At 36.4% G+C, this 72,089-nt stretch overlaps 5 protein-coding genes across 7 annotated transcripts; 2 read left to right on the plus strand and 3 right to left on the minus strand.

Annotated features, from left to right (window-relative positions):
- Nucleotides 1–5,856: 5,856 nt before the first annotated feature.
- On the minus strand, nt 5,857–6,753 carry LOC133873858 (uncharacterized). The gene has a single exon (XM_062311641.1). It carries the CDS (start codon nt 6,639–6,641, stop codon nt 6,111–6,113), a length of 531 nt encoding a protein of 176 aa, XP_062167625.1. The 5' UTR covers nt 6,642–6,753; the 3' UTR covers nt 5,857–6,110.
- Nucleotides 6,754–23,383: 16,630 nt separating this feature from the next.
- On the minus strand, nt 23,384–24,971 carry LOC133872360 (zinc finger protein 10-like). Its single transcript, XM_062309856.1, has one exon. It carries the CDS (start codon nt 24,660–24,662, stop codon nt 23,739–23,741), a length of 924 nt encoding a protein of 307 aa, XP_062165840.1. The 5' UTR covers nt 24,663–24,971; the 3' UTR covers nt 23,384–23,738.
- A 19,650-nt stretch (nt 24,972–44,621) lies between these two features.
- LOC133874274 (tropinone reductase homolog) lies at nt 44,622–50,051 on the plus strand. Its single transcript, XM_062312155.1, has 5 exons — nt 44,622–44,782; nt 44,893–45,100; nt 48,551–48,767; nt 48,863–48,969; nt 49,522–50,051. Exons 1-5 carry the CDS (start codon nt 44,694–44,696, stop codon nt 49,693–49,695), a joined length of 795 nt encoding a protein of 264 aa, XP_062168139.1. The 5' UTR covers nt 44,622–44,693; the 3' UTR covers nt 49,696–50,051.
- Nucleotides 50,052–57,263: 7,212 nt separating this feature from the next.
- LOC133874203 (ultraviolet-B receptor UVR8-like) lies at nt 57,264–65,551 on the plus strand. Its single transcript, XM_062312066.1, has 11 exons — nt 57,264–57,587; nt 59,376–59,449; nt 59,544–59,628; nt 60,125–60,256; nt 60,359–60,595; nt 60,774–60,989; nt 61,342–61,385; nt 61,702–61,884; nt 61,981–62,071; nt 62,990–63,033; nt 65,206–65,551. Exons 1-11 carry the CDS (start codon nt 57,380–57,382, stop codon nt 65,326–65,328), a joined length of 1,437 nt encoding a protein of 478 aa, XP_062168050.1. The 5' UTR covers nt 57,264–57,379; the 3' UTR covers nt 65,329–65,551.
- Nucleotides 65,360–72,080, minus strand: LOC133874201 (transcription factor EMB1444-like). Of its 3 annotated transcripts, none has more exons than XM_062312064.1 (11): nt 71,900–72,078; nt 71,128–71,707; nt 70,059–70,265; nt 69,539–69,620; nt 69,380–69,421; nt 69,156–69,215; nt 67,541–68,770; nt 67,317–67,418; nt 66,081–66,227; nt 65,857–65,982; nt 65,360–65,670 (listed from the first exon to the last, which is right to left on the minus strand). In XM_062312064.1, exons 2-11 carry the CDS (start codon nt 71,223–71,225, stop codon nt 65,581–65,583), a joined length of 2,184 nt encoding a protein of 727 aa, XP_062168048.1. In that variant the 5' UTR covers nt 71,226–71,707; nt 71,900–72,078; the 3' UTR covers nt 65,360–65,580. The 3 variants fall into 3 exon arrangements, with proteins under 3 accessions (XP_062168048.1, XP_062168047.1, XP_062168049.1); XM_062312063.1 differs by having other exon boundaries at nt 69,527–69,620; nt 71,900–72,077; XM_062312065.1 differs by lacking the exons at nt 65,360–65,670; nt 65,857–65,982; nt 66,081–66,227 and adding an exon at nt 66,506–66,698 and having other exon boundaries at nt 69,527–69,620; nt 71,900–72,080.
- Nucleotides 72,081–72,089: the final 9 nt, after the last annotated feature.

Here is a 72,089-nt window from a genome sequence, read left to right on the forward strand (position 1 = left end):
GCCAAACTTTCAAAATGTAGATTTGCTGAATCTGAAATTGAGTATCTTGGTCACTTGATTTCTCATCATGGGGTGCGGGCAGACCCATCTAAATTGGATGCTATGATCTCCTGGCCTCTTCCCCAATCCATTAAAGCTTTACGAGGATTTTTGGGCCTCACCGGTTACTACCGAAAATTCATCCGTAATTATGGGTTGATCGCGGCTCCGTTAACAGCCCTATTGAAGAAGGATTCTTTTGTGTGGTCTCCTGCCGCTACTCAGGCTTTTGCAGCCCTCAAAGAAGTGGTCAGCTCCCCACCTGTTCTTCGTCTTCCAGATTTTTCACAGCCCTTTCTTATTGAATGCGATGCTAGCGGTTCTGGGTTGGGAGCCGTTTTAATGCAAGCTGGTAGGCCTATTGCCTTCCTTAGTAAGCCCTTGAAGGGTCGTGCCCTTTTTCTTTCTACCTATGAGAAAGAGCTGCTTGCCTTGGTCACAGCCGTTAAGAAGTGGCGTCCTTACTTACTCGGGCATTCGTTCACTGTTCGCACCGACCATCAGGCCTTAAAATTCCTTTTAGAGCAGCAGGTTGGTACGAGTACACAGCAGCGTTGGTTGTCCAAGCTTTTGGGGTACAACTTTGTCATTGAGTATAAGCAAGGCCGGGACAACAAAGTAGCCGATGCATTATCAAGGCAAGCTGCCGCATGTGATTCACCTCAGACAGATTTCTCGGTCTCTTTAATTTCCTTTCCTACTCCGGATTGGATATCTGACTTAAAATCTTCTTACAATGATGATCCGAACACTCTGGCAGTATTGGAAGAATTGCAGTCAGGAAAAACCAGCTCTGGTCGGTTCACACTTCAGCAAGGTCTGCTGCTCTGTAAGGGCAGACTATGGATTGTCAAAGGGTCTCCCTTTCAACATCAAATTTTGGAGTTTCTTCACTCCAACCCAGCAGCTGGACATTCCGGGTACCATAAAACTCTTGCTCGTGCCAAGGTCAATTTTATTTGGTCAGGAATGAAGACTGACATCAAAACCTTTGTCCGAGAGTGCCAGGTCTGCCAGGAAAATAAACATGAGACTGTACTCCCTGCTGGGCTCCTACAACCCCTGCCAATACCTTCTCGGGTTTGGTCGGATATATCGCTGGATTTCATAGAAGGTCTTCCTATTTCTCATGGGTTCTCTATTATTTTGGTAGTTGTCGACCGCCTATCCAAATATGGCCATTTTCTCCCATTAGCTCATCCTTACTCTGCCTCTCGGGTAGCTCACTTGTTTATGACCAACATTTTCAAGTTACATGGTATGCCATCTACCATTGTATCGGATAGGGACCCTACCTTCACAAGTTCATTCTGGCGTGAACTCTTCCGTTTGCAGGACAGCACCTTGTCCTTCAGCTCCTCTTATCACCCTCAATCGGACGGCCAAACCGAGGCCCTTAATAAGTGCCTCGAAACATACCTCCGCTGTTATGCAGGGTCTAAGCCTAAGGCTTGGAGTACTTGGCTACCCCTGGCTGAGTGGTGGTACAACACCAGCCACCACTCTTCTACTGGGTATACTCCTTTTGAAGCTGTCTACGGCTATGCACCACCTTCCCTCCTCTCTTACGTTCCCGACACTTCAGCAAATTTAGCCGTGGATACTCAGCTAAGGGATCGTACTAAGGTGCTTACTCTACTCAAGGAACACTTACATCATGCCCAAAATCGCATGAAAACTTATGCCGACAAAATCGTTCGGATCGTCAATTTAGTATTGGCGATTGGGTGTACTTACGGCTCCAGCCATACTGGCAGAAATCCCTGGCTCTGCGAAAGAATCTCAAATTATCTCCCAGGTTTTTTGGCCCCTTTAAAGTCCTGAGCAGGGTTGGCACCGTGGCTTACCGTTTGGACCTCCCATCCGAATCCCGCCTGCATCCCGTTTTTCATGTTTCGTGCTTGAAGAAGAAACTGGGCCAATCGCCCTTCCCATTGTCTTCCTTGCCACTGGTAGACCTCAATGGTGAGATTTACCCTGAACCTAAGCGTATTGTGGATCGACGGATGGTCAAACGCCGTGGCCGTGCAGCAACAGAAGTTTTGGTACGATGGCTGGGTGCTTCGGCTGAAGATGATACTTGGGAGCTTTTGTGGACTTTGCAGGAACGCTATCGGCACCTTGTGGGCAAGGTGCTCTAATGGGGGAGGCCTTGTTATGGGCCTACTGACTGGATCAACTAAGAATACTCTTTGACAGCAGCAGCCCATGGTAGCAGAAGAGAGACAGCCCACCTCATCTATTCACCTACATCTAGAGGGGATATTCACCTAGCTTCTAGAATAAATCCACCTCATCTATGTTATTGCTTTCTCTGTAACGGTGCGCCTAAAACATCTTTCATTGTATTCCTTTAGTCATATAGGTGCAGGATAGCTGGCAATCGGTTAGAATATGTTCTAACTGATTGGCCTATTAAAGGAAGGAAAAGGATAGACAGCTATGTAGAAGAATCAAGAAGAATTTCCATTGTATTGAGAGATCGGGCCTCTCTAAGAGCCCTCCTCAATATTCAGTCACTGTTATCCTCATTTTGTTGCCATTTTCACTCTCTTCATAAGAAAACCCCTTACACTATGAAATCTTAGCGTTCAGTAAAGTACCGTTCGAAGACCGTGGCCTCAAAAATACCGAATTTCATCTTAACTTCAACATTTCTCAAGGCTATATAAGAACTTCAGTGGACGATTTTCAAGGAGACATGAGTGCTTTGTTTTGTGTTCTAAGAGAGTACTATAGCATCCTTATGCTTTCAATTTCTAATCTCTCTTAGATTTTTGTTAAACCACACTAAATTGCACATAAACTTTTAGCTACCAGAGTTCCGAGATTGTAAGATGAGACTTTATAAAAAAAAAAATTGGCTAGAGGTTCTAAAGCTATTGCATTGTTTGTTTAGTACAAGTGAGGTGTCCATTAAAAGGTTTTATAAATATGGACTACATGTAATTTAATTCTTCTATGATTGATGAATTTTCTGGGTTTGGCTATTTTGGATTTGTTTTACCTTTAAAGAGTTTTTCAAAGGATTTTCATATTGCTTTGCATATTTTGATGGTTGTTATGTGGTTGCTATATTTTTTTAATTGGTTGAATATTTTAGAAAACACCTATTTACCCTTATTTAGGTGTTGTTTGGGGACAATGGGGAAATTTCATGGAGAAAAGAGCAAAATTAGGGTTTTGGGTAAAATGCTGGATTTGGTGTTGTTGTGATGTGAGTTTGGAGGAGTTTTTACATAGAAGCCTAGAAGGTTTAGTTTTTGTGGGTTATTGTTCGAACAAGGCTATGCCATAGTACCTAGATCATAACTACAATCGAAGCCCGTTAGAATAAGATGGTGATGTAGGGCAAGTTTTAATCGGACCTGCTTTAATAAAAAGGCCGTATCTCAAGTTTCTGACATCGAATGGGGGCATACGTGGTTGTGTTGGAAAGCTCATTTAGATGCCTACCTAGTCATGTTTCATGAAGTTTTACTAAATTTCAAGGTTTATCGAGTCAAAATGGGTTGTAAAGAGAAGAATAGAAAGCTAGACAAAATAGCTTGTTCGTAGTAACGTTGGAACGAGAATTGGGTAGAAGAAGTTCAAGCAAGGCAGAATCACTTGTACATAGTCTCTTCTGAAGTTGTGTTCCATTGAGATTGAGGTTCAAACAGAAGCACTAGTTCAATAACTCGTTTGAACAAGATGGCAACTGAATTGAGAATTCAAGTGAGAATATGATGAAACCCTAGTCACATTCGAACGAGATGTAACCTGTTTGAACAAGTTGCGGCACAGTTTTTGTATTTGACTTTATTTCATTATTTTCTTAGGTTTAGGGGTCTAAGTAGTATAAATACATGTTATGGTCGTCTAGAGCCTCAATTTTTTTTTATGAACTTTTGATGGCTACTGATTAGTTATCAAATAGAGATACTTAGAGGTTGAGTTTTCTCTTATGTTTGTCTCAAATCCTTAATTGACTCTTGGTTTTAGAAAGATTTATGATTCTAGTTTTGTTTGTCTTTGCGAACCCATTTCGCTATATTGCATCAATTGGTATAAGAGCCTAGGTGCGCGGCATCAAAACCTTAACGTGAAACCACCCGAGAAAAAGCTAGTGGTGCTAGCTAAGACTAGTAGAGGGCAACCATACAGGATAGAGGTTGCTGGGTATAGCAGCCGGAAGACTCAATCAACTTTTATACTATTTAATTAATATTCTAACACTTTTCATCACATGTGGTTTTGTGGGCTCAAACTCACTCTTTATTAGTAAGGCTCAACATGTATAATGTTTAATTGAAATAGTAGATAAATTGTGGAGTTCGAATTTAAACTCATAACTTCCGCTCTGATACTATATTGTATAACCACTTATCCTAAAAGTCAAAGCTAGCTTATAGAAAATTGTAGATTTAATCATTTAACTAATATTCTAACCATTTCCCTTTAAATGAAATCCTAATAACTCTAATCCAAGCAAGCTTTTCCTTAGAACCACCGATAAAAGATGTTCAAACAGCTTTCACTTACACCTGTACTGTTCATTACAAACTCGTGTTACATTTTTTTTTTTTTTTTTTTTTTTTGGGGGGGGGGGGTGGGGGGTGGGGGAGGGATGAATAAGCATTTACTGAGAAGAAAAAACACAATACAAAGAAGAGACCCGCACAAAGTCCTCCCAACAACAAGAAGAAACAACGTACACCACCAATAAACCACACAAACCTACGAGGCTCACTCACAACCAGAACAAACTTGCAATCAGCAAGCAATGCCAGCATGGCACTAAAACAAAGCCAAACCAAATCGAAAAAAGACTAATTGACTAAGATCGAGAACATCGATCTTCAAAGATAGTACTCCAAGAGCTTCTTAACATTCTATTCGCAAAGTTAAACTTAAAAGAAAGAGAATTAATCCGAAGCCTAACCAGTGAGATAATGTCCAGAAAAATATTGGCCATCTCTAATTTGTGCTTAATTACCAGCAAATAGTCTAGACTTTATGTCTCTCCAAATCAATGTTGTAGATCGACCATGGAGACAAGCATCAATCTAATGATCTTAAAAACAAGATAATTACCTTTGAATTAAATTGCTCACCACATCATGCAAAAGATCAACCTAACAAGAATAAGTACGTACAAAGGCAAATTGCATTTGACAAAAAAAAAAAAAAAAAATACCCTGCCATTACAAACTATTTTGCCCGGCAAGTAAATTAGTTAGCCACTAATCTTTCCATACCCAAGTGATACTCTTGTTGCCAATGGTCACAGAAGCCTGTTTATGATAAAGCAAGACTATAATTACCCCCATATTTGTGATTATGGCGTACGTGTACTTTTTTGGTGGTTAGGATGGAATCATCATTTCACATAATAACTTGTTAATTTCTTCAAATTCTATATGAGTGCAAGGAAATAATTGGACTGGAGCCTCTTCCGTTAAATTCTAAGATTAATTAAATTGATCATATATCAGAAAAAAAAAAGATAAAGAGCTTTTGATTTTAATTTGTTGATGAACTAGTAATCACGTATTTTCTTTTGATTCTTTTATCCCTTTCATTTTTCACTAGGCATGCACAATGAATATATTTGATTTCAGGAGAGTTTTAGATCCCACGCAATTAGCAGAAAATTATTCCCAAATTAAATAAGCTTCTTACAGCAAAAGTAATTATGAAACCATCACCCATTAATCAAAATGAGAAGATCAGGGTGAACGATTTTGTGAATCTCTTGAAAGAAATTATTAACCGATCGATGCATTTAATACACCCTCCATAAACAAAAACATAATTATAGTAAAAGATTAAAAATTACAAGCAATATTTTAAGTTTTACAATAAATGAGAGAGTGTCCAAAAAACAACAAAGATATACAAAGAATTACAAAGCCAGCTGAAATAGCAGCAAGGATTACAAACAATATCAATACTGATCGCCATTTTATATATGTCGTCCCATCAATTGCAATAATAAGGCAATTGATATAATCTTTTAACTAGAGAGAGTAGATAAAGAGGTGGATATAAAAAAAAATAACCTCTTTCAGTAGCTCATGACTTCCGACTCAAAAGTATTCTCTTGTTTCTTGAGGCTCAGGCCCCAGCCGAAGTTCTAGGTCCAGTCCTGCCGTAACCTGCGAAGGCGCTGGAATCCCCTTCTCTTCATTCCCGCCGGCACAACCACCTGCCTTTTGGGCCGATGGTCTCTCAAAAAACAAGGGAAGCTGGTGACGTTCTTCTAGACCAATTTCGTCCCTATTATCATCTTCCAGATTGAGAGAACATGGCTTTTTAGGACTGCAACTCTTTTCTTCACGTGACTCTAGTTGAAATAAAAATTTCTCCTCCAAAACTCGAGGCTCCTGATGGGCGGGATTCAGTGTGGACTCCGGAGGGAGAGAGTTTTCATCGGCAGCTTGTTTAAGCTTGGCTCTATCCCTTCGATGGATATTCATGTGACCCCCTAGAGCCTGTGCATTTGAAAAGCCTCTCTGGCAAAAGGCACAGGTATATGATCTAACCTGGCCTGAGCCCTGCAACTCTGAGCCCCATTTCATCTGGTCAGACTTTTCCAAGTTTTGGGGATTAATCGCCATTTTCAGGCAAGGAAGGGTAATACACAGAGAAAGATCGAGAAAAGAGAAGGAAATGTTGGGGGGCCGGGAGAGGTGGTCAACTGGTCGGTTGTGGGATATATTGTTTTTATTGATGAACTATAGTACTCTTTTGTTCTAGGTAACTTGCATGCATGAACAACATAATTATTTTATTATAATTAATTTCTTATTTTTATATCGATCTTCAATAAATCTTGTGTACATGAATCTTGGTTAATTTTGAATTAAAGTTAATATATATTATGACGACTATTGGATGTCATGATATTATTAAGGGGTAATTACATTTTCCTCCCATGAACTACCGGCCTGTGTCATTTTGCCCCACGAACTTCCACTTCGACTAAAAGAGAGCATTAAACTACCATTTTTACACATTTTGCCCATTTCCGTTAGGAATCCCGTTAACTTGGATGGAATATACCATTTTTTTCCGTTAATTTTGATTTAAAGACCAAAATGCCCTCTACAGTAATTAATAAAAAAAAAATATTAAAATTAATATATTTAAAAAAAAAAAAAAAATGAAGGAAAAAGGGGTGGTGGCAGCCACCCCTGAGGTGGGCGGGTGGCCTGCGAGCCACCCCGGCCTAAGGGGTGGCCGCACGGCCTCACAGAACCTGGGATGGCCGCGCGGCCACCCTAGGTCATTTCTAGAGTGGCTACGCGGCCACCAAGCTTCCGTGGTGGCCGCGAGCCACCCCCAAAGGTGTCTCCGGCCACCTCTAGGGTGGCTCGCGGCCCACCCCGGCCTAAGGGGTGGCCGCACGGCCACCCCAGAGGTGGCCGGAGACACCTTTGGGGGTGGCTCGCGGGCCACCCATGGCCTCTGGGGTGGCTGCGCGGCCACCCCTTAGGCCGGGGTGGGCCGCGAGCCACCCCAGAGGTGGCCGGAGCCACCTCTGGGGGTGGCTTGCAGGCCACCCATGGCCTCTGGGGTGGCTGCGCGGCCACCCCAGAACCGCCACCCAGCCACCTCAGGGGGTGACGGCTTTCTTCATTTTTTTTTTTTAAGATGAGGGTATTTATGTTATTTTTGAAATTGAGTTAGGGCATTTAAGTCTTTACATGAATTAGACTGACGGAATGGGGCAAAGTGTGTAAAAATTGTAATTTGATGCTCTCTTTTGGTCCAAGTGGTAGTTCGTGGGGGCAAAATGACACAGGCCGGTAGTTCATGGGGGAAAAGGTAATTACCCTTATGCCGAAAAGAGGTGTTCAGTTTTTTTTTTTAATAGATAATGTTCAGTTTTATTTAAGTTAGGAGGAGAATACATTTTGTCCTTGCACTACGACCACTTTGAAGTATTTCTTTCTAAAATATCAAGATTTAAAAATTATTAAAAAAAAAAACCAATTTTTTTTTTTTTAGAAAAAAGGGTGGCGGAGGGTGGTTTGGCCATCTCAAAATCCAAAAGGATAATTTGTTTTCAAATTTTTTTTTTTTTATTATTGTTTTAATAACTACTAGGGTAACGTGTTTCAGTTGACAGGGTATTTTGAAAAGAAAGACACCAAAGTATACATGTGACGCGCACGTAACCGCTTTTTCATCAATTTTAACGATTAATCTTGCTAATGGAGTGGCCTTTTTGAAATGGAATGGTAGTTTGAGGCTCGCAAATGCCACTTTTTGAAGTTTGGTGGTGCAAGTAGGGGTGCCAATTCGTATTCATGTGTCGGATATGGGTTGTGTTGAGACATAAGTTTAACACTATATAAGTCAATTCTAACCCGACCTATTTAATTAAATAAGTTAGACCCTTCAACCCTAACCCGTTAATTTGTGTCGAATTAGCGAGTCATGTTAAAAATTACAAACTTTAATGTCACGTATTGCGTTCAGGTTATGTTGAAGCATGTGGGTATAAGACTATATAGATCAACCCTAACCTAAACCATTAATTAAACGGATCAAACCTTTCGACTTTAACTCATTAATTTCGTGTCGGGTTCATAGTCTTGTCAAAGATTGTCAGTCCTACGTGCAAAAAAAAGTTATGGTAATTTAGGAGGATCAAAGTATATTTTCCCATTTTTAAGTTTTTCTTTAATTAAATGACTAACATATACTCTTCAAAATGGTTAAAAGGACATAAATAAATTAATTCATAGCAATATATTTTGGTTTTTGAACAGAGATTTTTTTACTGTGCTGAACAATAATTAAAGTCAGTAATGACAGTCGCAATCTTGGCATGAAATCCCTTCTGCTCATTCAAGGACTCGACTAGACGCCTTCTTTGGATTCCATGAAGAGTATCAATATGGTAAAAAAAACCTATCAAATTCATATTGCACCCTTTGGAACTTCAAAAAGGTTGATCTATTACTTGCTTAGCGTGAAAAGTTAATCTACTTATTACTGAGATAGAAAAGTTAATCTTTCATCTTAAGGTGATCAATTTGCGCAAGTTACAAAGGGTCAAGCGATCCATCCTCGGTTTCCCTTTCAAATTAACGTGGCAGTCTACGTGGTATTGATATGTCAATTATAATCAAATATAATTTTTTTGTAACGGACATCCATGCATGCCAAGTGTCATGTACTGTCAAGTTAATCACAATCAAATTAAATGTTTAGCTACTGATATGGTAGATGCCACTCGGACCTACAAATAGATGTGATATTGTCACGTCAAGATCAATTTTGAAAAGAATTTGTAATAAAACTCTCAGAAACCTTACTGCTTATAGCTAGCACTAGCTATTTAGTTTTACGTAAACGAATTATGTTACTTTTACTTGCAGCTCTCAGTTTACTGAAATTTTCAACTTATCCCTCAAATGTGTTTGTTTTTGACACAGTTCAGTTTTTGCTTCCTCCTACCAAAGCTTAAGCCAAAAATGAATGTTTAAGGACACCCAATCCATAGGGGATATGGATCCTGGACCGAAATGCTGCAAACTAAGGCTCCGATTGATTCGGCGTAAAATGTTTCACAGACGGCTTAATTAAGTTAGGTCAATTTTCAAGAATTTTCCACTAATCCTCTATAACTTGCACGGGAAATATATAGATTCAGTTCAATATATATATATATAACGTTCTGTTGAACCTTAATTAATTAATTGCCTAGGTCAGGTGCCATATCTTCTTCATCTTCAAGTACTCCTAACATGCATGTATCTCCTGCTTAATTCATAGAGTAAACCTAATACTCGTCTAACCTTAATTATTATTTTACGTACCACATTTTGAGTTGACCATGGTGTGGGTTTTAGGTACAATTAATATATAGTTAAATACCCTCATCATTCATCAATCTAACGACTACTTCTCATTGTCTCATCTCCGGCCGTCACCTTTTTTGTTTTTTTCTCTTTTTCGTCAGTTTCGCCGATTGAAAGGTTTCGCCGGGAAGGAAAGCGATTGTTCTCTTGCCATTATTAATAAAGTAAAACCTCTTATAATAGATGGATTATCAACTGAGTTAAGCGTCACTTTTAAAATTAAACCACCGGTTTATCAACTCTACGCAACGTATAGCATAAAAGCAGATAAAATGTGGTTTACTGGCCTTTTTTATTTATTTTTTCTTTTCTTTTTTACCTCAGCAATTTCTTTATTAATTTTCACTCAAGCTTACCAATTTATATATAACTCATGCATATACGTGTCATCCAGAAAGTCAATATCAGAACCTTTTTCAGATTTATTAATTTTCGCGCGGGTTCAAGTGCTTGAAGAGCATATCTACCGAAACAATTACTTTAATTTACCTTTTAATTAATCTCATATAAATATAGCATTGAATGCATTGTTGCTGACCTAAGTGCTTTGGATTCCAGAAGCCTGACTTGTTTTTAAGGCTGTGTAACACACAATGATTTATAATCCCTTTACTATCCCATGCATAAAGCATGTTGGAATTACAATATTTTCAGTTTACTATATGACTCCGTTCAAAATAGCAAATGAGTGTTACGTGGACTACCATATGATAGTTTACATTTCAGTAACTGACGTGGTATGCGTCACGTCTGTTTGCAAATACAGTAACTATTACATGAACTGTCACGTGACATCCTATATTTTAGTAGCTGACGTGGTAAATGATACATGGACTGTCACGTCAGTTTGTAAGGAATTTGTAGTAAAAATTATAATATTCATATTTCTAGCAAGATTGAATCTAGAATTTGAATAAATTCACCTAGGCAAAGTGACAAATAACCAAAACCATTAAACTGGTGGAATCAAGATTTTGTTTTGTTGCATCTGACGGTGCATGTACATAGTGTCACAACTTTTAAAAAATTTAAATGATGTTACAATATAGTACTTCATTAGGCCGGGTTAGGGTTCAATATATAGAATATACTTAAAAATGTATATAGTATTAATTAAAAGTTGAATTTGTTTTTTAAAGATTATATTGTATATGTATAGTACATAAATGTAACCTCATGTGTCACATTATGTATATTGTGTCAGAAGCTCACATGTTCTATTATTTTGGAAAATGTGTCACAATCTCATGGAATTGTGACACATTATTTGGGAACCAACTTTTGGTAAAAAAAAGGATTAAATACATATTTGCCCCCTGTGCTTTACGACCTTTATTTTTTGCCCCCTCAGTTTCACTTTTTATCAAATTTGGTACCTATGGTCTATGAAAAGACGGAAATGGTACCTCCGTCTAATTTCTCGTCCAAAACTAACGTCCACCCACGGCATTTTCTATCATGTTGTTGGAAACGATGTGTAAATAATTGGGTTCTGGGCTTCAAATTTTCAGGTACCCAATGACATGGGTGGACGTTAGTTTTGGACGGGAAATCATACGGAGGTACCATTTCCGTCTTTTCATATACCACAGGTACCAAATTTGATAAAAAGTGAAACTGAGGGGGCAAAAAATAAATGTTGTAAAGCACAAGGGGCAAATATGTATTTAACCCTAAAAAAAATTGGAAAGTTTAGCATTTTTTATATTTTAAATATGTTAAATATATTATCTAACTCATTTATATATCAATAAATAAATATATTAAATATTTAATTATTTAGCAACATACCACATACAAAACATCTACAAATAGCCACGTGTTGGATTATAGCACGTCATTGTCTTGCCACGTGTAATTTTTAGCATGTCACTAAAAATATACATTTCTTTTTTTTAGAAAAAATTATATATGTGCCGACATGTTGAATGTAGGATGTCACCACATGGTGACGTGGAGGATATAGCACATCGCCATGTGGGAACGTGTCCACTTCAACATGTCGCGGAATGCACACATGGTGCAAGGACCACGTTGTTGAATTATTTGCAGACGTGGCCTTAGTCCAAACGTGGTAAAAACGCCACGTGGCTACAACAGTTTTGAATACTGTAGCCACGTGGCGAAATGCCGAATTTTTTTGTCGTGATATAAGTAGGTCTTAACACTATACCAGCCCCGCATGCCTCCAACTTAAAGGTCATCAGGCAAGTTGCTCTTACTAATATTATATGCTTCCATCTTTGTATGGTTTTGGTTACGTAATTTCTTACGTACTGATCAAGTTGGGTTTACGTACTGATCAAGTTGGGCAGAGTTGAGAGATTGACAAAGATTGAGAAAAGAACACACCCAAGTTGGAGTGTTCCATAGGTGTTCTTTTAATTAGCCTTCCACTTTGTTAAAATATTGATTAAATTATTAAATTTACCTCTTTTTATCGGCTTAAACTTTTGGGATAAATAGTAATTTAACATGGTATTAGAGTTAAAGGTCCTGAGTTCGAATATTGATTCCGTCATTTACCTCCTATTTTAATTAAATATTTCACGTGTTAGACCTCACCTATTAAAAAAAAAGTTTGAATCCACGCGTGAGGGAGAATGTTAAAGTATTGATTAAGTGATTAAATTTACATTTTCCTATCAACTAAAGCTTTTAAAATAAGTGGTGATTTAACACGCTTTATGCTTAGAGGTAAAAGATAAGCTTGGTGCTTGGATGTGGTAGCCTTAAAGTTCGTAGTATATATGTTTTAAACCATGTAAATAATAATAATAATAAATAAAAAATAAAAAAAAACCCGACGTCATACAAAAATATATGGAAGTTGTCCTACCCCGCTAAATATCTGGGCAAATGGTTTAGACTTTGATTAAAAAAGAAAAATGCTACAAAAGAATTACTGATGTGAACTGTGATTAATTTATTTTACTATAAACATGATGTCATACATGCGTGGTCCATGTATTAATATTGAAATTGATAGAATATTAATTAAATGATTAAATTTGTCACTTTCTAGCTGCTTAAGCTTTGCGATAATAGATGATTTAATATGGTATTAGAGCAAAACGGATTTTGAGTATTATCTCTGTCATTCATCACTTTACATTTCAATTAAATATTCTTTGCGTTGGGCCTCACTTGTTAAGGGTTTGGGGCCTTCTTTCCTATCGGCTTAAACTTTTGAAATAAGTAGTAATTTTAACAGGAATCCAACACCATATTTCCTAATTTTTCTGCACTCTACAAAACCAACATATTTTAATCTTGAAGAAACTCATAATATTGAAATGGAAAAATAATGACAATAACGAAACAAAAGAAAATAGAGACAAAGAATATACGGTTGGTTTAGTGTTGGATACATATGTCGACGTCTACCGGTAGTGAAGAGCCCTAAAGGGCTATTATTATTCATTGATAATACTTTCAATACAAAATGTTCATATTTATAAGAGAATTGGGATATGTAAAGATAATATAAGTATGGTAGATGAAGATAAAATCAAATCTGATTACTTAAAACTTAGGTAAGAGATTGATTATAATTAATTAAATCTGATCATATATTCTAACAAATGTTTCATATCAATCAACATGCGTACCCTATTTATTTGATACAAGAAGGATGTATTTTGTATCCTGAATATTCTTCAGTTAATTAATTTTTACAATGGGCATTGGGCACGCCTCTAGGGATGTATGCAAGATCAATGAATTAATTCGAAAGGAAATATAAATTTTAATAAAAACTAGCTTTTGAGGCATGGGAATTAAATTCATATTATATTTCAAGTTCAAGGCCTTGACAATTAGATCATTTTTAATGTCTTTAATTCTAGCTACCTACATACGTAGGACATCATCGACTCCATCCATGAGGTGGCAGCATCTGGCCGGTCCAAGCTGCGTTTACGCATGCATGATGTACGTATGACGATCGACAATGTCCAGATCATCGATCAGTAACACTTCTTAAGGTACCAATATTTAATTAAGGGCATAATATTTTTGGTTCTAATGCATGCATCTATGATCTACCACCGTCCAAAATAACAATTAGATAAAGATATAGGCTTTGATCATCATCATCATCATCATATAACTAATTAATGATCATGAGCCCGACAATGACTGGAATTGTGGCTTTCTTAGAGGACATACAAAGCAGGCAAGCAATATGGTAACCGACTATTTCATCACCAAATAACAGATAATGATAGTAAGACACGTACGTGGGAATATATTGAATGAAAGATGTTCTCTACGGATCAACTGATGTTTTCTTTTTTTTTTTCGTTCTAATTAATGGTTTCTTTCTTACTAATTAATTTGTCTATATATATTTTCCACCCAAACTGCCTGTTTAATTTGCGACAAAACGTTCTATGTGTATGCCTGTGACCTCATTAGATACGATAACTCACCTATGATCAGTTATTGAGAGTCTATATTTATAAAATTTCCTGTTACAAATGTTAAAATATTGAATAAATGATTAAATTTATTATTTCATATTAGATTAAGTTTTTTAATTAGGTAACTGATAATTTAACATTGTATCATAATAGAGATCTTATATATATTCAAATTCTATTTCCATAATTCACCAACCATTTCAATTGAATATATCATGTGTTATATGTTGAGAAGAGTTTTAAACCCACTATGAGAGAGGAATGTTATAATATTAATTAAATTACTAAATTCTATCTTGCTATTAACTTAAACTTTTAAAATAATTAAGCATTAAAGTATTAATTAAATAGTGTTTAAAAAAAAAGCCCTATTTTGAAAGACCCCTTGGAAATCGTGTCTCGCATGCAGTAATGCTCAATTCAATTATATGTAGAGTAATGCTACACATCATCCCCTTGTCCTCCTTTTGTCCTCCCAAAATTAATGTGGCTCTTAAAATCACCATTGAATTTTTGATATATCACTCTTGGATTTTGATCCAATGGTGATTTTAAGAGCCACATCAATTTTGGGAGAATAAAAGGAGGATAAGGGGATGATATGTAGCATTACTCTTATATGTATTCGCACGTCCAAATAGGAAGGAAATTGGTGGAAATGAACAAATGATAACGGACCCCGAATTGAAGCATTTGCACCGGCAACTTTTCCCATATATATACAGTCCGACGATTGAAAAGTCCAAAGGCCTAGAGCTAATAATTCTCATTGTAACTTTGGTAAGTACGTTGCACAAGAGAATTGGTGGAGGGAAAGTATTGGGCATGTGGACCTGATATCAGTCCATTAACCAACTAACTCGAGAACAACTAAATAGCTCTACACTAAATCCTCTTCTAAGCCATGTCAGAAAGTACCGTCCCCATGATCCTTGACATGAGGCAATATGCATGATGGGGTCGTGGGGTGTAGGGAATATTTGCAGCAGAAAAATCTCCAATGAAGGTGTAACACGTGGCAGAAGGTTATGACAAAATCTGTTAAAAAAAATTGGCAGACACCAAGTGAAAGAAGATTTTTGTCTCCTTCCATATATAGCACACTACTTTTGCTTTCTCTAAGAGTATTCGTTTTGCTTTATACTAACTTAAGCAATAGAGTTATCTCTCACCGGTCCACTCCGACAAACTCTTTTGTTAAGTTCTTCTCTCCTTGTAACTACTTTCAATTATTATCTCGGCACGTGGTCAACTGTTCTATCAAGGTCCAACCTTGTATACCAACCCTTTGGGGTTATCTCTAACAATTCATACTTTTCATTCCAAAATAAATAAATAAATGTATGGAATGGAAATTAAATAACCATGTTCGGAGGTTAATCAAGTATTCGAAGAGGTTTGAACACCTTATTAAATAAACAAATAAATAAGATTTAAACATGCACTTGTTATCCGCTGATTAGTGTGATATTACTTGTTAAAGTTTACATCTTGGTGTATATTTTTTTGGTGTTGGTGCTTTTCTGAACAAAGCACTAGTATGGCTCAAACAATCTATATATACGTAATTTTGTCTTAATTAATTAGGCGGTGCACATTTTGCTGATTAGTTAGAAATTTCGTTGGTAGCTAGCTAGCATCCAATTCAAAGCACATAAACAGCGAGATTAACCGTGAGGCCCATGATATGTAGCACATAAATGGGCTTCCTGTCGCTGTCTAATGATGTACTGGGTTTTATGGTTCAAACTCATTTCCTATTTGCCGATCGAGAACAAAAAACTCATTTCCTATTTGCTTAGAACAAATACGCGTAATAAATACTTGCCACTGCCAACCAGACCACTAAAAGCAGCTGCGGTACAATTTGTTATTGATGGAGAGGCAGACATAGCTAGCAATTAGTAGGGAATATATGTTCATCAATCTTGTCATCTTTGTTTTCACTTGTTCGGATGGTGGTAGATATGTTTTCCATAGGGTACCAAAGACACAGCAAAAGAAAAGACAGCCTTCAATTTGAGGTAGGATTTGATTTTTCCCTCTCTTTTTTTTCGAGCTTCTGTGGTTTTAAAATTTGGATTTATATTGAAAAAAGTTGGTTATGCTCAATTGGAATAATGTCTACAGTAGAAATAAAATGGAATAGTTATTCTAATACTTGTGTTTTTTGCAATTTTAATTTGAATTTGATGGGATTAATTAAAACAATTTCTCAATTATGATTTGAAATGTTGCTTTGGGGTTTTTGTGCTGCTATATATTCTTGTTAATAAGAAATTTTCTGGCCGGGTTAAATAAGTTGTCTCAATGAAATTGGTGTACGTAAGTTGTTTAGTGTTTACTATTAGTTAGATGGCCTAAAGGATGTGTACGTTTTATTTCTTGCCATGAGGATAATAGTCGCATGGTTGGGATGGTGCTAGAAATTTAATCATAATAAAATTAAGAGAGAGAAATAGATTTTATCCTATTGAGATTAACAAACGTACGTTAGTTTCTCCCTTTGGGAGGTGGTTTTTTAATTTTTCCCTCAAGTTTTTTAATTTGTATTTACTGACCAGTCAAAAGTTAATACGCAAGATAAATTAATCCATGGGTTGTAATATAAGAAGATTAATACTACCAAGATAAATTATTATGTATTATGGCAGCTTAGTTAACTAATATTTTATGCGAAATACTGTAATATAATTAACTAAATAAAATAAATAAACTCAATAATAAACTTATTGAGTGGGAGATATCTAAATTAGCTCTAATACTTCGTTTGTTTCGGTGTAAAATGATTTATGAAAAATGATTTTGGTATTGGTATTTAGTAGGGGCGAAAATAATGGTCAATCGAAAAATGATTTTCTTTTGACCAAAAATGCTTAATAAATTTCGGAAAATGATTGACGCTTTTTAAAAACGTAAATTATTTTCCGTAGATGGTAGCCGCAGTCGACACTCTTTTAAACAATACAGTCGACCTTTACATTTAAGCAGTTGACTATTGCCAGATTTCGACACCGGTCGGTGCTGGAATCCGGCGACATCCGACAACCATCACCGGATTCCGGTGGTGCCGTGCTAGATTCCGGCCAGTCTGGCCAGAGCGGCCGGGTTCTGGCCAGGGTCCTGGTCGGATCCGGCCGTTCTGGTTGAATCTCAGGCCAGTCTAGCTGGATCTCCAGCCATCTGGCCGAATCCGGCCTGGACCAGGCCAGAATGGCTGGATCCGACCGTTCTAGCCTAATCTCCGGCAAGTATGGCCGGAATCCGGCCTTTTGTGTCGGATTCCGGCAAAAATCGCCAGAATCCGACACAAATGGCCAGATTCTGGCCACTTTTGCCGGAATTTGTATTTGTAAAATATAAAAAAAAATATTTATATATTATTTTATATTAACATTTTTTATTTTGTGAATAAAATTTAATTTTTTTAAATTAATATGATTAAATTAAAATATAAAAAATATTTGTAATTTTCTGTACGCGCCAAACACCGAAAAATGATTTCGACGGAAAATATTTTTCTGAAAAATGACTTTTCTAAAAATATTTTACGACATAAATCATTTTACACCGAAACAAACGGAGCATAAATAGAAGAACATAAATTTCCTATAAAATGGTTTATATGAAATTTCATACAACTCACATATAATATTGATATGTGTTCCTTAGCATGTGAGAATTACATGTTTTTCAATAACCAGGCTTTTTACATATTTTTTTTAATAGCATTAATAAAAAAACATGTGCTTCTCACACGTTTCTATCCTAAATGTTTAGAGCTAATTTAGATATCTCACACTCAATGAGTTTATTATTGAGCTTATTTATTTTATTTAGTTAGTTATTAATTACAACTTAATTAACAATTGGCGCGCAGTTAGATATTTTTGGCAGTTATACTCAGCACCTTGTATAAATTTATGACTTATGGGATCGATCATTCAGGCCAACAAATGTATCTTATGCAATCCTCACCCTGAGGACCAAATTATTCAGTTACTTTTTCTATTGGTGGGAACCAACTCTGATGAATTCAAAAACGCCTTTTTCCAGCTTTTGCTTTGATCGGAGTTGGAAGCATCGAAAAACCTTTGACGCCACCTTTGATGGAGGTGATAACCGTCTCGACCCCGATTCTGACATACTGGAGTTGAAGTGGGTCAAAAGCTGGAATTGGGAGAGGCTCGAAAACAAATAATAATAAAAAATCTCGTAGAGGAGAAGATATTTTCGTCTTCGACCTAAACAACCGAAGAATCAAAATCTTCATCTTCGAGAGACGATGACAGAGATTTTTTCTCATCTTCGTCTTCATCTAATGAACAGTTCTTTGTCTTCGAAAAGAAACAACCATGAACCAAAAAAGAACCAAGATGAAGAAGGAAAAATCTACCTAGAAATGGAGGTGAACGAAGAAGAAGACGTACGTACGTTGAGAGAGAGGGAGAGAGAGTCTATGGCATAGTGCAAAGTGCAAACTGAGGGATGATGGGTTAGGGCTTCAGCAAAAATATGTTATGTGTACTCACCAAAACGGTCTCGTTTTGAGTTTAGGTTGCATTTTCTTTTTCTTTTCTTTTCTTTTTTTAAAAAAAAAAGTTTGGTCGAATCGAAAAAAGTTGAAAGTCCTAACCATATTTCGACTTCCGAGCTGACTTTTTTTTTCGGAAATTTTAAAAGGCTTCCGAAATCCGACCTATGAACCATCGAAAGCTAATCGGGCGGGTTGGATTTTAGAATTTTGGTTTTTTGTCCACAGTCCACACCCTAACTTGTTCTTCTCTCTTGTGCCTACTCTAACCATGATATATGGCACTTCCTCGATCTAGGACAGATGCAGTATATATGGCCTGGGTGCACTTGGGAAGCCACAGTGCGCGCTTTGGCTATCTAGGAACTTTTTTAACAAATTAATATTTGTTTTTATGGTAGTTACTTATGTTAGCTGCTGTAGTTTATTGTATCTAGATGGAAAGAACTAATAGAATTGATTGTATGAAATCTACAAGCCCTACGACACTACAAAAAAAAAAAAAAAAAATCTGGACGGTTTTAAACCGTTTAGTATATAGTGTCGTTAAACAAATTTATGGACGGTTTGGGCAAAACCGTCCGGAATTCCAGACGGTTTGACCCAAACCGTCTAGAAACAGTTATGGACGGTTTTGCCCAAAACCGTCTAGACTTTTCCTTTTTTTCTTTTTTTCCCTTTCCTGTTTCGATTATTTTTTATATTAATTAGTTTTTTGATATTAAAACCAATTAATATGGTATGAATTAGTTTTTGATATTCGATCAGTTCATACGCCGACCAGCGACAGAGAAGGAAAGAGGCCGGAAGAGAAATCCGGACGACAACGGAGAAAGAGCGAGAAGAAGAAAGATCTGTCATCCACGCACACCGGCCGGCGACAGAGAAAGATAGAGGAAGAGAGAACCGTATTCCGATCGGATCTCTCTCTGTATGCGGCCAGAGAGAGATACGGAGAGTGGGTTTTGGCCGGATTTGGCCGGAAACCCAGACGACTTCGCCAAATCCGGTCGGAAACCCAGACAGCCTGGCTAGATTCGGCCGGAAACCCACGCATACCAGCGTGGGTTTGATAGATCCAACACTCCATCTCCGGCACTCTCTCCCGTTGTCCCGATCCCGCCGTTCCGTTGAGATCTCATCGCCCGTGTGAATCAACGAACCCAAAAGGAAAGACCCGGCCCTTTAGATTGAAGTGTCGGAGAATAGCATTTTGCTTCACCCTCAAGGTTGTCATTCGGCCGGCTGGGGTTCATCTTCATGAGGGGCTGGGGTTCACATTTGCGGCGTGGGGTTCAGAGGGTCTACGCCTTCTTTGCTTGGGGAATATGCTTCATTTTGACATGCTTCTCAATCCGCGTCATTTTCTTTAAATGCCTTTAAGCCGTTGATAATGTTTCAATCTACAGCTGAAAAGTTAGGTGATAGGAACCGGTCCCTTCGAGTTAGAAGCCTAATCAACTTCACTTGGGTGAAGTATCCAATCCACGTGATCCTTATCAATTAGTAGATAGGTAGCTAGATAATTATGTTATCTTTATTATTATGTTGGATAAACTACGCTTATCTTTATCTTTGTTTGTTTAGCAAATGTTTATCAAGTCTATGAGTCATCAAGTCAGGTTAGTGTTATTAGATTATTAGGAGTCTATTATTTCTAATAGATTAGTTTGAGTGGTTGCTTATCACAACTTGGTTGAGTCGTAGTAGGAATGTTCTGAGCTGTGGTTCAATCCTACAATACTATGTTATCTATTTAAAGAATGGAAGTCATAAATAAAATGGAAGAAAAGAAATAGACTTTTGTCTTGTGGTTTATTTCCAAACCCTACTTGGATTCACTTGGGGTCTGTCTCCAGCCATTAATTGGAGTTCATTATCAACAAATTTTCCATTCCATTTTCATATTCCTCCATTATTCATCCAGTTCATTAGAAAGCACCTATCATTAGGTGCCTATATGTGTCTTTTGAATACTTACGATCGACCAGTATTAATTTGCATGATATCATCTGGGAGATCAGGATGAGAGTCAATCAATTACAAGGTCTCGACTCCACTTATATTAGGAGAACAGATTGTTGAGATTGTGGGGCTTCTACGGTTGTTCTCGTATGTTTGAGGCCACCTTTTTAGGAGCAGCTTGTTGTTTCAGATATGCACCATGTGCCTTGGGTTCTTTTTCTCATTCTTTTCAATGAATATTCACGTGTATATTAAATAAAAAAAAATTAGGATTAGATAATTAACTATTCCATAATGTTAAAATTAAGTTCAAGTACTTCAATGTCATTGTCCTCATTAAAATTGTGGGATTATAAGTTAGAGGTCCGACGTTTGAATTCTTTAGCAGGGGATTGGAATGATCAAGTGGAGTCTTCCTCTGGTAGCCCAACATTTATTTGGGCAGATTGGTTTCAAATATATAGACTCTCTCTAGACAGAAAATTACTAGGAATTGCAATCTGAAATAATTAAGGAGAGTTGGTGTTCGCACATATATATTTATCTTCTACTTGTAATAAATTTTAAGGAATTTGCTGCCTGATTTGATGCTCTAATTGAAGATATAAACAACACATGAGCTCCTGAGGGAGGACACTCCCTCCCATGCAAATATACCCTTAGTTGTCAAAACAAATATAAACTATAACTCTCCCAACAACCAACCTTATTACTCTGGGTTTCCTTCAAAATTCTTATTCTGTAAACAATAATTTGGAATTAACAAAAATGCCCCAAACAAGATAAACGCCACACAGGCTGAGAATAAAGTCTATTGCGTCACTCAATTCTATATTATCTCCCTCGAAAAGAAAAAAGAATTGACATCTGATGGCCATGTGCACCTCTGGCGCCACTGCGCCCCAAAACTTCATTTAAACCTCTCTCTCTCTCTCTCTCTCTCTCTCTCTCTCTCTCTCTCTCTCTCTGTATGTAACAGTCCTATCCAACTCACGACCTCAAACAAGACAAACCCCTACTAATCACTTCTTACACAAATGGAGTACTTCGTAGAAGCCAAAGCAAACAATCTCACTTTCCCTAATATATACCTTTCTCTTTTCTCTCTTTCCCTTTCACATGCATCGTAGAAAACAAAGAGTCACGTTGAAAGATCCCTCAAATTAATAATTCAAACAATTTTCAATTCGTTGCCTCAAATGGAAAATATTTACTGGGTATGACGTAGTTTCGCTGCAAAACCATTAAAGCCATCAAAATTCAATTAAAAGAAAGAAAAACGACCCTGAATGATCGCCTTAATTGTGTCATGCATGACTTTAGGTACTCCACCTAGGGTTAGGGTTTATAGGGGATTTGAAACTTGTAACTTTCTTCTTTAATTTTAGTTAAGGATATATAGCCTATAGGGTTTTTGATTGAGGACCGGAGTGTATATATATATATATTGAGGACCGGAGTGTATATATATATATATATATAAAACTAATTCATACATACAAAGAAAGAAACAAAAGATGCGTAGATAGCGTTTAACAGTCGTGATGCGATAATATTCTCTTTGTGATTAAAAAGAGGCCCGCGATAGTATCATATGCAATACTTAATTGGATTGATTCCCGGAGTTGGTGGCAGTTTTGGAAGGATTGGGAAGAGAATGGAGAGAGAAAAGTGAGAGAGAGAACACAAGCAAGTGGATTTATGTGGACGAGAATACTGAAAACTGTATCAGGATCTAATGGTGATGATAATAATACAAGAGAAAAGGGAATCGATGTTGGGATATATGTGGCTCTATGTGACTTTGAATAACATAATCTATGTGTGACTTGTGGGTTAGTTTTAGTTGCGAGTCTGATGGAATGTCAGTGAGGTATAGTGAATTGGGAAAGGAGCTCACGAGATTCCATGCAGTTTTTAGTCAGTTTCCTTCACCTCTCAAACCCCACATACATAGCCTAATCTTACTACCTAAACTTCCAAATTATCTCTCTTCCCTTCCCCTCTCTCAATCGCAAGTAAAAGTAATGTTAGTTAGTTGTTGTACGTATGTAATACAACTTGATGATATGATGATAAAAACCAAACCCGCCCTTCAATCAAATGTACACTTGTAAAGAAACAAAAATGAAGGGTCGCGTTATTTTAATTATATGATAATATGTTAAATAGCATTACTTTTTAGACAGTCACACACCCATCTCCTTATACATTCCATCCTAACCTAGTTTCTGGACATGCACTGATCATCTGTGACAGATTTAACATTTTTACCACTGCACACATCGGCAGATCTGATCTGATCGAAAGGACTCATATGATCCATTTCAAACCTGAAATCCTAGAGTTACAAATTGAAAATAGAACTTTTCTTTGAAGACGTTGGAATGATCAGATTAAAAGAACTCAACAAGGCAATGACTTAATTGATGGTAACAAAGAGATATATTGCCTGTGAAACCCTAAACTACCATTACATGGTATTACTTGTCAAATCATGAAAATATAATAGTAAAACTGGCAACAAAGTACAAGGGAAAAGTGAATATATCAAGTGTTGGAACTTGGACGGAAGAAATCATATCGATCTCTAGTTTAGACTTTCCAAAACACCATTTTGTAATGATCGACTAAAAAAACAAACACGAAGTTATCATTAATTAGTATGATTAAGAACAAGCTGACATATATATATATATATTTGTATTGTTATCATCCTTCTTTTGATGAAGTTTTCATGCTTTATGTGATATACATCGTGTTATTGTTACACCCTGCAAATTCATGAAATCTCAAGAAAGTCGGTTGGTCAAACTCCAAGCAAAGAGGCCTTGACCTCTAGATCAAAGGGAAAACGGAAAAAGCAAAAGGTGGGGAAATCAAACAACAGAAGTTCGTTCATTTTAGCACTGATCAGGTTCAACAGTCATACCTTTTAGGTCGATCGCCAAGCCTGAGCTCAAGATCTAAGTCCTCTATAGAGTTAGGGCTTATTTCAAGTACCTTTGATTGGAGATGTTGGCTATCAACTGATCTTGCCTTTAGGAAGAAAGGTAACGGGGATGCATCACTTCTCCTTCTCTTGCAACTGGCTGTACTCTCCTCCTTACCACCACCTGAAACAGTCTGATGACTTCGGCAGACAACCAAATTCAAGCTCACAGACAAATCATTTGTGACATAATCCCCCTTTGCCCCATACCTTGATTCTAGAACTCTTGAATTCTTCTCTTCTTCCGTTTTCAGATCAGAAATACAATAGTATTTGTTTGACCACAATGGAGGGGAAGAAACAGGGGACCTCTTTTGGTGTTCTTGCACAATAGGAGAAGAATGAAGACGGATACAATTTTCTTGAGTTGGTGGAGCCGATGAAACCCTAGGAGATGATGAGGATGGACATGCCACAATACCAGGATGATGATCAGAAGTATTAGGGTTAGGGTTATAAACCAAAGTACAAACCTGATGAGATGGGTGCTGAAAGCCCAAAGATGTAAAGGAATTATTCTGGATGGGGTTGTGATGATGATCATTTTGACGGTTATGATGGAGAGTTTCATTGCAGGAACCTGGAGACTGCTTTAGTCTGGCTCTATCTCTCCTGTGGACATTCATATGACCCCCTAAAGCTTGTGCCGACCGGAATTCCCTTCTACAAAAGCTGCAAGAATAAGAGCGTGGAGGCCATATGCACCCTCCTAGAGGACCAGCCGCGTCTTCCGCGAAAGCTTGTTCTTCCCATGAATTATTGTATAAAGGGTTCGTCGTCGGAGCCTGAATATCATGAGAATTCAAACCATGCTTCCTCTTCGCCCACACTCGATACTGTGCTTGTTCCATTGCACCACAAATCTGCTGAGCTTCAAGGAATATGAGGATCTTAAGAAAGAGGAATGTAGACGTAATGAAGTCAGTCTATGTCAAAGTTGGAAAGTGAAAACTACATGGAGTCTACGAGGCAGAGAGCTGGGCTTAGACGGGTTGCTTAGGGAGTAGTTTGGAAGGTGAAGTGGTGGGTACTCTTCCTTGGCTGTCTTAGTAGTGCTGTAGCTACTTTTTGGGGTCTTGTGGTTGGCTTCTAACGCAGTCAATCAGTCATTGAATTGGGTAGTCCAATTTTTCCTAAATTTTTTTTTCCCCAGAAACTTTCTATTAGACTGGGGAAGCAACGGTTTATATAATCACCAGTGGGTCCTAAATTCCTAATTAATGAGTCTACCTGTGTGGTGAGGAGTGCTTAAAGACAAACTGCAATAATCTGACTGAAATCTCCTCAGGCAAATACTGCAAAAGAGGTGGCATGATGGTTTAACAGTGCACCATTTGTGGTCACATGTCTCGTTGGGAGACCTATATAACAGTATTATCGTTTACCTATTAGGATATATTTTCCATAAGCTTAATTAACAGTACGTGTCTTCGAGATGATCAATAAATCATTTAGTAAAAATCATATTCTTCCCATCATAGATCTAACTGATCATTTCTTTTATTTGATCCCGGCCAGAAAGTCACTCGTAACGTACGCTAGGAGTAGTGCTTAATTCTGGAATGGTAGAAGCCGATTGGTTTTGTAACGGCAGCCTAATAGCTCATGGATGATGGAACAGGTCAAACTTGTTAAATCACTAAATGTCCTAAAGCTAGAACTGATAATAAGGGATGTATTAAGTATTTAATTTATTTTTTAACACCTTTTTTCAAGTGCGAAACTTCATAATAAGTGGCCGGGCTATATAACATGTACGTGAAATATTTTATTAAAATTGGATGTGAATGACTGAAACATAGTTTGAATTCAAAAATTTTATTCTGATACCATATTAAATCACCACTTATTCTAAAATTTCAAACTTTTAAAACAAGCGATAACTTAGTAAAACTCTATTCGAGTTCATCTACTTTGCCCGAGAGGTAAAAGTGGCACGCATGCATTTGGCAGCACATTGTTCAGAGAAATTTTTGATTAAAATTTCTTTAATACCCATTAGGCCATTCTTTTTAAGCTAAAAGAAAGAAGAAAAGGAAAAAAAAAAAATTGGCCCAATGTGACGAAAACGTCTCATATCTATCCTTCCTCAACGGCATGACGAAAGAAAATCAGAATCCGGCCATGAAACATGCATGCATGTCGCATTCTAATTACATGGTAGCTAGTGCGGTTTGATGGTGCAGTTGACTCTTTGATGTCCATCATGTCCATGTAAAACTCAATTAGGAAGGTTTTAAATGAAACCTTAATGATCACTACTTCTAAGAAGATATATAACATACCTCTTGAAGAATATTTCACTTATGTACCCTTTTAATTTCACCAATTTTTTTGTTAAAAAGCCCAAAATGCATGCTCCCTTTTGTTATAATAAACAAAAAATGAAAATTTTGGCGTGGCTATGGGTGAGTCAAAGGCATTTCTTTTTCTTTTTTTTTCTTTTTTTTTTTCTTTTTTTTTTTATAAAAAGGGGACATTTTGGGCATTTTAAGAAGAGAAAAGGGGGAGGGGGGGGGGGGGGGGGGGGGGGGGGGGGGGGGGGGGGGGGGTGGGGTTAAACTCAAGGGGCTGAAACATGAAATATAAACATTACAATTTTTAAAATTTGAGGTCATGATTGCAAAACCACTTATACTTTGAAGGGGTGTAAAAGTGAAGTTTCCCAAAAAAAAAAAAAATTCTAACACAGTCTAAATTATTATTTTAGTTTTTGCATGGTTTTGTATTCTTTTGTCTTCCTTGATTATAAGAAAATATGCATAGTACTTTTTTATTTTTTAATGTTTACCTAATGATTCTTCAACTTAATTGGTTTAATATATGAAATTATCTCAACTTTTGCAAAACTAATATTTAATATTTTTATTCAAAATTTGCATAGTATATATGGACCATGCTATGGATTAATTACACTAGCGTACGTGTACGTTTGTTGGCACATAACACATAGGCTAATCCATGGGGTGGGGGCGTGGGGATTGGGCACGGGGCATGCATGGGAGCGAGCCAAACAAGCTAACAGCTAATAATGCATTGTCTAGAGGGAGAAGGGAAAACACACAGAATACCGATATCGAGGAATGTTCTTCTTTGAAAAAGAAGAAGAGATGAATTACCTGGGATGATTTATTGCTAGTAAAAGTTTTAAAGGGTCTGAAAGATAATACGTGTTTTGTTCTGAGAGGCCATATATATATATATATATATGTGTGTGTGTGTGTGTGTGTTCAAGAATTTTTGGGATTCCATGGCCCTCGCGGCCCCTTGTCTCTGCAACTGTGGACACTTTAATTTTCTTACGGTTAAATATATTTTAATACTTTCAAATAACAACTATTTTTTTTTATAGAACCTCACAAATTGACATGGTTTGATAATTAGACTCATCAAAATATTAATTTATCGTAGTTAAGACACTACGTTAAAGTCACACACCTTAGGGGTGTTCAGGCGGGCAGATTTAATCTCCTGCATCTGCTATCCGCAAATGTGGATGTGGATATATAGCAAAAACCACTATTTGTAAGCGCTGATACGGATAATAGTTTAAGGGTGTGCGGATCTGGATAATAACCGCATACGTATACCCTTTATATTCGAAAATAATAAATATACTCCAAACTAACCACAACCAAACAATTCACCAAATATGTAAAACAATAAAGCAATTAATACAGATATTTGGTTACGAAGTAGAAACTCTTTGAACTCAAAGAGAAAAACCACTCCGGAAAAGCCAAAATTAAGAAATCAATTAATACGAAGAAATAACGAATTACAAGATGTTAATACTCACAAAACCGTTGTAGTCGTCATACTCTTGAATTATAACAAGTGACTCACTTGTCTGCTTCTCTCCCAGAACCTCTGGAGAGTTTTTCTTCTTGATCTTCCTTAATTGAACTCCAATTGGCTTTAATTGTTTAAGGTTGATGGTTGAATTAAAAACTCTAAAAGAGATACATCATAATTCTATTAAGGTCTAAAACTCTCTCTTAACACAATGAATTCTATATTAGAATCCTTAAAGAACTTCTACCTAGAAACATCTTTAAATAAGCTTAAGAAACCTTAAAATAAATCAGGAATGGATTTCTGAGCGACAGCGTCCGGACAGGTTATTATTGTGTTTGGACACAATGTGAAAAGTAAAACTTTCTGTAACCTCGGTTTGGACAGGCAACCCTACTGTCTGGACATAGTAACAAAACCAAATTTCTCTGTAAGTCATGTCCAGATACAGCTTTTGGCTGTCCGGATACATGTAGAAAATTTAATCTCTCTAGAAGTCATGTTCAAACACGGCTTCTAGTTGTCCAAACATCTGAAGAAAACTTAAATTCTCTAGAAGTTATGTCCGGACACGGCTTTTGGCTGTCTGGACATCTAAAGAAAACTTGAACTCTGAAAGAACTTTGAGACCAATTTTCTCAACAAATAAACAAACGTTTGTCACATGAATGTAGCCAAGGTATAAAACTAACAATATCTAATACATTTTTTTCAATATATATATATATATATATATATATATATATATATATATATATATATATATATATATATATATATATATTTCAATCACGAATGTGTTATATTTAGACAATTTATGTTTTTTATGTTATGAATTTGTAATACTATTTTTTTTTTAATGTTGGATTTATAATTTATGTTTTTTAATGTTTGCTGGCTTAATTATTGTGCTCAGTAAATGATATATAAAAAACATAAGGGTGTTTATTGTGAGCATTGATTACCATGAATAGGTGTGTCCTGTGAGCATTGATTACCATAAATATTTTGAAGTCGTATCCATCATCTTATTTTTTCTCGGTTCTACGTATTTTTGGTGTTGCATTATATTTTTAAAACAAGCCCAAAGATTAAAAATCGGTTTAAAATATGTCAATTACCTATTTGCGGATAGCGGATATCTAAAAGTGATATCCGCATTTTGCGGATGCTAGTGCAAATATCCACATGTACACCCTTAACGCATGTGACCACTTTTCTATCAACCTTCCTATCATACCATTCACTTTTTAAAAAATAAAAATAAAAATTTAAAACTTAAAAAAAAAAAAAAAAAAAAAAAAAAAATTGAACTTTAATGGTGAGGGTGGCCACCCTCCAATTGCACTCCTATTTCCATTTTTTTACGACCAATGCTAACGGACGGGCTTAATTACGTAGTTGATATATCTAAATGATACAGCTATTAATTCGTAAGGCTTTATAAAAAATGGTTGTTAGTTGAGTAGATTAAGGTATATTTAATTCATTTTCTTATATATATTGATTAACATATGGAGGAGGGTTATTTGAAAAAAGATAAAAATATTAGAATGAGACTTAATTTGGGTGTTTTGGCCCAAATTAAATGTGCACATACGCATGTAAATTCCTTGTGTAATAATAAGCTTAAATAGTTGAATAAAGGCCTAAATGGCTAGCTAGTCCTAAATTATTTTAAATTCCAAAGAGGACAAACACTAGTTTAATGAGTGGAAGCTTTGTCGATCGAATTAAAGTAATCAATTAAATGTATCATTTTTTTTGTTGGTGACACTTGTCTTCTCGATCACTCGCATTAATTAATTAATTTGATCATGCAATAACATTAAGTTCTTAGTAAATTAAGTCGATCTACTGTTGAAAGGAGACTCTTAAACATTCTGAATGGACTGTAGCTCTTGTTTCTTATCTGTGCCTTGCAACTCATCAAGAAGACGAGGTAGAGAAGGCCAAAAAGACCCGATAGATTAGGCACGTCTTCATTTTGAACAAATTTAATAAAACTAGTTATCGTACTAATTTCCTTAGTTTTGTAGACAAACGCTACAATTAATTAATTTTCAATTTCCTCTCGAGTTAGCGTAATAATGTTGATTCCATAGGCTTTAATTTTTAGAACATTATTCTGATCACACAAAGACGAGGATATATACGATATATGCCCCAGAGAGAGAGAGAAAGAGAACAAATAAAACAGAACAGAAACAAAGCCAAATATATGACTAAAACACGGAACCGAATACCGGTCAAATTGACCCAAAAATTAAAAAAAAAAAAAGAAAAAAGAAAAAAAAAGGAAAACAAATTAATGAAAGTACCTCGCACGCATGTTTTGCGCAGCAAAGTAGGAACGTACGTATAATAAACGGTATAATTAGGAAATGGCCGGCTGCGATCAGGGAGGGGCGCTGCTTTTGTTACGTGGCCACCCTAGGATTACTAAAAGAAGTAAAAAAGAGAAGCAAAAATCACTGTTTGCTAATTAATAACTATATATATATATATATATATATGAGACTAGCTAGGAATAATCTAGAAATAAGTGTACGTCCCACAGGCTTGACCATGAAGCATGTTTCCGTGGAAGGCATTAATTCCGCGATTGGTCAAAGGAGATTGGGTCTATAAAGACGGTTGCTTATCATCTTAACCTTGATTTGTCGGGCTTCAAGTTCAATACCTTGTCTATGAAGGCAGTCAATAAGAGCATTCTTAGTAGCCTCACCAAATTTTACTCACCAAAATAATTAAAAATCACTTTTTTCTATTCTGGTGAGCCACTTTATTAAAATTCCCCTAGCAGCCTCACAATTTTAACTAGTCAATATTCACTATTCCATTTAAATAATAATTTTTTCATATATATATTTTTTTTATATAATCTTTTTACAAAAAATCATTCATATCCATGAAATAATGACAATATCGTGTGAGAGATGGGAGATGGGAGAAGAAAATAAGAGAAAAAAGGAAAAAAAGTGTGCTAATCATGTGAGAGAGAAAGGTGAAACAAAATTTGGTGAGTGGGTTGTTGAGTGAAAATGCCTGGTCTAATTTGACTAGTAATTTCAGTCATCAAATTTTTTTGGTTAAAATGGTGAGGCTACTGGGAGTGGTTTTTAAGAGTTTTCATCAAATTAGCTCACCAAAATAGCTAAAAAACTAATTTGGTGAGGCTACTAAAAATGCTCTAATATAAATTTCAAAACACCGTCCCCACTTCCTTTCTTTTTTTAAGGAAATGGAATAAAAAACAAGGAAGGAGTGGATTCCCTAACAGCAAACACAAACAAAATTACAATGCAAAAAATACAAATAAGAAATAAGAAATGGGTCAAAAATGACTCGGTCCCATGCGTATTGGTTTAAATTCGACCAAAAAATGGGCAACTCAATGTGATTTTTGAAGCAAGCCAAGAAGTTGAGCCGCTTGAAATCTACAACAATTATCACCAGAAGAAGCTGTTGAAAGAAAAGCAATGCTGCATTCCGACCAGGAGTCACCGAAGAGAGGAACAAACTCCAGTTACAAAAGTTTCTACTACTAGGTTAAACCACTTAGGAACTGGAAGACTATAACCACTACAACAACAACAAAAAAAAACCCGCCTGGAAACACTGAGGACGAAAAAATCCTTCACAAACCCACACTGAGCCTTCTGCACAAAAATCATTCTTGTTCTTTTTCTCAAAACCATCAAGTATCCGGCCTACACATCATGAACCTACACATCAAACCCAAAACTTTTCACAAATCAAACCCAAAAATATCACAATCCACACCCAAAAATTATCACAATCTTTCAACTGTAAATCATTACAATCCACACCTAAAACAAACACAAAATGTAAATTAAACCTAACAAATCTACTTACCCAAACAAAAAAAACAAAAAAAGATCCAGCACCTGGATCTCTCTCTGCATTCTGGCCAAAGATCCGGCCGAGAGTGGGTTTCAGCTGGATCTGTCAAACCAGAGAGAGAGAGAGAGAGAGAGAGAAGCCATCGTCCCGTTCCCATCGTTAAGCCAAGGCAACTTCAAGGTTAGCCAAGCTGTCGTCCCATTCTTGTCGTCCCAATCCCGCCAACTGTCCAGATCCCATCTTTAGTTGCCGGTCGGAGAGAGAAGAAGAAGAACGAGAGAGAGAGAAGAGAGATCGAAGAATAGCAAGAGAGTTTGTCTTTTTAAAAGATGTTTCTAAGGCGTGGATAAATTTTATGGACTAAAATTATAGATGGTTTTTTTATAGACGGTTTTCCATTTCCAAACGGATTAGTTAAAATCGTTTGGAATTTTATGGACGGTTTAATTAAACCATCTCTAAAAACAATTTTACAGACGGTTTACGAAAAGTTGTCTTCAAATTTTTTTTTTTTCTAGATGGTTTCCCGTCCATAAATGCCCTTTTTTTTTTTTTTGTAGTGAACCCTCAAAACACACAAAACAAAAACATATAAAAATACAAAGCAAACAATAGAAACACAACAAAAAACCAAAAAACAGCTGCATTTGCGTTGGTAAGCAATGGCGTGGTGGAGCATGGAATCCACACACAGGCATGTGAGATCTATGTGCAGGCGCGGAGGGAGGCAATGGGAAGCAAAGAGACCAAGGATGATAGTAATGAGGCATGTCGGTGGGCGGGACTGACGGAGGATGATAGATCTAGCTTGGAAGAACCAAGATATGGACTCCAAGTCCGTCCCGAGTACAAACCACTGGGAGGAAACGAAGTGGAGGCCATAGGTGGTGGTATGGAGGAGGAGGAGCTGGCATTACGTTTTTTGGAGGAAGAGGAACCAAAAAAACATAAAAAGATCAGTAAAAGGGCACGGATAGAGAAGGCTAAAAACAAAGAAGGGATTCCTCCTCCCCTAAAACACTCGTTGGAGGTGGTGGAGTGCCTCACAAAGAGGAGGGGAATCTAGAAAGAAGGGGAGCTTCATTCTCTAAAATAAAGAGGCACCTCATCCCCGCTTACCTTGATAGCATTGTGGCTAAATTTGGTCAAATCCACCATTTTTGTGAGGTTTCTTCACTTGTAAAAATTGCTTAATTTTACAAACATAGTTTATGAGGACAAGGTGGAGCCCTACAGTCATCTGGACTACTACCATAAAGATTTAGGGAAGATTTTAGCTTTTAAGGCAGACTAGACATTTGTGGATCGAGATCATCTGTCAGGTTTGGGGATTTGATGAGTGGCCCCCTATTTGAATATGTATAGATCGAGTAGTAGCAATTTAAGGAAGAATACAATGCCATGACAATTATATATAAACGAAGTTATATTTATGTTAGAGCTCGATCTAATGTTTTATTTACAATTTATAAAATGAGTTTGTGGCTTCAAATTTAAAATCAATGAAAATTTTCGTTGTGTTATCTAAGATAATAGTAGTAACGTCATGTGAATAATACTTAATATATTTGGTGTGGACGCTACATTATGTTTTGGGTTATATCTAAAGTCAACTCAATTAAGGGTGTTCGAAATTCTTCGGGCCATTGATTGCTCTCTAACTGGGTTTTTGGAGTTTTATGATATAATCTTTTAGTTTTGTTTACCTATTTTAATCTAATTGGTGTGTAGGCTCGTCTGGCTTTTGGCCATCTTTTTTTTTATTATTATTATTATTATTTTTAGAGGTTCTTGTGCTTCCCTTGCTATTCTAGCTTGTTGAATGTTTTCAATAAATTTTTACTTGCCCTAAAAAAAAAGTAGAGATCGATGCTATATATCCATAACTTTTTCTCAATATTTTTCCCCAATTGATATTAATGAAAAATGAGAAAAATAAATCTTTTGATTATAATTTTTTTTCTCGATTGATTTATAAAATGAGTCACTCATCTAAATTAAACTGATGAAGTAGTGCCCTTAATAGATAGATACGCTCCATTTTTCATAGCCTAAATCCATTAATTCAAAACAAATGTACAAAGACATATATACAACTTCCAGTAAAATTGGTATGTGAATACTTAATACATCTGAGAGTCAAGCTTGTTTGTATTAAAACATACCAGCTGTAAGATTGTCTTGAAGATTAATTGTACTTTAAGATATATATATATATATATATATATATATATATATATATATATATATATATATATATATATATATATATATATATATATATATATATATATATATATATCTCCATTATCTCGCCTTATTAGTTATTTGTGTAAGTTCGTACTTACCAAAAAAAAAAAAAAAAGTGTAATTTATTTTTCTGAATAAAAATAAGGTCTCTTTCCTTCAATATTTAAAAAACAAAAAACAAAACAATGAAGGGTTGGGGACGCACGCCGGAGACTGGTTGTGACATGAGACTGGCTGACCAAAAAATAGAAGTGATCGATCATTAACACCTACCCCTATAAGAAACAGAAAGATTAACACCCACTAATTAATAATTACTAATGATGATCCATTTTAATTTACTTTCTTTCAACGAGCATCAATCAGAATGTTACTGTTCCTATTGAAACGACAGTTTCTTCGCAGTTTCTCCTGAAACAAACAAAGATTTATCAAATCGGGTAGCTTTCGAGGGTACAAAAGATATAGATAGTTTATCATGTACTTGTCTTATCAATGATAATTATAAAATGCTTTGGTAGATAAGTGTCGGTAATGTCATTATCTTCCAAACTTATTCCATTATTAACAAATAAGGGACAAATTATTTAGGTGAAGGGTGCAACTGGGAATTTATTTTAAATGCCATGCATTTTGGCATATGCACATGCATATATCTTTAATATATATATAGTCTCAATTCGTACGAGTACAAATGTCCAGTAATTAAATTACTTGACAAGATCGATAATTCGTAGCTAGCTAGGTTAATTAACATCGATCATAATAGTGTAAAGTATTCTTTTCTAAGCAAATGCCAAATAGCAATAACGTTTCTTTCTATGTAAGACTTTTAGCTGCGGGGTCTTCTTGTAGAAGAAAACAAAATGGTACTGGTGGTCTTGAATAATATTTAACATGTCCCTGTGCATGCCCGTTAACCATAAATTCTTCTGTACAGTGTATATATATATGACCATACACAATAAGAAAAATTGATTTAGCTTGGGAAATTCCTTCTGTTCCTTGTTTTAATTAAAGTCCTTAGCATTAGTTAGCAAGACTTTGATTCAACCATTTGACTGCCCTATATGTAAGATTTTCTTCTAGACCAGGATTAAAACAAAACTAAATAAAAACCAGTCTTCAAGAAAAAGGAAGGATGGTCTACGTACGACTAGTGACCGACCCGACCTAGGGGCTCCAAGATTAAATCCCGAGAAATGCTATAATTTTTTAATTTTTTTTCTAAAATTTGGTTTTCAAATGATTTGTCATAATCTCATGTGATCTATTATTTTAAAAAATGTGTCACATTCTCATATAATTGTAACACGTCATTTAAGAATCAAACTTTGAAATAAAAATTAATTTGAGACCTAAAAACATTTCTTTTAAACATCTTATCTCTTAATTTTCTTTTTGCTTTCCTCTTTTCAAAAAACTAATTATTGACACCTATAATGCAGTGTTAGTAGAACACTAATGTTGGGAACTAATAACAAACATGTTTAAGGGAGAGAAATGTGACGTCCCATGTTGCTTAGACATGGGAATGAATATGTGTTTATATGTATATACACACCCTTCTTGACATAACTTATTTTAAAGCTATGATAGTCATAAGTCTATCAGAACTCCGCAATTAAACGTGTTTCTGAGTGAGTAGTACGTATTGGAATGAGTGACATCCTAAGAAGACTAGTTCGGGAAAACCAAAAAAAGACTATTATATCGTTGGGGTGAATCGTTACAGGAAATGACATATAATAATACTTTTTTTAATGGAAAAGGTATATAATAATATTTTTTTTTTCATTTTTGTTATTTATTTGAAGAAAAAAAAATGGAAGTCTGTCTTATATATATTTAAAATCTTCGAAAACTCATGTCTTAAATATGCAGAATTGAAAATTGGAGTCTAAAACATAAAATCGCGTAAGGCACACGATGAGGGCCGTAGAATATTTTCTCTTTGAAAAATGTTAGACTTAAAATTGGTTTACAATTCTTTTATAACTTGTTTATACGGGTAATATATAATTGAGGGGTTTTAAATTTTGTTAATCGCTTACATGACTCTAATTACATTGTAACATGTGTTAGCAAGTTTTAAAAGAATTGAAGACCAAATTGTAAGTTTAGCATTGGTCTTTCTCTTTTCTTAAATACTATCATTTTTTCACGTATGAAAACCAAATAATCATGTCACAAAATCAATACTATTTTTTCATGTTTTTCAAAAGTACAATTTAATGGTAATTTTAAAAGATGTCTTAAAAAATATGACAAATGAATGTAGATTTTATTAATCTAGTCCTTTTGCATATCCTTGTTAATAGGAGTGTATAAGCAAGGTGGTTATTAACCGAAAATAACAGGTAACCGCCAACAACCGCTAACCAGAAATAACCGCAAACGGATAACTGGGTACTGGGTATCCGGTTGCGGTTACCGATTATTGCATTTTAAAAAACCGGTGAATAACCAGATAACTACAACCGATTTTTATTATTATATATAATTATAATTTTATATATATTACCAAAATAAAAATAAAATAAAATAAAATAAACCAAAACTTTTGAATGCACACGAAATTAATCGATGTCCATCGCATACTATATATAAGTGGGAGAATCATCACCCAACAACTTGGTCAAGCTATCAAATGGCAGAAAAGCAAGTGAATCTGACCCAAAATACTCCCTAACCTCCTCCACACTCATCCCATTGGAAATCAACTCCTCCGAGCTAGCTAGGTGTCTCCCCTCCATAATAGCAAGACCCGATAATTGGTGGGCTTGCAATCCTCATGTGAACTTCCTTAGCCCCTGACTCCTTTATCAACCTAACAATCATTGAGGAAGTTGTTCCCCTCACAATTGAGGCATCCACAACGTACCACAACCACAACCCTCTTCCCCTCCAACACTGCTCGCACAGGTGACAACTTAAGCTTCACGCCAAAGTCACTTATCTTCTGTGATGGTTCAATGAAAGTCCTCCCGATTTTTTTATTTTTTTTTGCCAATTTCCTAGAAGATAATTCCCAAAAAATATTTAAAAAATTCAACAATATATAAAAACTGATTATCTCGTTAATAATCAGTTTAAAATAACCGGATAATTAGCGGATGATAAAAACCCCAACCAATCGATTACAGTTATTAAAATAGAGAATAACCAAGAAATAATCAATCACAACCACAACCGGTTATACATCTTCACTTATTAACATTAGTAAATGTAAATGACATCATACTGTGACTATATATAGCTTTTAATGGCTCAGTATACATGTAAATATCTCCATCTCACCTTATTAATTAGTTTTTTGTGCAAGTTCGTAACTACCAAAAAAAAAAAAAAAAAAAAAGTATAATTTATTTTTCTGAAAAATATAAGGCCGGCCTCTTTTCTTCATTTCCAAAAAATAAAAAATAAAAAATTGAAGGGCGGCCGGGACTGACGGCGGAGACTGGGTGTGACATGACACTGCCTGGCCATAAAATAGAAGCCATTAATTAACACCTACCCCTATAAGAAATAGAAAGACTAACACCCACCAATAATTACTTTTCATGGTGCATTTTTATTTTCTTTCTTTCAACATAAGTCCATCAGTCAAATGTACTGTTCATATGGAAAAACGACCGTTTCTTCGCAGCTTCTCTCATAACAAAGAAAGATTTATCAAATTAATTAACCGGGCAGCTTTGGAGGTTAAAAAAGACATAGATAATTACCACGTACTTATCTTATCAATTACAATTATAAAATGCTTTTATAGAAAAGTGGCCGCAATGTCATTATCTTGGATATATAGCTTATTCGATTATTCAAACAAATAAGGGACAAATTTAGGTGTGTAAGATCTTAGAGATCGAATTATTGAATATTTTCTTGTATTGTTCATCTACATAGTAATTTAATTATAAACAAATGGTTACAATAATATTAAGTAAGATTACACCATAATCGGCTGAAAAATGATAAGGTCACTAGTTAATTCGTTAAGGTGTCAGGTTCCTATGTCCTGAAAATTACTTGACAAGATATGTCGTGGGTTATCATAATAATTTATTTAAAGTATTATTGTAGTGTTCTAAGCAAGAACGATTCTTTCTATTAATTGCTTTTTAGTAGGGTGTCCTTGTAGAAGAAAATAAAATGGTTGCGCCTTGAATTAAGGTTTGTTATATATATATATATATATATATATATGAGTTATAATAAAGACCATGTTCTTGTTAATTAACCATTCTTCTGGACATGGTTTGATATGGAAAGTTGGAACTCTCAGAGATTTTTAAATTTACACTACAAAAAACTTGATTTTTAACCACTTGCAGTTAGTCATGTGGATTAAAATCATCCACATGACTAACTGTTCGCCACGTGCAATTAGCTACATCGATTACGCGTGGTAAATCCGGTTGATGTTAAATGTATATTTAGCGACGTGACTTTTATATATGTAGCTATTTAGCTACGTGATGTTTAGCCATATGCCACCCCAAGTGGCTAAATGTAATTTTATTTTTTAAAAAAATAGACACTTCTAGTCACGTGTAATTAAAGCCACATAGCTAAATTTTTTTAATCTTTTTTTTAAAAAAAAAAAAAAAAAAGAGAGAGAGAGAGAGAGAGAGAGAATAAAAAATAAAAAAGAATATCTGTTCTTTTTTTTTTTTCTCCCAATATCGTATATATACGATATTTCCAACGTACATCCAGGCCACCCAGTTGCCGGATTCGAACCCATCAAACCAAAAATACAAAATCCCAAAATGGGAAAAACTTAATCACGTACATTAGATTCAAAAAACCAAAACAACAAAAATCTAGTCGCTAGAAATCAAACCAAAAAAAAAAACCAATTCGCCGGCCATCAAACCTAAACAACAAAAACCCAGTCGCCCACTCGATGGAAATCATCAAACCAAAACAACAAAAACCCAAAATGAGATTCAAAATCTAACCGATCCTCCGATCCCTGCATCACCAAAACATCAAGGGATAAGAGAGAGAGAGAGAGAGAGAGAGAGATCAGCACAAGAGAGAGAGAGAGGGTGAGAGAGATAGAGAGAGAGTACTTATGGTCAACAGAGATCCGCGGCCGGGGAGCGTGAGTCGGCCAGATCTCCTCCATCTCTAAGAGTCGGTCGATCTCGATCTCTACCTCTCTGAGTCGCCCGATCTCCTTGCGTGGTGGCGTGCTGCCGAGCCGATGGGGGTGAGTGGTCGACAAGAGAGAGAAAAGAGTGAGAGTGAGAGTGAGACGGAATATCAGAGATCGACGAGAGAGAAGAGAGTTTTGGGGTGAGTAGTTCACGAGAGAGAGAGAGAGAGAGAGAGAGAGAGAGAGAGAGAAGAGAGTAAGAGTGAAGAGAGGAGAGAGAGATAGCAGCCTTTTAGGAAGAAAAGGTAAAAATTGAAAAAATTAATTGCAAAGTCAAATTTGAAATCTAAATATTAGTGCGAGCGGGATTTCGTGTCCCACGCGTTCACACTAATTTTTTAATTAATTTTTTGTCTCTATATAAGCAAATAGAGACGTTTGCCATTTTCTATGTGGCTAATTGGCCACGTGGCAAATAACCTACGTGACTAGAATTTTAATCTGTAAAAAAAAAAAAAAGATTTTAATAAATTAGCCACGTGGAATATATATAAAACCACGTGACCAATTGGGGATGTGGCCATTACACCACGTGGCTAATTTATTAAAATTTTCAAAAAAATAAAAAAATAAAAAATTGAAAAAATTTCAATTCCTAAAAAAATTGAAAAAAATTCAATTTCTGAAAAAATTGAAAAAAATTGAACATTTTAGCCACGTGGCTTATGTACCACGTGGCTAATTGGTGAAATGGAAATAATCCAAGTGGCTAATTGGCAACATGGAAAAAATCCACGTGACTAATTACCTGCATAAACATTTTGCCACGTGGAAAAAATCCACGTGGCGAAATAGCAACGTGAAAAATCTACCATGTAGCCAAATTGCCATATGGCTACAATACAGGTACTGTAGCCACGTGGCTAAATTGCAAGTTTTTTATAGTGTTGGGGCGATAGATGGATTCTGACTCTTACTTCCTTCCTAATCCAAATCCCTCATTGTATTCTTAGTGAAGATGCAAAAGTGGCAAACTTGATTGATCCATATACAAAGGGCTAGAACTTCCAGTTGATTGTTGAAGTCTTTACGGTGGAGGAAGCCAGGGTTATATCCTCTATCCCTCTTAGCCTGCTACAACCTAATGACCTTATGATTTGAAGATTTACCTTAAATGGGCAATTCACAGTTCGGAGTTCATACCACATGAAAAAAGAGATACAGACGTCCAATAAGGGAGAGAGTTCATGCTCAAGACAAAATGAGGAGCTACGGAGGACTATTTGTCAACTCAGAGTGCCTAATGCAATGAAGATGTTTCTTTGGAGAGCTTGCAGCAACCTCCTTCCTACAAAAGAGAATTTATTTCAGAGGATGATAGTTTCAACTGATATGTTATGCCCTATTTGTGGTCGGGAAAGGGAATCAGTTTTGCATATCCTATGGAGTTGTATTTCAGCTCAAGATGTTTGGGCTTGTAGCCCAACGGAGTTCCCAAAAAGCAGTGCCATGGGCGAGAATTTTATCCAAATATTTAATTATACGAGGATGTAATGCAATAAGGAAGAATTGGAGCTACGGGCAATTCTTGCAAGTAAAAAGGATTTGGTTTCGGAGGAATTCTATGGTGCATGATGGCGAACTTACACATTCGAGCCAGGTTTTCCAGGAGGCCTCAACTCAAATTTGTGAGTTCAGAAGATATAATGTCCCAAATAGGGAAGTTTCTACGACTACTCCAGAGTCATCCCAGCACTTTGGCAAATTGTCAGGGATATTAACATGGAGCTACCTCAGTTGAGTAGATATGGGCATCTTGTAAATGATATAAGAAAAGTTCTGCTTTCCTTGCGTTCTTTTAAGGTAGTACATGTTAAGAGGGATGCAAATGAAATAGCTCACAACCTAACTAAGGAGGCTGTTACCCATGTCATAAATTTAATTTGGTTGGAAGACATTCCTCCAATAATCTATGATATTGTTTGTAAGAATTGTTCTATCCCGTTGTGTTGAGTTTTAGCTCAATTGAGTTCTATCAATTAGAAGAGAATTTGTTTTTTTTAAAAAAAAAATAAATAAATAAATAAGAAAATTAATTGACTTTGATTCAACCATTTGACTACCCTAATTAAGATTTTGTACAAGATCAGGATTAAAACAAAATTAAATACCATTTAATTCTATGTAATGTCATGTTTTAATTCTCAAGTTTTGATTTTAGAGTTAAAAGAATAGCATAGGATTGGGATATGTCTTATTCAAATCTTACTTGGATAGGTGGCTAGGCCCAGTCGTAAGTTGATACAAGGCCCATTACAAAGACTCGAGGAATCATTTATGGTGAAAGTGGCCCAAATATGTTAACTAAATACATGGCCCATGGGTATGCGTATCCTGTTTTGGACACAACTGCACTTCAGCTACTTCTCTACTACTATGCCCTCTCCGGTCAAGCCCCTTTGAACATAACATAACCTCCGCATACAGTTTTTTTTTTTTTTTTTTTTATTTACAAATAATAATAATAAAAAGATAAATGATAAATGTAAAATTGGTCCATGTTGTTTAGGGTTTTGAAAAAGAGAAATGGGGGTGGCCGAACCACCAATAATATTGATTGTTTTTTAGATTTTTGTTGGAGTCTCTCCCCTCCTTGTTACGGTTAAGGTACACCAAAGGCAATGAGCGCAAAACCTACGTTTCAACCACATAAGCAAGCAACAACACTTTCAAGTTTCAAACTTAAACGAAGTCCCAATCATTTTAGAATTTTGTAGTTGAAGTTGTCGGTGTCTGCCCGACTTGAGACCTCGGAGCGCAGTTCCATTTAAAAGGAAAATCTAGCTTCCGACCTCCATTTTGTGGAAAGTTAGAGAGAGTGCATTTCTAACTTGATCAGGTTGTATCTACCCCTAAGGTAAAAGGATTGGAACTACAACAATTAGTTGTTTTTCAAATTGTTAGCAATTTAAACAGCTATTATAAGAGAGTCCATATGAGACTAAGCTTCTACTGTAGATAATTGAACAATTCAAAATTTATTTTCCAGGGTTCCGAGGATGTGAAGTCTGAGCAACTTACTTTTATGCCCTTGCTTCCAATTACACGTTACCTATATGGTACTATTATTGCATTAATTTATATTACTGTCTTCATCAAGAACAACAAATTCGTAGCATGTTTCTTTAGAACAACTGATTAATTCAAAAATTACTTTTCTACATTTTGAACTACTGTAAAGGACCATTTAGCTACAAGTGGTAGAACTTTAAGTTTATTAATTATAATTCACTTTTATATATATATATCGATAATGCATTTTTAATTGTTGAAATTCCTACGAGTCCATTAAATAAAATTTTGTAGCATGTTTGGGAAATGATAATCTTTTAAGCTGTTGAGGATCAGTCTTCCGTTCATTGACAATGATAGAAAAGAAAGGTTTTTCTTTTTCCTTTATTTATTTATTTAATAAAAGGAATCAACGTAAACCTACATTTATTTCTCTTCCTCGAGAATTTTTTTGTGCCGTTGTCAACATCTTCTATAAAGCTGTGAAAAAAAAAAAACCGTAGAATACCAAGTGAAAAGACTTCTGCATGTGAAAATAAAAATAAAAATAAAAAAACATTAGCAAGATACATGTGCGTTTGATTTTTGGGTAAAAAGTAAAAAGTATGCCCAAGGCGTTCTCAAACAAGCCCTCTAAAGTTGATTGAGGTTGTTCTATTTGACATCCTCCAACTTGGAACATGATCATATGAAATAGAAATGATCGATTTTATGGTTCAAATTAAATTTCATAAGATTTAACGGTATATATATTGTCAACTATTAGGAAATATTCCCAATAGGAAATAAATGGGCTTATCAAATCCAGGTAAGCCCATAAAGACCGACTAAGCTTAAAGCCCATCATGATGCAATATTGATAGACGCCAAAAATATCTAGGAATTGAAGCATTAAATCCCAAGATACCAACAGTTTGAAAGCCTCAAATCTCGATATACAGGAATCTATACAATGGAGACGCGGATCTCGAATATGGTGGTAGAAATATCTCGGAATTAGTGAATCAATCCCTACTCAATGTAAAACAACAGTCGAAGCCTTGTCTATAAATAGGTGAAAACTACAAGGTATGAAACAGATGAATTATTGATAATTTACACTTGATATAAACTCTTCCCAAAATACTGACTTAAACATCGGAGTGGGTTATAGTTGACACTCTCGACGAGCTTTTTTATTGATATTTATTATTTTGCAACGGTCGATGAAGGATTTTGCCAAAGCTTGTGTCACCATACCGAAAACTATACTAACACCTACATTAACATGCCATTTAAAATTTTTAGATAATGCTACAAATCACATTTGTGTCTTCCTTTTATCCCTTCAAAATTGATGTGGTTCTTAAAATTATAATTGGATGAAAATTTAATAGTGATCATAAATTCAATGGTGATTTTAAGAGTCATTTCATCCCCTCCGCCTCGAGTTAGTGGTGTACATGGGCCAGGCCAGAACAAAATTCTGGAATAACATCATAGCGTGGGCTTGAGTCTAGTGTAGGGTAACAGAAAACGAGGATTTTAGACTGTATATACTTGGTTGTCCATATGTCGAAGGGTTCAATTTACATAGGAGTAGCTGTTCTGGAAAGCCTTCTCAGTATCTGCTAAACGTTTTACTATCCATCATCAAATTATTTATTTATTTATTATTATTATTATTATTATTATTTTCTTCTGGACCACTAATACGTTATAATTATAGTGGTCCGGCCGTTCAATAATTTACCTGAAATTTTCAAGAGCTTCGATATTGGATGACATCATGTCTTGTCCATAGTTGTTATCGAATGGTGGTTAAAGATAATTGGCCGATTCCGGATGGCAAATAGGACAACCCGCCCCGGGATAGTGAAAGCTCAACCCACTTTGCATGGGCTTTCTTTTTTAATTTTCCAAGTGCCGGCATTTTTATCATTTTCTGCTTTGCCTTTATTCTCTCATCCTCATAATTTCGCTTCAAATGGATGTCTAGGTTACGTTTTCATACATTTATTAGTATATATGTTATCATATTATTTAAAAGAGAAATGCTATTTCTCCGACTCTTATTTAATTTTAACAATTTTTTTTCTTAAAAAAAAAAGAATTAATCATTAAATATGTAGAACATACATGTAAGAAAACAGATCCAATCATTAATTTAAAAAAAAAAATGGGATTAAAATTGGACAGCAGTTAAAGAAGTAGTAGGTCTCTATTTAAAAATTTAGAAAATATGACACCATGAACACCGGCATGCCGCATGTCGTGTTGTTTATTATTAAAAAAAAAAAAAAAAAAAAAAAAAAAAAAAAAAAAAAAAAAAAACTTCTCTGACTATAGTATTCTTCATCTGTTTAGGCCTTTTCATATTGTACTGGAGCAAGAGTAGCATAAATTTTCGGCATTTTGACTTGTTTTGGAACTAACCCTATTTTGGATGGGATATTGTAGAGTAAAGAAATGTAAAATGATTGGGACGTTTGGGGGAGTTAATTTGAGGGAAAGGAACGTCCTGGTGGAGTTAATAGAAATTCTGAAACTCAGTTTTAAATGCGTGTGGCTCAAATTAGGCTAAAATCATAAATTAAATCTAACAAGTAAAATGTCTTTTTCACTAGAAAAAAATATACAAGTAATTTTTTTTGGTCTTTCTACTTTTCTTTGTTTAGACATTTAAATAATAAAGAAAGAAAGAGAAAACAAACACAGCGTTGGTGCACGTCGTAAGAATAGTACATGCTTATAATATATAATTTGCCTATTATTAACTTTTTGAAAGGAAGAAGAGGAGAAGCAGAAAACAATCATGGCGGAGGCAGAGCCGAGTTTCAACGGCCAAAGATGGTCTCTTAAGGGCATGACCGCCCTCGTCACTGGCGGAACCAGAGGCATTGGGTTAGCTTAGACATCCATCCATCCATCCATGCACATCTCTCTCTGTAACTTGCTTCTTTTTTTTTTCTTCATTATTATGTGAACCAATTATATATATTTATTCGGATCAGATATGCCATAGTAGAAGAGCTAGCTGGATTTGGGGCGGCAGTGCACATTTGTTCCCGTAACCAGACAGAGATCAATGAGAGGGTTGGAGAATGGGAAAGAAAAGGGTTCAAAGTAAGCGGTTCAGTTTGTGACCTCAGTTCAAGAGCCGAGCGGGAGAAGCTGATTCAGACTGTGTCCTCTGTTTTTGACGGCAAGCTCAACATCCTTGTAAGTTTCCCTCTGCTCTCTTTCTCCTTTCATAATTATCTTGTGTATTTTTCTTTTTATCCTATTTTTTTATTTATATTTTTTTTTGTACAAATACTAGATGTTAGCTGACTAAGCAAATAGAAAAGATTTAAGATTTATGAGGGTGTTTGATAATGATTTTTAGGAGGATTTTTTTTTTTTTTTTTTTTTTTATGTGTTTTGGTTTAAAAAAACATTTTCACATGACATAAAAATGAAAGTAGTTTTTTAATTTTGTTGGTACAGTTTTCCAGTATGATGATGTGTCATCTCAGAATACGCTCTCTCTACCACCTACAAGACAAAAAAATTAAACATAGGATTGGAACTTCTTGGGTGTATTGACAGGGTCTCACTCCCATGCCTAAGTCAGATTCTTATAGACAAAATATAGAGAATATGAGAGCACACGAGAAATGAGAGAGATTTGATACCTGGAATTGTGGCCTATTTATATGCATGTAGTTTTGGTATACTAAGAATGGCATTCGATTAGGAATTCCATCCCAAATTGTGTGGGATTAGAACTCATCCTTTGGGGAGTCCAGTGACTCCTGTTCGACAAGGACTACTCTTTAGTTAAGTTTAAACAGGTCTCTTATCCTATACCGTGTGGGAGAAGAAGTAAATCCCGAAGAATCCGAGATTGAGTCCTTCCAGTGCCTTTCCAAGGATTATAGATCAAATCTCTCATAACTCCTTGTGATAATTTTCGGATAAGAATCCCAACATATTCCATCACAATCACATCGTCGTAATCTCGAGAAATTCGGTCTCAAAACTATCTGGATATGTGCATTCCGTATGAATTCTTTTCATATTCTCGAGACAGTGATGTCCCAAGACTCACAAGTTATATTTGTCCCCGGTCTTGGCAATTTAGGGATATTCACAAGTTTCTCTAAGGAGCATTCGAGGTGTCTACAATCCAAGGTCATTCTCAGCCAAATCCAAGGCATTTATGATTGCCCGAATCTTCAATGGCCTTTGACGAAGTATTATTTTTTTCGGGTTTGATGGACCAAATGGGCCCACAAGCCTTGTTGTGGCTTGTATGGGCTTTGGGAATCCTAACAAGGTTTTTTTTTTTTTGGGTGAGAAAATTGTTCTGTTAATATTTTAACTTTTTTTTTGGATAGAAGGAAAAAAGAAAATAAAAAAAGAGTTGCCCAAAAAAGCCCATCGATTTCTTTCTTACTAACGATTCACTTGGTTAGCGCAAGAAAGGTTACTAAAAGGTTTATGAGGGTGTATGATTATTATTTAATGTTTTGATGTCCGGTTGGGGTCAATGGTAGTTGAATCATGACATCATAAATGTTAAATAATTTGTTATTTTAAAAGTTTAAGCCCAATTTTATTTTATTAATATTTTAATACTTTTCATTACATGTGAATTTAAAATCTCATTTAATAAATGAGGTTCAACATTTACAACTCAGAAGTAAATTACGGAGATAATATTCGAACTATTGCTCTCATACTATATTAAATTACCACTTGTTTTAAAACTTTTATCTTATGCTTATAAGAAATTTTGTATTTAATCATTTAATTATTATTCTAACAATAAATATAGTAAAATTATTATATTTATAAAACCATGACTAAATTGGTTTAGTTGCTCATACTTATCTTCTTCTTTCTTTCTTTTTTTCTCATTTTTTTTTTTTTTTAATCTACTGGTAATAGCCATATCACATTTGTACAGTAGCCTACACCCAGACATACCGGTAAGACTTTCACATTATAGGAAGAGATACGGTCCATTTATATAGTCATAATTCAGCATAGATTACAAAATGGAAATTGCATTAATATCTTCTTCCTAGCATAGAATCAAAAGAAGCAAATTAAATTCGATCATGCATAGAGGTTGAATTAATCCAAACACGATTCTCACGCAAAATAGAAGATGAAATTATACATGGAAAATGGGAGCATATATTGGAAATGAGTAATTTTAGATGTCATCCCATGCATTGTCCCTTTGTCGATCCCCCAATTAAAATTGATATGAATTTTATAATCAAGTAATGTTACGTGTCACCTCATGCCCTTTTAGTTTTCCTTAAAATTTATGTGGTTTTTAAAATTAATTATCATTAAATTTGCGATAGGTCACTATTGAATTTTGATCCCATGATAATTTTAAAAGTCATATCAGTTTTGAGTTAGAGAGACACAAATGTGACATTTAGACTATTTACCCTTTAAAATTACCCTCGGATAAAAATCATATTGGAAATGGAAAATTAATAACAACTTCAGAATTAGGTGGATTATATAATTCATCCAAAAAAAAAGGGTGGATTATATCACAAAGTTAGACCGTTGGAAGGACATATACTACGTAGTACGTACCAAAACCACATTATTATTCATTCTGACTTGAGTGCTAATTAAGCGCATTGTATTTTACGACAATGAGAATGTATACAAAGTGTTCGGTATAAATACAAAGAGATGAGGGAGATTATGCACCGTCCAAAGAACCCAAAAAGGCCGGAAATCTAACCAGATTATAATCTGGTGTTGTTGCCTGGTGGAGAAGCACCATCAGCGGGATTGTGTACCATAGAGGATTTGGAGACAGTCCTCGATCGAGGATATGGCGTGAATTGTGGAGGCGCCGCAGCAGAGATCACGTTAACAGCTGCTAATGCAAGTTGGTCCTATAGGAATTCAAACCAAGTTAAATTTAAACGTGTTGTGATTTAGGAAAGAAAAATGATGGAGTATAACAACATGCGTAACAATGCCACATCAGCCTTCTAAAAAAATTATTGATGTGGGAGTGCAATGTGACATTGTCGTGTCAGCACAAAAAAATTTGTCCAGCTAGCCATATTCATGGGCATTCGACCAGCCACCCCCCATGACTCGATAGTGGTCGCAGCCGGCCACCAGATTTGACTGATCTAGTGGTTTGACCACCTTCGTGTGGTGGTTGAGGGTGGCACGGACTAGAAGGAGGGGGGTGCAAATTTTTTTCTACCATGCCAAAGGATGAATAAGAATTACGTTAGCTAGGTATATATATTTATAAGTTGTCTTAATGTTATTGGTTGGTTGTAAACCTGTTATATATTATGTTGAAAAACATATATAACATCGATGCAATATATTTGGTTTCATATATAGAGTTGTAAAGTTATCCTGCGTTGTTTAATAAGAAGTGCTACAAGCTAGTAACCTAGGCTTAGCTAGCTAGCCCGCGGTTTGGGTTAATTTTCTCCAAAATTATTTGTGATTTTTTGATGCGTTAAGTGTGTTATTTTGAATTGTTCAGTTCTCATTAGGCTTAAGCTTAAGCTAGCTCCTAGATCGATTACCAGTCATTCTTTCCTCTTATCTTTTGATCGAAGATCAGATTATTGCTTTGTGGTGTCTCTGCTCTTCTGAGGCTGATTTAATTTGCTGCCTTAGGTAAACAATGCTGCAACAGTGAGGCTCAAAGAAGCTACAGAGCATACTTTTGAAGATTACTCGACTATAATGAGTACCAATATTGAGTCTCCCTACCATCTTTGTCAGCTTGCACACCCACTTTTGAAGGCATCAGGAGTTGGAAGTATTGTATTCATATCCTCCGTCGCTGGTGTGATAGCTCTACCTTATGTGTCTGGCTATGCAGCATCCAAAGGCACGTTTTTGATTCATGATATGGGAGCAAGGAAAAAAAAAGAGCATGTTCTTGTTCTCGTAACTACTAATCTCTCTATCCTTGCTAACTTTCAGGTGCAATCAACCAAATAACGAAGAATTTTGCATGTGAATGGGCAAAGGACAATATTCGCACCAACACTGTTGCCCCGTGGGGTGTCAAAACAACAATTACACCACCTGTAATATCTCTCATCCTTCCCACGACACTACCAAAAATAAAAAGGAGTTTAGTGTCGTTTATGGCCCAAAAAATGACTCCATTTAATTTGTGTCGTTTGGTAAATGACGCTAAACATAGGATTGAGAATTTAGAATAGCATTATTAATTTACTATTTAAACAACATTAATTAACGTTGATTGAGCTCAAATGAGACTAAACTGTTAATGTCGTTTGTATAGTGAAACGACACTATCAGAATAGTATCGTTTATGGTTTAAATGACACTAAATTCAAATTTTTTAATATTGTTTTCTGTTCAAACACACTAATCAGTGTTTACTGTTCAAATTAGTGTCGTTTGAACAGTAAACGACGCTATTTAGTACCGTTTTGAACAAGCAACGACACTAAATAGCGTTTTTTTGTAGTGCAATATGTGAATTCCATTATTATGTTCGATGTAAATACATTAAAATGATTAAGGTTTCTCCAAGAGTATGCCATTTCTCGAGACATATACGATTAAGCTTTAGCAGAATGATTAAATTGTCAAACCTCATTTTGCCTCAGGATGATCCACATGCAAAAGGTCTCGGGCCGCTCATCGCTCGAACTCCCATCTGTCGTCTTGGAGAGCCTAATGAGATTTCATCAGTGGTGGCATTCCTCTGCCTTCCTGCAGCTTCATACATCACTGGCCAAATAATATGTGTTGATGGGGGATACACAGTGACTGGTTTCTAGCCGGCCGGCCAACTCAATATATGAGTTATCAAGCAGCAAGCTCTAGCTCGCGCGTGAGTAGATCATATAATATTTGAAGTTTGTTGCATGCGTTCGAAATTTTCTGCAAATGGCCCTCAATAGATCATATAATATTTGTATATTTTATATTGCCAATAAGGTATGGTTGATGTGATCAGTAAGGCCCATCAATTCGTATGATCAATGCGATAATATGACTAGGCCATTGATACATTTCTAAAAGCATGGTTTTTTTATTAGGCTAAATCCTATGTGTGGAGACCAATTTAAAGACTCTTTTAATTCCATTTTATTAATTATGATGGGCCAATATGTATGAAATTATGGCTTTATAAGTATGTGTTTGAAGTCCCCACCCCAAACCCTAGCACTTGCTGATATATATTTCATCACTGTGTAATACACCTGAAAGACAAGTGAAGAGTCAGTACACTACAAACAAAAAATTACCAAAAAAAAAAAAAACACTTTAGAGTCGCTTGATCGAATAGTGTCATTTATGTCTAAAAAAACAACACTATTCGTTTAGCGCTATTTGAATAGTGTCCTTCGCTAAACGGCACTAGACATAAGATCGAGAATCAGGAATAGCGCCGTTTACTATTTAAAAAGGGCTAGAAAACTCTTCTGATATGTTCTAATTTAATTATTTTATATGTTCTTCCTTTATTATTGTTATTATTTTTCTCTTTACCAACTATAGATAAATGATGTAGGAAGCAAAATAATGTATGAGATGAAAATTTCATGGCAAAAGGAGTAGCAAGTGTGGTATGAATAATATTGTTTAACTATAGATAATGTTTTTTTGTATTTACTAAAAGCATAAATTATAACTTCAAGACTCAAAACACTTATTACCTCATATGCAGATAGTGGAACTGTTAGAGAATATATTCTCCATATATTGAGGGATTTGGTTTGAGAAATATATTGTAATTATAATCAATCAAATCTGATTGATTGATTTAATTGATTTATTTGTAGCAGATTTGATGGTAATCAAATCACATTGATTGATAATTACCATACTTATATATTTAAACCTTCGTATAAATAGGAGTTTATTGTATTGTGAAAACATCAAGTAAAATAAGAGTAAAATGATGTCCTTTACCTTTATCTTGTGGACCTAGATCATAAACCGCATCACATAAAATCACCCATATTCATTTCATATGATGAAGATACATAACCACTTTCACCTTTAGATGGACAGACTCCTCCACAAGCAGGCACACCCAAACCCGTCGTATGGTCAAGTTAGGGAAAGGATAAATCTGGTGGAAGATAGATATACCAAAAAGAGAGAGAAACTATACATTGGTTTCTTTTATAGGGTTCCTCCAGCCTTCTGGTGTCTTCCAAGAACTGGTGACATGGCACCTTACGTCCCTTTTTCTCTCTTGAGGCCAGGCGTTAGAACGGCCAATGCAGCGTGTGGAGGGAATCTGGATGACGTGAGCTTTGGTGGCCGGAGAGATAGACATATTGAAAAGAGAGAGAAATTACGCTGGGTCATGAATCTCTTAGGCAGGACGGATGCTCCGGCCTTCCTTAGGCCCTGGGCTCCTAGGCCGGTGATATGGTAAATGCAATTGGGCTCTGTCATAGTTCGTGGGCTTGAGGTGATTCCTGGGCCCAACAGAAGTCTCCTAATTCCCTTGGACGATTAATGGGAATTCTAAAAAATGTACGCAGGGGGTTTCGCAGTTTGTGGCCGACGGAGTTCAACTAGCCGAGCCTTGTTAAGCCCTCTTTAGCTTTCTTTACAGGCCGCAGAACGCGAGTGGGCTTCCTTCAAAGTCGTCGTTGGAAATCGTGAACACGGTGGAAGTCATAGAACATTTTAAATTGCTTCTAAAGTTCAATAAGCAGTGATTTAGGGACTAGCAAGTCTTGAGAATTTGATTGCAAATTCAATTGCATCTCATACGGTCCCTAATTACGATTCTTGGAGAAAGAATAAAGAAATGATATTTAAATGAAATATTGAAGTTGATAGTTAAAATAATAAAGAGTAGGATATAGATGTTTTAAAAAAATTAGTAGTTAAAACAAAAAAAACAAAAAAAAAATGATTCTTTAGCTAAAATGAAGAGAAAACTTATTGAGCCATATTTTGTGTTGATGCTCGTCTTCCAAAGATATTTTGAATAAATGTAGTAGAAAGACTTTTTTTTTAGACAGAAAAAGCTCCAATGAAGAATTTTTTTTTTTTTTTTTTTTTTTTAATATGCATTTCAAAATAATTTATGGAGAGATTAGACGAGGAGGATTTCGAAATGATGGCTACCATAACAACAAGAATCTGTCTTCAAAGAAATATTATGTTTTTGGGGTGAACTTTCTCATCATTCCTTATTAGTTAGAAGCGCAAAAGTGACAATAAAAGAATTTCATAAAACCGTAGTAAGCATGAGAAATCATAACGAGCAAAATCAAACAAGAGAGATCCCAAAATGAAAAGGATTGCTTGCCAGTGTGATTAAGGTAAATTATGATGTAGCGTTAGACAAATCAAAAAAAGAGATATGTGTGGGTGGTTGCCATTGCCCAATATCATAAAGGGAAGGATATGATATGACAATAGCTAAAGCTTTTGCAAATTCAATAGTTGTAGAATTTAGTAGAATTTGGGGCTTCAAAATGTTATAATGGTAGGAGATGTATTGGAAATAGTTCAGGCTTTGCTCAAGGAACGCCGATGTTGGAATCAATATATGCTTACAACTCATTGATAATGTGAAAATTGTGCTAAATAGACTCCAATTGTGGTTTGTGGGGGTACATCAACAGGGAAGCTGCATGTTGATGTAAAAAAATGCATTTCTCTAAACAAAAATAAAAAAGTTCTTAGAAAATAATTGTATGCAGGGCGGAACTATTTTGGGGCTGGGGCCCTAAGCCCCCCCATATTTTCTCTAAACAAGATTTTAAAAGATTTAAATTTTAGTTTAAATTTTTTAAAATTTTTTAAATTTTTTTAAATTTTAGTTTAAAAAAGTTCCGATAATGTTGGCTCTGCCATGATTGTTGGCTCTGCCATGATTGTATATGTAAAGAAAAAATATAATTTAATCCCTCAAAACTATTATTTTTTTGGGGGGGTTAAATATATTTTAACTTCTCAAACTACCGCCCTTTCTCCGGATGGCCCCCCACACGACCAATGCTTAGATTCTGGACCTCCAAACTACCACTTTCTGATTTTTTGGCCATATCCGTCTATTTATGCCGTCAATTCTAACAGAAATTTGTCAAAAACTCGAAAATACCCCTCTCTTAATAGTGGGAATTTCAAAGTGTAGGAGGGATATTTTCGGATTTCTGTTTAGAATTGATGGAATAAATGGATGGATGAGACTAAAAAATCAGAAAGTGGTAGTTTGGGGGGGTAGAATCTAAGCATCGGTAGTTTGGGGGGCCATCCGGAGAAAGGGTGGTAGTTTTGGGGGCTAAAATATATTTATCCCTTTTTTTTCTGAATGGTCCCCCAAACTACCAAGGTTTGCACTCTGGCCCTCAAATTACCAAAACTTTTGAAAAATGCCCATTTTGACAAAATATCTCCATAATACCCTTGTCATGTGTCATTTTTCAATTAAAAAAATAAAATAAAATACTAAACTATTTTTTTAAAAAAAAAAAATTTATTTGGGGTGGCGTTATTTTCCAACTGCGAAACATCAATATCATAGACATCAAAAGATAAGAAATTAGCCATGTTCGCGTTCGGAGAGGCGAGGACAAGTTCGCCGAGCTGCAAGCATGCATCGTGCCCAACGACGATGCTGGAAAGAAGCAATACGTCCTCTGGTCGATCGCAATATTTTTTTTAAAAAAAAAAAAATTAGTTTATATATTTTTTAATTTCATTATTTTTAAATTAAAAAATGACACATAACAGAGGTATTATGGGAATATCTGATCAAAATTGGTTTTTTTTTAAGATTTTGATAATTTGAGGGGTCAGAATGCAAATCTTAGTAATTTGAAAGACCATCCGAAAAAAAAAATAAAAAATAGTAGTTTAAGGGCCTAAATTGTATTTTTCCTTATGAGTAAAATTACTCAAATGATAAATGTGAAAATGGCCCAGACAGCAGTGGTTTTTACACAAGCGAGTCAAGCGACCATTGAATTATACTTTTAGTCTTGTGTCACTTTCTGGCCGTCGATGAAAATGCAGTAAATCTCAACGGACCTACTCACACCACTCAAGTGACGCAAGACTTGGTATGTAAAGTCTACTAAGATTCCTGATTCCTAACCCAGCGTGATGCCACGTACAACTCTACAACAGATCAAACAAAACATTAATTTAAACCTCACCACAGGGAATAAAATATGAGTAATGATTGAACACCACCTAAAAATACAATTTTTTACCATCTTATCAACGTGGTTAGGAGTGAGCAAATCCCCGCAAAACCCGCCCCGCCCCGCAGAAACCGCCCCAACCCTCCCCGCAGAGCCCAAAACCCGCACCCATGGTGCGGGTTTTGGGACTGTTTTTGGCCCCCCCGCGCGGTGCGGGGCGGGTTGCGGGGGGGACCCTTGAATTTTCTCGGGTCCCCGCCCCGCCCCGCATATTTTTAAAAAAAAAAAAAAAGAAAAGAAAAGAAGGAAGAAAGCGGCACGGAGAAAATGCTTCTAACCTAACCCTAAACAAACACATCTCTTCCTTTTCTTATTTCCAGTTCTGCGGCTTCTGCCTCTTCCTTTTCTTATTCTTCTTTCCTCTTCTTTTGTTCTTCTCGCCGCTTCCCCGAACGGAGACTGAGGAGATCGGGAGAGAGGGAGATGCGAAGAGAGATGAGATCAAGAGAGATCAGAGATGCGAAGAGAGATTGAAGAGAGAGAGATCGAGAGACTGAGGAGATCGGGAGAGAGGGAGAGTCGGAGATCGGGAGAGGGAGTCGGCGAGAGGGAGTCATCCAGCTCCAATTCTCCCGTTCGAGAGGTATCCATTTTGCATTTTGTCAAACACTTGCGTTATTTTATTTTTCTACGAACTGGTTTTTTATTTTTGTTAGGAAATCTGAGAATATTTGTGGGTTTCTTGCTTTTTGACAGGCACCCAAGAGCCTGTTGAGTTTGGGGGCGATGTTGAATGAATATATCTGTTTGAAGGAGCAGAAGGTGATGGTGGATCAGGAAAGGGTCCAATTGGAGCAAGAGAAATGCCGGGTCCAGACGCTCTTGCAGGGCATGCAAGCTGTCATGAACACTTACAATTCCAGCGGAGCCTTCCCGTCGCAGCTGAATATCTCCAGCGGCGCTACCAGATCGGCGATTATTAATTTGGATTAGTAAATTTTGAACATAGGGATACTTAAAAAAAAAAAAAAAAAAAAAAAAAAAAAAAAAAAAAAAAAATTGAACACAAGGGTCAAAACCCGCGGGGATCCCCGCCCCACAACCCCGCCCCATCTACACCCGCCCCGTGCGGGTGGAGGGGGTTTTCTGCGGGGTGCGGGTTCACTTTGGGGAACCCGCACCTCTGCGGGGCGGGGTCAAAAAATCCCCATCCCCGCCCCCCCCGCCCCATGCTCAGCCCTAAACGTGGTAAGGTGGTCCTCTACCTTAATTTATTTTTGAGTAATGATTGAACACTACCCAAAGATACAACTTTTCACCACTTTGTCAATGTGGCAAGTTGGTCCCCTACCTTAATTTATTTTTAATGAATAAAAAAATTCAAAAAGTAGTGGGTACCACTTTGCTACATAGGCAAGGTGGTGAAAAGTTGTGTTTTGGGTGGTATTCAATCATTACTCTTTATTTTTAAAGAATAAAAAAATTTAAAAAATAGTGGGAGATATTTTTACCACCTGAGAAGGTGAAGGTAATAACAAATATGTCTATTAGCCCATTTTTACCACCTGATCGACTGATATGGCAAGGCACCAAGAATGGAAGTTTTTCTGTACGAAGCGCTTATCACCTTGGGATGGAGTTACAAGATCAGTCAAGAGGGCAATCGTCCACAGTTGTTAAGGAGCCTGGGGTATGGAAGTCTTTATGGAATCTCAAAGTACCTAATGCTGTTAAAATTTTTATGTGGAAAAGTTTTAATAATATTTTACCTACAAAGCAAAACCTTCTCAAAAGGAGGATAGTTGATGATGGGAGTTGTCTATGGTGTCTTGGTAAGATGGAAACTATTTCTCATGCTTTATGGTATTGTATTGCAGCACAGGATGTGTGGAGTGTGGGTCAGTCTCCATTCCAGAAATGTGCTTTCATTGATTTTACTTTCATGGAGATTTTTATGGAGTGTTGTAGCTGCTTTGAAGTTGCGCAAATGGCTATCTTTGCTGTCCTTGCTAGAAGAATTTGGTTTATAAGAAATGCAATGTTGTTGAAGGTAAAGATGAACATCCAAACCAGATTTACCAAGAAGTGGTGACAACGGCTGCTGATTTTATTAATAATAATAGTGGGGAAGAATCTGCAGTTGAACTTGTAGTTTCTAATACGGGCTCCTGGACTCATCCACCTTCAGGTATTGTTAAAATTAATTTTGATGCTGCTTTAAATCAAGAGAAAGGAATGGTGGGGATTAGTGTGGTGGCGAGGGACTCAATGGGCTTCCTATTGGGTGCTAAATGTTTTTTTATCCATATATTCACTGATCCTCATACAACAGAAATGCTGGCAGCAACATATGCAGTATCTTTTAGTAAGGAGGTAGGTTTTTTTGAAGTGATTTTTGAAGGTGATGCATTGAATGTTATTAAGGAGGTGAATTCTAATCCACCTTTTCTTTCGAATGTTGGTCATTTGGTTGAAGGCATTCGAAATGAAGTGGGTTTTTTCAGAACATATTCTTTTGTCCATGTAGCTAGAGGTCTCAATGAATCTGCTCATATTTTGGCTAAGACTGCGATTACTAATGTTGTTGATGATGTTTGGTTAGAAGAAATTCCTCCTTGTATTTTGGAGACTATTACTAGGGACTTTCAAGTCCTTAGATCCTAATTTTGTTGTAATGTTGGGATCAATTTTTATTCTATCTATGAAGAAGTCGAGCTTTATGTTCAAAAAAAAAAAAAAAAAAAAAGGTAGTGGGGGACTACTTTGCCACATAAACAAGGTGGTGAAAAGTTGTGTCTTTAGGTGGTATTCAATTATTACTCATAAAATATAGAGAAAAATAATGATTCAATGCCGCTCAAATATACAACTTTTCACCACCTTGCTTATGTGGCAAGGTGGTCCCCACTACTTTTTGAGTTTTTTATTTTTTAAAAATAAATTAAGGTGATGGACCACATTGTCACATAAACAAGGTGGTAAAAAATTGTATATTACTATTAAAATATACATATAAATATATAATATTGAGTGTTAGGTCCACCGCATGTCGACCACTAAGCAAAACTCCAAACACCAGGAAAGCTCTTCAACTTCCAGAAGCTTTCCAGCACAACGTGGCTTCAAAAAACTAATCCCCCTCTGCGGCACCGATCGCTCCACGTGTCCTAGAAACCACGTGGGCGTCCGACGTGGCAGGCGCTATATCATTGTAAATGATAGGGAATCCTTTTTGAAAGTGACGGAATTTTTCTCAAGCGTCGCTCGGGTCTCTGCAAATCTCTTAGAGAGAGATTGATTCGTTGTCGTTTTGGGTTTTCTTTTCACAAAGAAGGTTACGATGAATGGAAGAGAAGGAGAAGAATGTGTGAAAAAGGAGGAATGCAAAGAAGCAGTGGTGTATATGTGGGGGTATATACCGGGGGCTTCGCCGGAGAAATCTCCGATTCTTTCTCCGTCTCCAGTACGGCTTCCGGATCCGTCTGGCGGTGAAGATTCGTGGAAGGATGTTTGCGGTGGTGGTTGTGGTTTCGCCATGGCCATCTCAGGTTGAATCTCCAACTCCGTTACGTTTCATATATCTTTGTTTTGGGTTAATTAAACTTTGCTTTGATTTGGGTTGAGTTCAAACAGTAAGATCCTCTAGAACTCATAGGATATCGTACGTAGAATTTCTTAAATTCCAACCATTGATTTCAAACGCTGGGTTGGTGAAATATAAGTACTGACTTGACAAAATTTTAATAATTTTGGGGTGAAATCAATGGTCGGGATTGAAGGAGGTCGAACCCCCTAAGAGTTTTTAGAGCATCTTGATGATCCGTGTTTCAGTGAAATGGTTAAAATTTGCATATTAAAATCACTGGGCTTGAAAGCATGGAGAGAAAATAGATAACAAGCTCGTTATAATATGAATACACTAATCTGGATAACGTTTAAACAACATATTAGAGTTTGATTTCCCCTTTTGTTTTCTAATTTGTGCACGTATTAGTGGAACTGTAAGTCCCACATCGGGTAATAATCACAATAATTAGTTATTAATATAACATTGTAGTTGGCCCAAAATCCAAGATGATGTTGGGCTTGTTTGGCGAGGACATGTACAGAACAGTAGTGGGTTGTTAGTTTTGGAATTAGTAAAAAGTAATAATATAATATAAAATAAAAAGAATTTGTATAAAAAAGTGAAAAAATTTTGTATTGTAGTGAATTTTTTTATTACTATTAAAATAAATAATTTCTGATGTGACATAAAAAGTGAAAAAAGTAGAAATGTTTTGATGTTGATTGGTGGAAGAAAATATAATAAAGTGAAAAAAAGAAAAAAAGTATGTGAACAGTAACAGCATTATGCTGTTCTGTTCTGGAGCTTGTCAAACAAGCCCGTTATCCTAACATTGTTGTTGCCCATATTGTTTCTGTGTAAAATAATTTCTGAAAAAACGATTTGCTTATTCTTAAGTGTTTGAAGCGGTGTAAAATATAGTAATGTTGAAAATGTTTTAAGTTGATTTAGGAAAATAAACCTGATACGAAAAATGGTTTATGCTTCTCAACGTAAACTATTTTTCGCCGCTGTCCCACACTCCACGCAGGGAATTGTGAGTAGGTCTCTTGTGGGGTCTACTTGTCTGACTGGGTCTTGGGTTGTTTGAACATTTGTCTGGATAGGTAGGCTCCATAAAAGCCCTCTCCCAATTGTCTAGCCAAATTGCAAACAATATGGGTGAGCAATTGTACTGGTTATCAATCTTACTCCTGAAGGCCTTTTATTCCCACACACTCTTTCTTTTCATCTTGTCTTTGCAGTCTCTCTCTTTCTTGCAACTCTTCAACTTATATGAAAATATAAAAAATATTCGGCAATATTTCTAAGACAAACGCTGAAAAATATTTTGGAATAATTTTCAGGTTTGCAAACAAACAAAGCCATTTATTTTCATTTTTTTTTCAGAGTTGAAAACAGTTTTCTTGAGTATTTTATGTCGAAACAAACGGGTCTATATTAAGAATTCAAATTCATTTGAGGGGTCGTTCAATTTGTTTTTGTATATTCTTCTATTCTCTTTTTCTTTCTAATGGGTGTGGATGTATGTCCGTGTTTTATAAAGGTACGGCATATATCCATTAAATTGTAAGTGTCTTTTCTCATAAACTGGCGCATGAAATTTCTAATTGAAACTATGTAACTGCAACGGAGTTTAGATGGTGTTGAGACATATTTGGGTTTCATTGGAGATTTAGTGATTTTTCTGTAGCTTGTATTTCTAGTTTTTCTTTGAAATGGTTATCATTCTGTTTTGAGTATGATGGTATGCTTATTGTGGAATCAGAGTCCGGGAAGCTCATAACGTGGGGCTCGACAGATGATGAGGGTCAAAGCCATTTGACTTCAGGGAAGCATGGGGTAATGCGGTGATCCTCTAATTAGTGAACTTCTTTCCTGATTTTTCTCTCTTGAATTGATTTTGCATCTTCTTTCAACTGCACACATTGTTAAGGAAACTCCCGAGCCTTTTCCTCTTCCAACTGAGGCTTCAGTGCTGAAGGCAGCTGCTGGATGGGCCCATTGTGTTTCAGTCACAGGTACTCTCCTACTCATACTACTTTGGAATCTGTAAATAGAAAGAAGAAATTTATCTTAAGAATTCATTTTGAAAGACAAGGGAAACGGCTAGATAGTGGCATACAGCTTTGTTGCCATTCTGCACTGATGGAGTTTTCTATAAATTTGTGGCCGATATCTCTCAAGAGAAGGCAGGCTCTGTATGGTGATCGAGAAAATAGAACATGGCAATCATATATGGGAAATTCCATTACTTTTGATTATGGGGTTATACTTTAGAAACAATTGTGTTTAAAATGTTAAACTGATAGTAAGCAGCTACCCTTTTTATTTTTGGATGACATTTTCCTTGGAAGGTGTTATAGATATACCAGCTTCAAGTAGCGGGTTTTTACATTCTTTGATAGTGGCTTGGAATCTTACGGGATTAATGCTGAACAGATTGTCTCGTCAATCTCATTTTTCAGTTCAAACACACATAGTGTTGCTAACGTCAAATTGTTTCTCAATATACAGAGAGAGGTGAAGTATACACATGGGGCTGGAAGGAGTGCATTCCCTCTGAAAAGATTTTGTGTGACTTGGTTATCAGGGGAAATTTCCAAAAGGATACACCTGAGAAACAAATTTCATTAGTAAATGACCAAGGTGAATTCTTTTTAATAAAAATCATTCGTATTGGATAAAGCAAATGGTAGCCCGTTTCAATCAATTCAAGAATTAAGTAATGAAGATTGCCATATTTTACAGTGAGCGCAAAGAATCAAGGCTCAAATTTGACTGGTGGGGCAATATCTCTCGTTGATGACAAAAGGATGGGAGATGAAACTGTGAAGCGAAGGAAATTATCGCCAGCTAAGCAAGAATCTGAGAGCTCAACAACTGGGGATGATTACTTCACAATATCACCTTGTCTGGTAAATTTGGGTGCTGGAGTGAGGATAACAGCTGTCGCTGCTGGTGGGCGCCATACGTTAATACTGTCAGGTAAATCCATTGTGTCTTGAATCACCAAAACCCATTCGCTCATAGTTTCAGGTGTAGTTGTCGGTTCCTTGTGGTCACACTATATAGTTTTGTAGGTTGTATGAAGTACGAAGCTATGGAAGATTTTTGATGTAAAGCAAGACACGTGATGCATCATATATTTACCAAAGTTTTTCAGATATGGGACAGGTGTGGGGTTGGGGCTATGGAGGCGAAGGGCAGCTAGGTTTGGGTAATCGGGTAAAGACGGTGGCTTCTCCTCACGTCATACCTTGCATTGAGCCATCTCCTTCAGGGGAAGGAAGCGTGAGTTCACCAACAGAAGTTTCTAAAGCTCTCGGAAGTTACGTGAAAGCAATTGCTTGTGGAGGCCGGCACAGTGCAGTAATAACAGGTCAGCATAGGTGGTTAGTTTTGTAGTGGTCATATAGCTGGACAACTTTTCTAGTTCTCTCCGACAATGATGACGAAATCACTGGTTTAGCTTCTCCTCCGAGGCCATGGCCTATTACCAGATACTTACTATGTAATATTCTACATGAATTCGGTGGAAATTATTAAGTGGTGCAAGTTAGTTGCATTTTTGGTTGGACTTCCCATTAGTCTCTTGACGTTGTTATTAACACAGTGTACCATCTGCATTCTCGGTTATATTGATTCGATGTCGTTGGTACACATGTTAAGTTATTATTTGATCGGCGTTTTTCTGACTTGATTTCTTCTCTTCCGGTCATTTTCAATCATAGATGCTGGAGCACTACTTACATTTGGCTGGGGACTTTACGGACAGGTGAGCTTACCGATGGCATTTTGCCTACCATGTAGAATGTCTGCATCAAAATATCTAACGAGGAAGTAGTACTTCTTGAAGAAAGGCCTTCATCTTGATTAGGCTCGGCAGAGTTGATTGGACGTTAAGAAATTGTGTATTACTGGAAGAATTCTTGCTTTGAACTTTAACTGGACAACCATCCTAGTTTTTGTGTTTCTGACCGTGCATTCACCTTCATCTTAATTTCCGTTTGTTCTTATTCTCAACATTCTCAACAAAGCATGATATCTGAAATATTGCTAGTGTTTTTCTTTTATGACATTTTTTGATTCAGTGTGGGCAAGGGAGTACAAATGACCAACTAAGGCCAACTTGTGTGTCTTCCTTATCGGGTACGCAAGTGGAAAGAGTTGCTGCTGGACTTTGGCATACCGTATGCATCACTATTGAAGGCTGTGTGTACGCTTTTGGTGGGAACCAATTTGGACAGTTGGGAACAGGTGCCGACGAGGCTGAGGTACATCCATTCTCTCTTTTTTTTAAGTCTTTCTCGAGGATCACCATTCAGAGGAATATTTAGTAATTAACTAAAGTAATACATTATCTGCTTCAGCATCTACCTAGGCTTTTGGATGCTCCGAGTCTCAAGAGCAAGCATGCCAAATTTGTATCTTGTGGGGCTCGTCACAGTGCCGTACTAACAGGTATGATTTTTCACCAAAAAAAAACAAAGAAAAAGAAAAAAGATAACATCTTCTAAATGTGGTAAATAAATATAAATAATTTAATTACAAATTGATGGTTAGGATTTCAAGAATTCTTTAGTAAAGTAGTCTAAAGAGTCTAGGGGATTTTATTAATTTCTCTTTTTGGATTTGAAACGATGTCATGCATAACACACTTGTATTTTTTTCCCTCTCTTCGAAAGGAAATCATCAAAGAAAAAACTTAGTTTTCTATTAAAAAAAAAAAGGCAAAAGATAAACCGTATCTTTTTACCCTGAATTTATAAGGTTATTTTCATTATACTTAGTCTCCACATGGTAAATCTTAAAAAACGAAAGCGAAGAATACAAATTTTTTAAAAATAAATTATAGAAAAGGAAAGGAAAGAGGTTGATGAAATTCGGAACTCCCTCGTCCCTTTTCCTTGCCCATAAGGTTAATGTTTCAAACATTGTATATACATGAGCAATATCAGGTGTGATATAACGTTTAATGGTGGAAATTGGAATAATATGAGATAACAATATGAATGTTAAGGGGTTTTTTTTTTTCCCCTCTAATTGAAATTGGGAAAGGGCTACATGGGAGGGGAATGTAAAGGTTAAATATAATAATAAAAAAAATATTTCTTATACACTTGCAATGACCCAGTTTGTATGTGTTAATTGTTCAAATTTAAAATTTATTGATACATTATAATTAACTTAATAGTTTATTGTAGAATTAAAATGTCCGTCTATCATAAAGAAAGAAAATTCCAGTTAATTTATTTAAGGCATCGTATAAATGTGTCCACTGGAGGCGATTCCAAACTGATTTATCACAGAATGTGAATTTAAACAAAGTCTGATGTTTACGAGTTCTTTTACTTTGGCATATGCTTGTGCTTCTTGAAGAGGACGGCCAACTATTCAGCTGGGGATGGAACAAGTACGGCCAGGTAACTTTTTGATTAAATAGTGAACTAAAAACCATGGAATAGTTTGCGTTTTAGTTGTGACGTGAGTATTTTTTTATTTTTTGGGATAACTTCACAAAAGGGTATCGAACTATACCGCGTTTTGACGGAAATGTACTGAACTAGCAAACCTCTCGAACCCGGGGTTTTAACTATCAAAATGAGTCCCAGAAGGGCATTCCGTCTGATTTCGGCATTAAATCTTCACAGAAGTGGAGTCATGTGACGTTCACGTGATTATTTTAACCCATTCTACCCGTGTTGCCCCTTAGCTCTTTCAAAAAAAAAAAAAAAACCATAAACCATGCCACCTTCAACCTCCACGTTGACGTTGTTGAATCTCCTCCATCCGTCTCATCCAAGTCTGGACGTCGTCCACAGTATCTGCCAAACTAGACCCATCCCCCGCATCATTCGTAACGACCAAGTAAGTTGAAGGAACAATGAGAAAAACACAGTTGAAGGAACAGCGTGTTGATAAACTGGAAAAATTATTTGAGGGACTTAGCAGCAAACCTGCTGGAATTCCTTTGGAAAAAGGAACGGATGATTATGGTTGGTGGAAGAGTTGAACATAACCAAGTCTCTTACACTCTGTTTTATGAAACTAAAACAGAGGAAGCTGAAAATTACAGTCAGATTTTTGTCTCAAATTCCTGTGCCCACTGTCAAATGGGTTGCTAACAGAAACAAGCCCATCAAGAATTCTTTTGGAATTCTAACCATATCCGAAGATGGCAATTTGGTAGTATTAGATGGGCAAAAGAAGATTCTTTGGTCATCAAGTTTAACAAATTCTGTTGTCAATTCGAGTACCCAGCTTTTAGATTCTGGAAACCTTATCTTGCATGGAAACACTACAGGGACAATCATATGGGAGAGTTTCTGGCATCCTTTTGAAAATTAGTACTAATGTTAGAACGAGTAAGAAAGTGCAGCTAACATCATGGAAAAATCCTTTTGATCCATCCCTTGGAAACTTCTCCGCCGGTATTGATGTTCGTAATCTTCCCGAATTTTTTGTTTGGAATGACGGTAGCCCATATTGGCGGAGCAGTCCATGGAACAGCCAGGTCTTTATTGGAGTACAGAAAATGAATTCTATATATCTTGATGGATTTAGTCTGTAGATGATAAAGAAGGAACATTCTATTTCACTTTTTCCTATCCGAACGAGTCTTTCCGAAAGGATTTTGTCTTGAACGCGCAAGGAAATCTACAGGAAAAATATTCCGACAATGGGGAGGATTGGGAGGTCGTGTGGTCAACTTTGGAGACTGAGTGCGATGTTTTATGGCAGGTGTGGGGGCATTTGGAAGCTGTAATTCAAAGAATTCACCAATTTGAAGTTGTTTACAGGGATTTGAGCCAAAGAATGTAGAGGAATGAAATAGAGGAAATTGGACTAGTGGATGTTGTACTTTCAGGTATTCTGCAGTTGAAGAAGGTTGCGCTGTTAGATTGGATTTTAACTGCTGCCATGGAATTTTCTCTGCTTTTATCTAGGTTCTGCTGCATGTCACCTTGGAGTTATTGATGGAGCACTCAGCAAAACGACGGTGACTGTGAGGAAGGTGAAAACGAAGGTGAATGCTAGCTGCGAAGACACGTGTCCCAGAAGGGGGCGTCGGCACCATGCGGCATTTTCCGTTCACTAAACCAATTTCGTTTGCCGGTCTCCTCCTGGCTGGTTCATCTCTATAACGTCGTCATGCATGTCGGTTCTTCCACTCCTCAAAGGACCGTTCAGAGCTTCTCTCCGGGTTGATGATGACGACAACAATCTGCATGTGTGTGTGGAGAGTGGGTCTAGCTTGAGGAGTTGTGTTTACATGCATGAAAGTGGGGCAAAACGGGCAAATGACATTAAAAAAGTCACGTGACTCCACTTCTGTGAGGATTTAACGCTGAAATCAAACGGAATGCCCTTTTGGGACTCATTTTGATAGTTAAAACTCCGGGTTCGAGAGGTTTGCTAGTTCAGTACCCTTCCGTCGAAACGCGATATAGTTAGATACTTTTTTGTGAAGTTTTTCCTTATTTTTTTTTTTTATTTATTTAATAAAGCAAAAAACTGTCCTAAAAATGTAAACAAACGGGCCCATGTTGGTGCCTAACCGTTGCATTCACCTGCGTCTTCTGGCTTGGTTGCAGCTCGGCCTGGGAGATTCCGGCAACCGAAACGTACCTTGTCAAGTTTCAATTGATGGTTGTCTGCCAAAAAATGTTGCATGCGGCTGGTGGCACACGCTACTGCTGGCCGAAAGACCCCTTTGAGCTGACAGTTTTTGTTAGGATAGCAAGTCGGTGTTCTTAACTACTAAATAGGGTTCTTTTTATAATGTATGATGTACGTACATAAAGGTCTTGTCATGCATGCACGTTTGCACGTTTTCATTCTTTTAGGGGGTAGTCCAACGTTAACAGAACACAAAGAAGTGCATGATGTTGTACACAAACAATAAATGATAAATCCTTGTAGTTGTAGTAGTGTTCGTTAGATCCGTGCCGTCTAATGCCATGAATGGTTCAACACTTGGTTGTGATCGGTTGACTTTTACGCTGCCAAAGAAGCATCAGACGCCAGAAAACATCCATCCTATGAAAGCCCTTTGGACCCTGCGCACATAGCAGACAACAGTGTATGAGAATAACCCTTGCGGTACTTTTGCATGATGGACGATTTGAAGATGGAAAATGATATGAATCTATTTCTGTTCACATTGGGTCTCACAAATTTAATGATTGTATGGAGATGGATATATAGAAGATGAATGTCTAGATGTCCTTCGAAGAAATTAGTACCTCAACAATGAAATGAGCCCAGGTATTGTTTGAATGACATTCGATTGTACCCTTCAAGATGGAGAGATCCAGATTTTGAATCACCTGGGCAATCTCCAAGAACAGCCCATGCTCATTGCATAGCATCTGCAATTTGATATAACTTAGAAATTAGCTAAAAAAATGTTGTTATTAAAGCAATGGGTTTGGATAAATTTTCTTTTAGGGTGATAATAAATAAAGACCTCTATCAGCATGTGACCAGGATATTCAAGATCTTCCACGAGTATGGGGCATAACTGAAGTTCGCTGCCCAATTCAAAAGCCATGCTAGTCCCGTTTTGACCACCATTTTTGGTTTCAAATGATCCACACTTGTCGTGGTTAGCCACCTGCATGGCATTTCAGTTCTGCTTGTTACTTCCAGGTATGCATAACAGTATAACTGATTTGATTACTAGCTTTGATTTTTCTAATTTCTGACAATTTGCAAATAAATTATATGGATATTAGTAAGTGTTTCACAAAGGATACTAATAATTGTTTAGAGAGAGAGAGAGAGAGAGAGAGAGAGAGAGACCTTAACCCTAAAAACTTAAGAGGCACGAAAGTTAGGAACTCAAACTACTTAAAAACCAACCACTAACATGCATGCTTTGAGAAAAATATTTTTCAAAGGCATAGGGTCAAAGTAGGTTAAAATTTTCATTAACATAATTTAGATAGTCAAAGTGGCTTTCCATACGTGCCCTAAGGCCCTTACTAAAGTTCAAACATAGAATAACAAAGGAGTATGTGAATGCAAATTTCTCCGTTATAAAGAGCCTAAACATCCCGGCCTCCTATCTTAGCCGCCTTAATTCCTGGGAAAATGGGAAAAACAAACAGTGAGCGAAAGGCTCAGCAAGTAACATTCTCTATCAATAATCATATAAACTTAGAAGGAAAATGCTTTAATTTCCAAATTTTCATCTCCAAAAGTGATGGTTACACATTTTTTTTAAAATAATAGATCTCATCCATAATTGATACAACATTTGAGAAAAAAAAAAAAAAAAAATTGGTAGGTGTAGCACTTCTCAACTTAGAATGTGTAGAGGGTACTCTTTCCTTTAATAAAACTCATTTCTTTACATAGAAACTTTCTTTAAGAAGGCACGATGACCCAAAAACATTCAAATCATAGATAACATAGAGTATTAGATTTCGTAAATAGGCATTTTAATATATCAATATAAAATGTTTATGGAATTTCATAACTTGTATTGAAAGCATTTAATGGAAACGTACAATACTTGCATAGTAGTAAATGATAACATTTGAAAGGGGTAGGTAATACTAATTACTTTATTATAAAACAATAAGCTGAAGCATAGTTAAACATTGGAAGTAATTTATCACAATTGCATAATTGGGAAGAAGTACTCGCAGCATTTATAACTTAATTTGGAAGGGGTAAGGAATGAGCAGACTTCACATACCGTTCGATTCGCCAATATCCTCAATTTTTCGGCCTGCTCAGTAACGCTTCTTAAATGCAGCATATGCTTTACGGCTCGCTCTAAGAGACCATCAATGCTACACTGAATTTACATTAAATAAAAAATAAAAATAAAAACAGTGGACACTTAAAACAGGTTGGGAAAAGAAACAAGTAATTTACCAATGTGAAGGACCACAAATCCTATCCCAAGACTGCACTCACCTTTGCACCATCTGGGACTAGTTGTCGGAGCTCCTTGAGCCGATCCTGGATCATTTGTCTATCCCTCGGTTTTGTCCTTCGGTTTTCATCAACTCTGGCTCGTCTTTTGCTAACGTTGGACCACTTGGTTCCCTTCCTAGGCTGCGTAGAGCCATTGAGTTTTTCTTGCTGCTTTTTATCAATCAATGTACTCATATTATTGAGAGAAACTGAATCAGTCAAGCCACTTCTGTCCCCGGAAACCAACGGTGACCTGAAATGTCTCCATGGAGCTGAATCATCATTCATTAAGGCACTTGCTTCAGACTGTCCTCGTGACTGGAAGGAATCAGCACATTGTCCTGACAAGGTTGTAGCTGATCTAACACTATTAGATCTATTAGTTACACTATCATCTAAATAGCTAGATACACTGGCAACTATAGATTGCAAGAGATAATCCGCATCGTCGCCTTTGGAAAACCATGATGACTCAGTGCCATTAAAGAGATCTAAATTGCGGATTAAACTTGAGCTGCGACATGAATCCTCAACTGAGAAAGATGAGTCACAAAGGTATTCATTGGTGTGTTTCTGAAAAGCTGGTCCAAGTACTTCATGTAGCTCAGAATCTACGGGAAAGCTAGAGAAACTGCCGACACTTTTATGACATGTATCATTAGCACTTGTGTCTCCAAACGGCTGTTCTGTTGTGAATCCTGTAGAGAAAGGATTGACTCCATAGGAAGGTTCTTCAAATTCCCCCATCTTGTAGTTGTTCAATTGAGCATAAGCCTGTGATTTATCCAGACAGGACAATCCAAACAACTTAGTCTCTAACATATCCATCTGGATGCCATTTATAGATTGGCGCAGAGCAGTTGGTCTGCCAATGGGGTAATTTGGTGGAACACCAATCAGATTTTTACTTGCACCACCAATAATTCCTGGAAGATCTGTTCCAGATACCTGAATTGCATCTTGAACTGTTGATGCTGGCACAACTTCATTTAAAGTTGACAATTTGTTTTTATTAGGTCTAATGCAGTCAAAAGCCTTCAAATCAGCTTTCAGCTGGCTTATGGTTATAGCTGAGGGCTCATCTAATTTCTCTAGGATAAGGGACTGCAGTGATGATGCTTGAGCTAAAATATCCCCGTTTGAGGTGACAGGTATATTAATCCCTGCAACATTGTGAAGGGTGTTGAATCTATCTCTGACATATGCAACCATGGCCAGATCTTCAGCAACCTGAAATCTTGATAGGAGAAGAAAGCCACACATAAGATGACTACTGGAAAAACAACAAGAATGCATAAGATCTACACATACGCACAGAGGAGAGAGGGAGAAGATTGCTGAAGCATGTGCAAAAGTCTTTTCCTTTTTTCTTTTATAGGGAAGGTTACAAATAAAAGTAACCTATCACAACAGCAGAAAAGTTGTTACAACTCTAAAAGGCAGTTCAATCGGCTAGGGACCATGCCTTGTGAAGTGAAGGTCACTAATTCAAATCTCTCTTTTAAGACCAACTACTTAATAAAAAAAAAAACAGCAGAAAAGTTGATGCTAGAGTGCCTTTTAAAATCAGAGAACTATCATTATAGGCAACACATTAAGGTGAGAAATTGCGCACCCATTCCGATGAGCCTAGCTGTAGAACTCCATGTGGAAGTACAGGTACCAGCAAAATAGTCTGCACAATGCAAATAAATTGAATAATCTACTCATCAATCATTTGAAGAAAAAAAATAATAAGTGATGTTGGAGCCAGCCAAAATTGCGACTTTGCCTAATGTGTACAATACTCAAATCTGTGCAGATGATGAGTTGGTATGGAATAATTCAGAATGAAGTTACCTTGATACCTGCTGCAAATTGAAGTACCCATTCATCTGGACACTGTTAACAAAAAAAAAAAATTGCAGTGGTGAGGTCTTCTGTCCGGTACTTGCAGAATTATCAATAGCTTCTTTCTTAAATTAACTATCACAATTAGAATCTCACCTCAGGAACTACCTTAGAGTTGAATTCGATAGTAAAATTATTTTCAGAGAGAACCCAGCGATGGCTCCCTGTATATGCAACTTCACCGACAACCCTGATAAATTTCAGAAATCCAGGATCAGTCCCCATTACTTACCAAACTCAAAGCCTCATATAAAAGAACCTCCCTTGTGAGCATACTGTTTAGGGGTGTCACTTTATAACATGTTGCACAATGAGAGAGAGAGAGAGAGAGATTTGCAAGACCATAAGATTAGGACTAGTATGTCGTGCGTAACCACAAAGTTTAAGGCATGGTAGCAGGAGTAAAGGATAAAAACCAAAGGAAATTGCCTTCAAAATCAAATTAATAAGACTTCATCCAAAAACCTCCGCTCAAGAAGCATTAATCAATCAAAATATACATGGATACTTAATCTCATATTTCTGAAGACAAATTTGTATAGATATATGCATGCAATTCCATTGGAGAGCAAAGACAAGTAAGTAGTACACAGTTCTGTAATGATAAGGGTAAAGCACAAGATAGTACCCCTCTCCCAAGGCATACTGACGACATGACATATCAGCTACCGCTAGTCCAATTGGATATCCCCGTCCACCACCATCCCGTTCATTTGTTTCACAACTTGAAGAATATATCTCATTCACATCTTCAAGGTGAATGTCATCTGATATATTGTCCAGAGATTCTCTCGGTTTTGGATAATCACAATACCCATCTTCCCAGGTCAAAATCCTGAAATATCAAGGAAAGTAACATCATACTGGAGGCATCAACTAGATTCCTATTCAATAACATACCCAAAACGCTCGTTTGTAAACAACTTATAATTTTAGGAAGAATACAAAATAGAAGTAATAGATAAGCAACAAACTAGTATTTGATTTATAGTACTTTTGTCAAAAAACCAGAAACTGTCTCACGTAATTTTCTCATCTTCAAGTTATCAGCAAAAGGACGTCTTACAGACCTTATGTCACTCAAACAAATGACTAAATAATTTGATCCATTTCAGACGCTTATCCAACATGATGATGCTAAACGATTTAATGCTGCACTGCGAAGCCAACCACAACGAATTCTGTATACTAAGAAATGGGTCCACAAGGACCACGTGTTCAAATGATTGAGGCATTTGGAGAAATAATCATGAATTAGTGTCTTTTTTGTTTACCGGTTTAAAAAACATGCGGTTTGAAAAAATAGTGATTTTATCACGTAATTAATGAAAACATGATTTTTAAAAAGTTAGTGTTTCGTAAAATCGTAATTCGGCCGTTAAAATTGCATTTGAAAACGTGAAAAATTCCTTGATTTAAAACCGCTATTTTTTTCAAACACACTCCCAAACATATCAAATTTTGGCGATTTGGTTTAAAAAATACTTTTGGCCTGCGAAATAGCATGACTAAACAGACTCTTAATGAAAGTCCACTGGGCTAGTCACAACTAGCTCCATCCTTCTCAAAGCGTGAAAACTGAAAACCCTTCCTCATGCCCCTTAATTATTCCACCCATTGAAAACCCTTGATTACCATTTACCACCCAGTTTAAAAAACCCACCCTTATAGAGATAAGTAGCTGAAGAACAACTTACATCGGGCTCTGGTGCTTAAGCTTCCAAAAAACTGCATATTTCCAAAGCGAATTGCTGCAAAGGCTCTTCAATAACAGCCTCAAAGCAGTAGTCCCCATTACTTGACTCTCAAGAAAATCACAAAGCTCTAGTAATACCAAAAAGAACACTCAACCAAATTATCCCAAAAGAAAACCCTTCCTAACTCCCCCGATATGAACCTCGTCCCGCTTGTTTTATCCGCAAACCCGCTCTTCGTTTGATCGGAGGACCTGTTGACCCAATAAGCAAAAAGCCCATCGCGAAGAACTCCCCCGCTCACTCTCACGTACAGATCAAGAACTAGAAATCGTAGGGATTGCTACTTTTACAACAATTGGAAAAGGGTAACAACAATTTCCTGGACTTTTTGGCACGAGTACGCCATGAAATTCGTGAGGATTTTGGACGAAGAAGACAAAAGGATGACGAAGAAACAGAGTCTGATTATTCGGAAATTACACCTTACACAAGCTAAACCTTCGATTCCACTATAGCACGAAGTATCTGGTACAACCAGGGCTGAAGCACGTTTTGCAATCCACTTTCTCTGCTCTGCTCACTAAGCCAAAATGAAACAACCAAAATCAGCCCCTAAAACATAATTTAAGAAACAAAAGGCTGAGAATAATTCCGCTCTACCAAACCTAGTACAACAACGTAACGGCTTGGTAACACTCGAGTGTTTTCCACTTGTTTTCTCGGCAACCAAACAAAAGTTTAATGATTATAGATTAGTTTAATTGGTTCTTACCTTGTACTATTACAGAAACTGAATGTCAAATCAGAGATATTGACGATGTTCAATTTCGTCCGATTCCATGTCTCTTTCTTTTCTCTGTAGAAATGGATGTGATCCGAGGAAAGGAAGACTATGAGTGCCAAATTGGCGTGTATTTATGAGTGCCAAATCGGCGTTTCCCACTCCAAACAATGCTTTAACC

The sequence above is a fragment of the Alnus glutinosa genome, chromosome 7 (assembly GCF_958979055.1).
Source record: "Alnus glutinosa chromosome 7, dhAlnGlut1.1, whole genome shotgun sequence".
In the NCBI taxonomy this organism is placed as follows: domain Eukaryota; kingdom Viridiplantae; phylum Streptophyta; class Magnoliopsida; order Fagales; family Betulaceae; genus Alnus; species Alnus glutinosa.

Bases quoted from the DNA above. Each gene is read 5' to 3' on its own strand.
- LOC133873858 (XM_062311641.1), bottom strand. From the start codon at position 6,641: ATGGCGATTAATCCCCAAAACTTGGAAAAGTCTGACCAGATGAAATGG.
- LOC133872360 (XM_062309856.1), bottom strand. From the start codon at position 24,662: ATGGAACAAGCACAGTATCGAGTGTGGGCGAAGAGGAAGCATGGTTTG.
- LOC133874274 (XM_062312155.1), top strand. From the start codon at position 44,694: ATGGCGGAGGCAGAGCCGAGTTTCAACGGCCAAAGATGGTCTCTTAAG. The intron at 45,101-48,550 runs GTAAGTTTCCCT...TTGCTGCCTTAG, and splicing joins ACGGCAAGCTCAACATCCTT to GTAAACAATGCTGCAACAGT. The intron at 48,970-49,521 runs GTAATATCTCTC...ATTTTGCCTCAG, and splicing joins AAACAACAATTACACCACCT to GATGATCCACATGCAAAAGG.
- LOC133874203 (XM_062312066.1), top strand. From the start codon at position 57,380: ATGAATGGAAGAGAAGGAGAAGAATGTGTGAAAAAGGAGGAATGCAAA. The intron at 59,629-60,124 runs GTACTCTCCTAC...CTCAATATACAG, and splicing joins CCATTGTGTTTCAGTCACAG to AGAGAGGTGAAGTATACACA. The intron at 61,885-61,980 runs GTACATCCATTC...TATCTGCTTCAG, and splicing joins CAGGTGCCGACGAGGCTGAG to CATCTACCTAGGCTTTTGGA.
- LOC133874201 (XM_062312063.1), bottom strand. From the start codon at position 71,225: ATGGGGACTACTGCTTTGAGGCTGTTATTGAAGAGCCTTTGCAGCAAT. The intron at 70,266-71,127 runs GTAAGTTGTTCT...TTGATATTTCAG, and splicing joins CTTAAGCACCAGAGCCCGAT to GATTTTGACCTGGGAAGATG. The intron at 69,621-70,058 runs GTACTATCTTGT...GAAATTTATCAG, and splicing joins CAGTATGCCTTGGGAGAGGG to GGTTGTCGGTGAAGTTGCAT.